The 71455-nt window shown below is 34.0% G+C and overlaps 6 protein-coding genes across 28 annotated transcripts; 2 read left to right on the plus strand and 4 right to left on the minus strand.

Annotated features, from left to right (window-relative positions):
- The first annotated feature begins 8980 nt into the window (after window positions 1-8980).
- On the plus strand, window positions 8981-11456 carry LOC122317241 (LYR motif-containing protein 2). Of its 4 annotated transcripts, XM_043134220.1 has the most exons (4): window positions 10090-10219; window positions 10317-10415; window positions 10519-10626; window positions 11174-11310. In XM_043134220.1, the coding sequence occupies exons 1-4, from the start codon at window positions 10188-10190 to the stop codon at window positions 11175-11177; spliced, it is 243 nt and encodes an 80-aa protein (XP_042990154.1). In that variant the 5' UTR covers window positions 10090-10187; the 3' UTR covers window positions 11178-11310. The 4 variants fall into 4 exon arrangements, with proteins under 4 accessions (XP_042990153.1, XP_042990152.1, XP_042990151.1 ...); XM_043134219.1 differs by lacking the exons at window positions 10317-10415; window positions 10519-10626 and adding an exon at window positions 8981-9169 and having other exon boundaries at window positions 9984-10091; window positions 11174-11456; XM_043134218.1 differs by lacking the exons at window positions 10317-10415; window positions 10519-10626 and adding an exon at window positions 8982-9169 and having other exon boundaries at window positions 9972-10091; window positions 11174-11456.
- An 843-nt stretch (window positions 11457-12299) lies between these two features.
- On the minus strand, window positions 12300-14318 carry LOC122317267 (pentatricopeptide repeat-containing protein At1g20300, mitochondrial). The gene has a single exon (XM_043134255.1). The coding sequence runs from the start codon at window positions 14177-14179 to the stop codon at window positions 12560-12562; it is 1620 nt and encodes a 539-aa protein (XP_042990189.1). The 5' UTR covers window positions 14180-14318; the 3' UTR covers window positions 12300-12559.
- A 6929-nt stretch (window positions 14319-21247) lies between these two features.
- LOC122316085 (probable prolyl 4-hydroxylase 3) lies at window positions 21248-29602 on the plus strand. Of its 9 annotated transcripts, XR_006244247.1 has the most exons (9): window positions 21253-21732; window positions 21841-21925; window positions 22203-22300; window positions 22485-22582; window positions 23927-24056; window positions 24162-24349; window positions 24580-24673; window positions 27328-27434; window positions 28957-29602. XR_006244247.1 is itself a non-coding variant. In XM_043132617.1 (8 exons), the coding sequence occupies exons 1-7, from the start codon at window positions 21542-21544 to the stop codon at window positions 24651-24653; spliced, it is 864 nt and encodes a 287-aa protein (XP_042988551.1). In that variant the 5' UTR covers window positions 21252-21541; the 3' UTR covers window positions 24654-24673; window positions 25528-27552. The 9 variants fall into 9 exon arrangements, 5 of the variants coding, with proteins under 5 accessions (XP_042988552.1, XP_042988551.1, XP_042988549.1 ...); XR_006244248.1 differs by lacking the exon at window positions 28957-29602 and having other exon boundaries at window positions 21248-21732; window positions 24584-24673; window positions 25528-27552; XR_006244250.1 differs by lacking the exon at window positions 28957-29602 and having other exon boundaries at window positions 21248-21732; window positions 24584-24673; window positions 27328-27552.
- LOC122316084 (RNA pseudouridine synthase 2, chloroplastic) lies at window positions 25379-31042 on the minus strand. Of its 12 annotated transcripts, none has more exons than XR_006244240.1 (9): window positions 30579-31039; window positions 29867-30010; window positions 29038-29298; window positions 28644-28846; window positions 27736-27814; window positions 26977-27152; window positions 26780-26882; window positions 26160-26242; window positions 25379-25660 (listed from the first exon to the last, which is right to left on the minus strand). XR_006244240.1 is itself a non-coding variant. In XM_043132609.1 (8 exons), exons 1-8 carry the CDS (start codon window positions 30933-30935, stop codon window positions 26225-26227), a joined length of 1341 nt encoding a protein of 446 aa, XP_042988543.1. In that variant the 5' UTR covers window positions 30936-31038; the 3' UTR covers window positions 25762-26224. The 12 variants fall into 12 exon arrangements, 4 of the variants coding, with proteins under 4 accessions (XP_042988543.1, XP_042988544.1, XP_042988545.1 ...); XR_006244238.1 differs by having other exon boundaries at window positions 25379-25678; XR_006244239.1 differs by having other exon boundaries at window positions 25379-25720.
- A 3997-nt stretch (window positions 31043-35039) lies between these two features.
- On the minus strand, window positions 35040-40295 carry LOC122315710 (calcium-dependent protein kinase 29). Its single transcript, XM_043131810.1, has 8 exons — window positions 39453-40295; window positions 37628-37771; window positions 37154-37306; window positions 36754-36869; window positions 36083-36250; window positions 35851-35978; window positions 35581-35680; window positions 35040-35491 (listed from the first exon to the last, which is right to left on the minus strand). Exons 1-8 carry the CDS (start codon window positions 40132-40134, stop codon window positions 35414-35416), a joined length of 1569 nt encoding a protein of 522 aa, XP_042987744.1. The 5' UTR covers window positions 40135-40295; the 3' UTR covers window positions 35040-35413.
- A 6739-nt stretch (window positions 40296-47034) lies between these two features.
- LOC122315711 (probable nucleoredoxin 2) lies at window positions 47035-51790 on the minus strand. The gene is made up of 3 exons (XM_043131811.1): window positions 51564-51790; window positions 49108-49602; window positions 47035-47927 (listed from the first exon to the last, which is right to left on the minus strand). Exons 1-3 carry the CDS (start codon window positions 51690-51692, stop codon window positions 47295-47297), a joined length of 1257 nt encoding a protein of 418 aa, XP_042987745.1. The 5' UTR covers window positions 51693-51790; the 3' UTR covers window positions 47035-47294.
- Window positions 51791-71455: the final 19665 nt, after the last annotated feature.

Consider the following 71455-nt stretch of genomic DNA (forward strand, 5'->3'; position numbering starts at 1 on the left):
CGTCATGACGTACGTGTTGTTTAAGTAACATACCTGCAACATGAAAAATACTGGTCAGAAATGAAGAATTTGTGCTTATGCCGGCAGAGATCAGAAACTGTCATGACATTGACAAAAATACTGAGCGGAAATTTCCGCCGTCTTTGAATAAACACCTTGATAATTTTTACGGGGTGTTCATCCGTATTCATATTCGGCCATAATCGAATTTGATCCGGATTTTAAAATCCAGACAGTTATATGTTCGGATTGAATTCGGATTTTGAAATTCAGACGGACAGTCATAATATATTTAAGATTAGCCAGATATTTGGATTGTTTTTTTTTTTCTTTTTTGATAAAAACTAGATCCAGATTATAATTGGAGTTAATCCAGATTTTATAATATTTTATTTTTAAAAAAATTATATAATTATATCATTTTTAAAAAAAAATATGATATTATGTTCAAAACTTCAAATTGCCTAGATTTAAAAAAAAAAATTAAACACTTTTAAAATGTTTTTTTAAATTGAAGAATAAAAAAAATACAAAATAGATAATATTGTTGTTACATCATAATGTAAAACATAAATTTACAAAAAAAAAAATTAATAACACATCACAACTAATTAAACTAATACAATGTCACTATTCTTAACCGATAAAAAAAAAATAATGTCACTACTTTTCACATCTTCAATCTAGAATTGGAGTAAGTTGCGCAAGGAAACTATTTTTATATAAATATATGACAACACATGTATTGATATGAGAAAATCAATATTGTGCAGTTTTACTAATAACATATATTACAAATAAATAGAACAATTAAAAATTGCAAATAATCAAACCAAGCCGATGGAAGAATTATTAGTATTCAAACTGCATCATTATGGAGATTTTCACTCCTTATTAGATGTAGCATGCACGGAGTATTAGAGATAAGCAAGAATGAAAAGTAAGCACCTTCCCGTACCGGTAATCCTCTGGCATGACGATTGCTTCTATCTGACAACACAATCAAATTAAGAAAGTTTAGGTTATGTCAGACAAATGCTATATGTAAAAACAACCGGCACATTACTGCTTCTGAAAATATGCACATCAAGACGCTGTGTTCTTGCAAAATTTTGATAGGGGAGAATATACTCGAACTTGAAAGAAAAATATACTTCAAAAGAAATAAGAATAACATATAAAAATAAACATTTCAACCTAAGAAAAGAAAATATATAAAATGCACACTGCACAAGATTTTACATCTGGTATGATCCATCTAACAATCAAGCACCGAACCGAGTTACGGCCTTTTGATCTAATGATTAGAAATCTTGAAAAATATTATGATTTTATTGTATAATGCCCAATTTTGATCAACATAATAACACGTGAAGCAAATATAATTATTTTTTTGCATCGATGTCCATATATTAGTGGTCAAACAAACTCTTTGATTGCACAACAAAACCTTCAACTTTTCCTTTTCCTCTTTTTATAAATCAATACACTCTTTTTGAAATATGGTTCGGGATGACAGGTTGTGTTTAGGCTCTAAATAACCCAATAATTTAACAAATGCCGGATGCTCTATAACCTTGAATGACAATTCGTACTGGATAAACAAATTAGAAATCATCCCTTTTAATTTTTCACGATCATATTGTCCTAACATTTGAAGACTAGATCCTTTACCATCCATTATAACTCTAGTGTGTGATGATGATTTATTCTTCTCAAGATTTTTATCCTGTCTAATGGGAAATTCCGAACAACAATATCCTAGGTGGTACGACATTGATGAGGTACTATTTTATAATAGCATCCATAAATCTTGAAACAATAATTGCATTGAACTTTAGGTACAATAGGATCAACAAGTTCAATCTTTGTAAAATGATCTCATATATGAAATTAGTTGGTAGCCTTCTTGGCTCTTTTTAGATTTGGGGGAAGAGATGATGGCGGCATGGGATTTGGGATATTCATAGAGGAAGATACTAAAAGACTAGTGTCTTTTTTCATGTTTAATGAAATATGAGCTGAACTAAATCTACCAACACTATCACTAAAACTATATGCCTTCCATCTATTTTAAGCATAAGAAAAAAAAATATATAATAAATATTTATCAATTTAGAGCTTTAATAAATATTATACAAACTTTAGTTCAACAAATATATATGAATACAGAGAGCAAGGGAGCTAGCCACAAAATAGACATCATACTCTTGGTCCCCCGAGGTTCAAATATGTAGTTTTACCACCTTTAAGCTTTTGAGGTGAAATAATAAAATACCCCATTTGATTTGTCATTAAGACATATTAACTAATTTTAAATCTTTTAATCCTAATGCCATCAGTTTTGATAATTTTAATGGTTTCGTTAGTAAATGTATTCTGTAGCTAGGTACTTCTAACTCTCGTCCTATGCATTTGATTTTTATTTTTTTTAAAATGTATCCTTCGAAACTAGGCCTGGGTTCCAACTCCGACGGAGTCGGAGGAGTGCCTTCCGACCTCCGACTCCGACTAGAGTCGGAAGCAAAATTGAGCTCCGAGTCCGATCGGAGGTCGGAGTTCGGAATGCTGATTGGAACATCGATCGGAGCTTGGGCTGGGACTTCAACTTGAAATCTTTTCCCCATTTCCCTTACATTTCCAGAACTAATACTTCACCCATTCCATCTTTCACAGTCGAAATCAACCCCCCCACCTTTCGGATCAGTATAAAGTGATTTCCTTTCTTCATCAAATAGTAAATGCTTTTAATTTCTCTCTGTTTTATATTATCTAAAATTGTTGCCTGTTCTTTCGTCAGTTTTATCAAGAGACCACTTGGAAATTTCTCTCTTTCATCTGAAATTACCATCTAAATTTTGGTTGCAAATCAGGTTCGTTTTTGTCTGTTTCACGTGGTCTTTTTTTCAGTGCAGTATGTTTCTTTTAGGTGGTCTCTGTTTTGGTACTGTCTATTTCACTTAACGCAATAAAAAGCGCATTCATCCATAGATTCTAGTTTGAGAGATGAGAGAAGATTCAGAAGGGCGAAAAAAACCTCTGTTGTAGCCGTTTGACTTTGCCCCACCAAGAGAAAAAACAAGTGATGTGTTTGATGGGAGAAGACATATCCTCTAGTTCCAGCTGTTTGAAGAATGAACGGAAAAAGGAAAAAGCAAAAATGGGCCTGAGAGATGGGAGAAGATGTAGGGAGTTCAAAGGAAATCGTTATTTGTAAAGTTTTGCCCCTCGGTATCTTTTTATTTGCAAAAAAGTACAAAATGAAAGACTGTTACGTCAGCACGTACGACTTTGTGCGTTTTCTTTGTGTAGGTTTAGCATTTCTCTTTTGCTTTATTGATTTTATTCTAAAAAATCATTTATTCACTCGTTGGGGGGGCTCGAACTCCAGTCATGGAGTTTAATAAAAACGGTGATGACCATTAGGCCAATGAAATATCCTTTTTATATATTGTAATATTAAATATATTAAGTATATCTATTGGAGTTCGGAGTAACTTTGAACTCTGACTCCGACTCCGAACTCCGAACTCCGAAAATATTTTCGAAACTACTCCGATTCTGACTCCGATTTCCGAACACTCCGACTTTGTCGGAATCGAAATCGAAGCGAAACTCGGATGGAATCGAAATAATCAAAAATTTGCACAGCCCTATTGGAAACCACAATTCTTCAAACAATGTCTGGTTTGATTCCTCAACTAATCAGATTGCAATCTTCACCAGTAAACGCATAAGTTCAGATCTCATCAAATATAACTCCATTATTGTATAAATTATATTAATATAAGAGTACTGTATATATGTATATATCATAATTAAATACAAATCAAATCTATATTGCCTATAGCTAGTCTTTAATTATTTCCCAAGTGCATGCATGTGCAATACTACCGTCATCTTGCATCTCTACCGAATTAAAATGACTTGCATGAAAGACCTTGCTCTAGTATGCATATAATATATGACTAAAATTAAATGTACTAATCTCAGAAAACAATATGTTAATTTGAGGATATCGATCTGCTTGAATCTTTGTAACTAGTGTCATTAAATATATTCTGCTTTCATTTTATATATGGGATCAGGAACCTCAAGAATAACATCTAAAAAAAGGGTTATGAAAAATGTAGGTTTGGGATGTCCTCAGTAAGAGTGAACAAGTTGCAGCAAGGGTTGTGGTGGAGGCAGCTACCACTGCATGGAAAAAGAAGCCCCCTACTGCAAAAGTAGATGACTTTAGTGTGGTTTACCTCTTTTTGCAGAAGAAACATCATATTTTGGCAGTGGACACTTGAGCTACAAACCTTTTCTTGATGAAATTTAGAGTTATTTATGTTTGACACCATGTATTTATTAAGGTTTGGAATCCTCAAATCCATGTAAGCACTGGTTAAACAGCAAGTCTGGTGGAAAATATATACCCGTAGCAATTGCTTTCAACAATGTAACTACTAAGTTTATGATATTGTTAATAGGGAAATGCTTATCTCATCGAGAATAGACACCAAGAAACTACTGACGATGGTTTGTTTTGGAAAATACACCAAATTTAATGATGGGTGTGGGTGTGAGACCAAAAGCAGAAAAAAGCATAATATAAACCACAAAATACTAAACCTAGAACATCAAACACAAATTCAAACAGATTCAAGCGAAAATCAAATACAAATTCAAACAGACCCAAGCGAAAATCAAACACAAATAAAAAAAAAAAGAATCCAACTAAACAGAGAGAGAGAGAGAGAGATTAACCTATCGTAGGTTTCACAATCGCAATCACACAGCTAGGGTTTTAGATTCAAGAAACTTGAGAGTTGAGAGACGAGAGACAAAAGTTTTAGAGAAGACTAATCGACTAAAGACGATTTGAAAGACTTGAAAGTTGAGAGACGAGCGACAAGAGATGAGAGAGAGAGTTGAGAGACACTAAGACTGAAGAAATTAGGGGGATTCGAGAGACAGTGATAGTCGACAGAGGAAATCAATTTTGCAAAGGTGTCGTTTTCAAAACCAAAAAAAAAAAAGTGTATAACCCGGTTACGGATAACTGAGTTAGAAAACCAGATCCAGATTTTCCTCAACCGTTCGGATTCATTCAGATTCTGAATTTCCAGGCCGGATCAGAAAAAATCTAGTTCGGATGAGCACCCTTACAACCGTTACATAATTTGTAGAACTTATGTTATATAATAATAAAGTAATAATTTGTCGATTGTAACACTTCTATAAAAATTCATGTCCATGTTATTAGTCATAAGAAAACTCTTTGATAATATTGTTGTGGACATATTTTCTAACACTGACACTGGTTTTCAATAACCTGCAATTAAAAATAAGAGGGGTCAGGTGTGTCCAGAGACACTTCTAATTCTTAAGTCAGTATATATATATTATGAGGAGCATTTTAAGTATATAAAACTCAAAAGTTACTGTAAGTATGTTCCTTTGATCTTTATTTATACAAGCTGGTGAGGGGTGAGAGAGGATTGATTTTCTCTAATCTTCGGTAAGATCCAGCTTGTTAGGACTCTAAATTGGACGTTATGTCAGGAGTTTTAATACCCAAGCACGTTATGTCAGGAGCATTGCAAGTGTTATTTTCTAACACTGACACTGATTTTCAATAACATGCAATCAAAAGTGAGAGGGGTCAGACGTGTCTAGAGACACTTCTTTTTTTTTTTTGAGAAAAAAAAATCAAAAAAAAGTTACTGTAAATATGTTCTTTGATCTTTATTTATACAAGCTGGTGGGGGGTGAGAGAGGCTTGATTTTCGCTAATCTTCAGTAAGATCCAGCTTGTTAGGACTCTAAATCGGACGTTATGTCAGTCGTTTTAATACCCAAACACGTATTGCAAGTGTGTATTACTTCTAATTAATTAATAATTAATGACGATTAAAATTGAATTTCGTACTAGCGCATTGTGGTTGGTAGCCCCTTCTTTGTGGATTGCAGGCCTTGGGCTCTCTACCATGCGGGCCCTTCGCAATTGTGATTTCGGCCCATTCTTCATGAGGGTCTATTCGTCCCTACAAATACTTCCAAGATTTTTATTGTTCTAATTCATGAATGGGAAGGGATTGTTCTTTGTTATAGAATTAGATTGTTCATGTTTAGGGGTGAGGAAGGTGTATTTCCTCATGCCATGTGATGATAAATTTTCTTCAGGATATATAGGTGGCCCTCAAACAGACAACAAATTAAAATTCAAGGTATTTAAAAAAAGAAAAATGAGAAAGATGGATATGATCTTAAGTATCATGCAGGGGGACCCCAAAACAAATGGAAAAGATCTAATTTTTTAATATTTTATTTATTTAGTTGTTCGGTAGGAGCTTATCAACATATATGTACATGATTCGTGGGTCATATATATTTGAATAATATTGCCAGCAATTGTTTTATTTTTTCTTCTTCAACATGATTAACATAATTACATAATACATTTATGGATCACATGGGAAACTTCAGAATTTATAACGCGGGGTACCCTCCAGGCTCCAACGTTCCCCTGATCACTAAGAACCATTTTTTTCCTTAAAATATGAAATTTTCTTCAACCCATTCCCATCCCATTCCATATCAACTGTCCACGCATACGTGTTGCACTTAGGGACTCGGTACAATTGATGGCACACCGACACACCATCTTTTTGTGTTTGGAGAATTTATTGTTTTCAATGTTTTTGGTCAAGACTCGAGCAGAAGTACCGTATGGATCTCAATGCCGAATAGCTACGTACCATTAATATATGCATCATTTTTCTTAATTAATTAATTACCAACCAGATTTCCGGATTTTACTTTGACAAAGCACTTGGTCACCGAAATGGGAGTTAATGTTAGTTATTAATTCAATTTAATCTAATTTTAAATTAAATTTAATATTTAAATATTTTATTTTTAAATTATTAAATTCATCTCAACTCAAAACTTTTTTATAAATATAATTATAATTTTTTTTAACTTTCTATAAATACATTTAAACTTATCTTAATATTTAAATATATATAAACTCATTTTAGGTAGACTTTACAAAATTCACTTTATTATCTCAACTCATTACTATTCATAAATAATTCAACTCATTTTAACTCAATATCTAAATGAGACCTTAATATTTTAAGTCTTTTTTAATAAATAAATAAATTAGTCTAACAAAATCATAATAGGCTATAACATAAATAATGTTGGCCGAAATGAACGGAACACATGAAGATAATATACAATTTGGAGCAAAACATTATATAGTTGCGCGCACCGATATACCTACTAGAGTTGCATGATATTTTGAAACGAAAAATAATATTTATAATCGTAAAATAACGTATAATATTTTGTTTGAAATTAAATAATATAATTATTGTTGAAATATATACATGTATAATAGTTTTTTTAATTAAATTATATTATTTTCATAAGTTATTTTATAAAGATATTCATCGTTTAAAATATAATTTTGTAAAATATTGTGAGAAGTGTAGTAGTGTGTTTTTCATTTTCCATCCAACAATTTGCGCCACAAACAGTACTAGCGTATCTCCGAGTCATGTTAAAATATGGACTAATCTTTTTATTCTATGCAACTTTTGTTTGCCAATTCCACACGTGATGTCACGCTGTTTTTTCTTTTTTTTTTACTTTTTTTTTCAATATTAAGTTCGGGCACAAGGTCACTCAAATTCTATTAATGTTGTTTCCAAAATATAAAATTCAATGGATTTCAATTATTTATAGTTTCTACTCCAATTCTAAGAATTACAAGAAGTTCAGTGAATATGTTATGAGAATATGAAAAGCTTGATGAATAATACAATCATTAGTATTATTGTTTCATTCAATCTCGAGCAGTAGTTCAGTTAGTCAGATTTTAAGTTTACTTCTTAATGATTATTATTTTGAATCCCTTCAAGACTATTAGAGATTTACCTGGCCGTTAATTTCAGAATCCTGTGAAATTAGTCAAAATATATGCAAGCTGGCCAGACACCCACATATATAAAAAGAAAAATAAAAATAAAAGAAAGTAATATTGTTTCATTCATATGATGTTCTTATGAAGTGGAATCATAATTTCTAAACCAATCAATCCAAAAATATTATTCATCAGAAAAAGAAAATAAGTAAATATATCTCTAAAATTCTTTTCGATTAAATAGGTTTTAGTTTTACAAACCAATAAAAAAAAAATAAAAAAAGAGGTCCCCATACCCTTAGAGGCGCCTGCGGGAAATATTTCTAGCAGTGTAAGTGTGACCACTCCCAATTACGTTTAGAGAAATGATAGTTGTAGTTATAAGTGTTTAAATATCGTGTAATTATTTTTAAAAAAATAAATAAATATAGAATTTATATAAAAAGAAATGAGTTTTTTAATAATAGACTATATATTTTTTTTAAAGTGACCGTACAAAAATTATACAATACACTTTATGACTATATATAACATTTACAGAGAAGTATATAATCGTTATTTCTATGCTAATACTATTGTCCCGACAAAATGATGAAATTATTATTTTTTTAAAAATAACCATTTTATATTCGAGTTTCTTTATGTTAATTAAATTTGAAATTGCTCATACAATATTTATCGTTACTTATACGAGTATTTAGACTGATATTAAAGTTTTAATTAATATTTTAGGAACAGTTCATGTATTAATATTTTCTAAACGCTAGACTATCAAATTCAGGTAAATTTCTGGAAAATCTTAATCCCAAAACAACTGAATTAATACTTACTATCGATTCAAGTGGTTAGATAGAAGCTTATCTAGTAGGCATTAGAAGGTACACTAGTAGGTTTACCATTCTCATAAAGTTATAAACACTGAAAAATTCCCTCTAAAATATTTTCGGATGAATTTAAAATCTTTCTAATTTGAACATTTTATAAAATAATTTATAATATTAATATCGTTTTAAGGAAAAAGTTTTGAATTAAAATGGGTATCGCTTTTCATTACAATTCATTTGATGCGTTGACGTGGCAGAATTTGCTTCTCTGTGGCTTGGTGGCTCTAAGCACGGGCACATTTCTATCATCAGGGGCTGAAGTATTTCTCTTCGAGAAATTCCCAAACGAGACTGGTCTTCACTCCGCATGCTTGTTGAAACCCTAACTTCAGCTTGGCTAGACGCCCATTCTCTTTGCCCAAAGGTATGCTAATTTCTTTACCTCTTTTATTCAATTTATTCACCCTACTGTTAAATCAATGCAAAAACCCTAGCTATTTGCTTCTGGAAATTTCCTTCGTCATATATTTACATGAAGTTTTTTTATCGGATTAATATATATAGCTAAGAGTAGTTGCACATTATAGTTGTAGTTTTGTGCGTTTTGATTAGTCTTCCAGGTTGATCTTTTTGAAATGTAGCTCCCTTTGTTGAAATTGAACTGGCTGTTGTGGATTCCGCGCAGTAGCCGCTTCTGCCAATGCTTAGAATTTCTTCGTAGTTCGGTGACATCGATTCAAGTTCTTACAGTTTGTGCGGGGCCCCAGTGTTTGGGTTTAAAATTTGGAATATCTAAAATAGGGCTGTCTTGTCAGCCGCTCCAAAATGTAATGTACTGTACTGTAATCTAGTTCGTATGAAGTTTGTGATGTATTATTCTCTCATGTGCATGAGTGCATGCTAAATTTATATGGTGCATGGTATATAAGTAGTGAGTTGACGGTATATAGAGCAATGCACTAGGAGTAATTAATTAACCCGATGATTATGTATTTTTGAGTTTTTTCAACTTGATTAGTAAGGTGATCTTAGATGATGTGTGAATAGTAGTGAAAAAGTGGTGAAAAAGTAATGATAAACTATTGAATAGTAGTGGAGTGATCACAGCCTTAAGATCTATTTGTCTTTAAAAATTATTCTTTGAATGGTTTTTTCTTGGGTTGCTTTGATGATTTGGTCACATTTTGCTCCTTGGACACATTTTGACGTGGGAGTGTGGTGTGGAGGAAGAGAATCAGTCATGGTTCTCTCCTTTGATTTGCAGGACTTCATTATTCGTGCTCGAGTGCTGAAGCTTTACAGGAATGCGCTCCGGACTGCTCAGAGAGCCCCTACTCATGCTAGAGGTGAAATGATGCACTTGAGAATATTCTTTTTGTAAGTAATAGGATAAGAATAATGTTTCTAGAGGAAGTTACTGAGGAGGACAGACTTCAGTTAGTATGGAGCAATTTGGTTCTTTGTGGCTGCCAAGGCTTGAAGCTGTTCAAATGATTGCTTTTGTGGGTTGGTTGAGAGCTTGCGTTTCCTAGTTGTAAGCATTATATTTTTCTGGTGTTCTGTTTCCTCAGAAGAATTTCATCCACTGAAGTCTTCCTTTACAACTTCGAAGCGCCCTTGTTTATTGGAAGGTTTTCACTTTTACGTGTGCTTGGACATAGCAACATAATGTACGGATTCCTGTTATACCATATTGCTTCTGTCAGACCAAATTGCTCGGTACTTTGAAACCTGGGCTGACCAAAACACCAAATTGCTCCGTACTTTCTGCAGAACACCAATAATACCAAATGGTAGTCTGATAAAGCTCCGTGCCAGCATTGACTGGAGTAGGTTTCAGTTAGTTACTAACGCAGCTCGTCAAATTTCTGTGCCAATCTGGTATGTTCTCGTACAAAGATACTTAGGTAACATTTGTCTGTGACTTTTCCTTCCAGTAAGACCCAGGAAATATTTGTATAGATTAATTTTTAATCTCCTATTGTTTTGGAAACCCAAAGCTCGAGACAAACCATTGCAACGACAACTATTTCTCTTGCCTCCTGCATATGTTTAGATTGAGTTCATTACTATGAAGCTGTTTCCTGGCAAGAGTCCCTGATAAGAAGCAGGTGTTTAAGCTGCTAAGCTAGGAAGAACTTCCATGCGAGGTTCCAGCTAGACCACAGAACTCTGCTATATGGTCATTTCCTTTTGAATTAATAAGTATTCATTAAGTTATAATCCTGGTAAAATAAACATTTTTGAAGACTTCCTATCCAGTTGATTTGAATTCCTCTTAGTTTTCAGATTTTTGTTAGATATTTTTTGGACTCAGCATCAAACTCATTATCCCATGTTAACATCATTCAAATATTGTATGCTTTTCCATAATAATTGGATGAATGCAAATCCGATGGAACTGACCAAAATTCAATGGGTCTTTCAGCTGAATTAAGACAGACAATTAGACAGGAGATGGAGATTAACCGGAACTGCAATGATAAGCAAAGGATTCGTTTTCTGATTAGTGAAGGATTGGAGAGATTGAAAAGTCTCGATGAGATGCTTGACATGCAAGGCCACTGATAGCGGAGTTGACGCTCGTAGAATTTTTTGGATGTCTTCCTCTTCCAAAGGACTGACGGTTGGAGTGATTGCAATGTAATGTACTTTCCCATGTACATTGCAACCCGGAAATGGTTTTTGTATTTTATTTTTATTATTGAGCTGTCGTCTATTTGCTCGACAATAAAACATGTACTGTGTGGACATTTCAATGACATCTGCCCATGCTGGGAGTATACTGGTTGGAGGCTTTGGGTTTCATATGTCCACAATTACAATTTTGGGACATATTATGTGCATCCATATTCACTTGGCTAAGAACGGGTGAGCAAGTTCAATTTCAGTCAAATTTGGTACTTTTATTTGAAAAAACTATGATTTGTTATACATGCTGATGCTTCGGATGAAGCAGACATTTCAGAGATATCGTAAAACATTGTTTGACACACAGTGCTCTTATTGTACTCTTGTTGTCTTAAACTTCTGCAGTAAGGGTGCAAACTGCAAAGCAATGCCCTTCCGTTCCTACTAAGCTGGATTCTTTCTTTTTTCATGTTATCATATGATCAAAAGGGAAAAATGAAACACGAAGAATGTGACCTTAAATTTTTCTGCTTTTGAATAGTGAAAAGTGTTAATGGAGGAACCATTGACCCTGGTGGCTCATTTGAGAGCTTGGGTTGCCGTTCTTTGATGGTACTAACAGCACCTGAAAGCTATTCATTTACGTTGCGTTCTATTCAACCAGAAACTCATCCGCTCAAGTACACAAAGGTTGAAATTATCCAATCAATCATCTTTGTTCAAGGCTTTACAGGAAATTTCACAACGACATGAACTTTTTCATCCGGAAAGCAGTAACCAAGTTGAAACAATGATTTTGAAATCTGACGATCAAGTTGAACCTAGTTGAGACAGTCAATCCCATGTTTTCACAAACTACTAGCTGTGATATCTATTATAATAAAAATAAAAAAGTTCAAACACACATACTTTGCTAGCTGGTGTGGTGTTAGAAACTTAGGAATCCGCAGAATATTTAGTGTATCAATAAAAAGGTTTGCAAATGAAGTTTTTCTGTCACAATGGTCCGACATACAAGTTTCAAGCACATGAATACCAGCATTACAAAAACAATTACAACATAATCCGAGTCAAAAATAATCGCGAGAGAATGAGAGATCAAGGACCACCTAATTCGGCTCATAGGTGCAAAAGAAAGCTGCTTGCCTGCCTACTTTTTTTTTTTATAGGTGCCTGCCTACTTCTACAAAGGGCGCGAAGCAAATCCCCTATCCACCATCTTCTCCACTAACTCCTCGTGCTTCTTTAACTGCCCTGCATTCCTTAGTTGCTGAAGAACCAACTCATAATCATGTGTGCTGGGTTTTAAACACTTCTCTTCAATCATCTCCCTGAAAAACTTGTAGGCATTGTTCCAATGCCCCATCCCACAATACATCGAGATTAAAACCCGGTAAGTATTCACATTAGGCTCGATATCATTCTCATCCATTTCCTTCTTAAGCTTGAGAACCATATCGGTTGATTTCGAGTCCGCAAACATCCGCATCAATATATTGTAGGTCACCGTGTTTGGCCTACAGTTCGCTTCCTTCATCTTAGCATACATTCGATGAGCACCATTCACATCCCGTAACTTCACAATGGACCTAAATATCAAATTAAAAGTTGAGGCGTTCGGGCTACACCCTTTCTTAATCATCAAATTCAGCACCTTAATTGCTTCCTCAAGATTATCATCCCGGCAATGTGTCTCTATAAGAAAATTATACGTAATCATGTCAGCGGGGCATCCGAGCCTCTTCATCTGATTATACACTTGCAAGACCTTTTCAGTCCGCCCGGCCTTCACATGAACCCGCATTAGGTTATTGAAAGTTATGGAATTCGGGCTACATCCCGTATCAATCATTTCGGCAAACACATCGTAGGCACGCGTAACTTGCCCGCACCTACACAACGCGTCGATCACAATACTGTAAGTGTACACATTGGGCTTAATCTCTGCCATCTTCATTTCCCCAAACACCCTCTCGGCCTCCGAAATATTACCCGCCCGACACCACCCGTGAACCAAGCTCGTATACACAACAACATCGGGTTCAAACCTATCCTTCAAGCTATCAAAGAATGTCTGAGCCTCCTCTGCCCTTCTTTTCTTACACAAAATACCAATCACGATCGAAAACGCAATCTTATCGGGCTTACAACCATACTCCTCCATTCGATTAAACGCGTGCACCGCCTCCGCTGCCAGACCGGCCCGAACGTACCGGCGAACAAGGATAGAGAATGTCTCGATGGTGATTTCCACGTTCCTAGCTTTCATGGAATCAATCACGTGCCAGGCCAAGTCAAACTGGCGAACCTTCCCGGCAAGGTCGACCATCTCGTTGTAGTGCTCGGCGGGGAAGTGGACGGCCAATTCCTCGCGAGCAGTGGCCCAGTTGAAGAACGCCAGGGCTTGGAGGAAGGGGATGCCGTGGCGGACCCCACCGCATTTCTCAATGACGCGGCGGACGATGGAGGGGGTGACTGAATGGACGGTGGAGATGTGGGAGAAGTCGTGGGATAATGTGGGAATGGTGAAATTAGGGTTAGGCGGAGTGGGGTTAGGGTGAGGGTTGGGGTTTTTGCGGTGGTGGTCTTTGATTAGGGCGTGGAGTTTGTCGGCAATAAGGGTTTCTTCGGGGGTTAAGCATTTAGTGATAGGGGCAGTTTTGGAATGATTTTCTGCATCATCCTCTTCCTCTTGAAGGCGTGCTTCGGAGGTTGAAGAAGAAAATGAATAGGCTTTGATTTTGAGTACACCCTGAGAAATATAGTTGTTGGGTAAACGTAGCTTTGATTTCATTAAAGCCATTGAATAGCTTCGTTTAAGAGGGTTCGTCTCTCCAAAGACTTCCTCACGCTGCGCGACTGACGAATGGGAGGGACTAGGGAGCGCAATTGCAACTGCAGTCTGCACTGACTGGGGAGGGAACAGAACAGCGAAGAGGTCAGATTCACCTTCAACACGACGCCGTTTGCGTTTTAATGTTTAATTAAGTACGAATTTTAAGGTGAGATGAGATAATTATTTTATTTTATTTTATTTTTTTTATGACAGATTTTTTATGATAGAAAAGAAATAATTTTATATGGAAGTTGAATAAAATATTATTATAATATTATTTTTTAGTATTATTATTATTTTAAAATTAAAAAAATTAAATGATTTATTATATTTTATATAAAAATTTTAAAAAATTATAATAATAAAATAAGAAGAAATAAAACTTTTTTACCATCAAATCGGGCCTTAGAGAAACCAATGAAACGTTGTTGTGGAGTCTGGACTTGGTTCAATGAAACTTTGGCTGGGTTGGGTTAATATAGAAGGCTTGAACATCAATGGTGCGCAGATTGTGTTAAACAAATGTGTTAAATAGATTTTTTCTTTATAAATTTCAATAATTTAGGAATTCAACCTAAAGTTTCACCTTTCTCTTCAAATATATTCTAATAATTATTTATTATTCATTTATTTATCTAATTATTCTTTCTTTGTATTTTTAAATAATTTATTTACATATATCATAAACTCCACATTTCATTGTTCTTCACCGATCAAACAATTACAATCTGAAAATGACTATACCGTATTATTTAAAAAAACCTTTCAGAGAGCTATATTAAAGTACAATTATACATCATACCTTTAAGATAGATTAAAGAAATTTATATAATTTTCTATCGTTTGATAGCTACCTAGTAACTCGTTGATAACCTCTCTTTTCTACCTTTCGATAATCAAGTAGAAAAAATAATATATATATTTTTAAAAAAAGTAATGCTGTTATGTAGTTGGTTGAAATTATATTATAAAATGAAGGGTAGTAAATCTAGAATATGAGTATGCAATCTGTTGGGATTTAATTTTCGAAGAGTTTTATTCAAAGATAGAGAATGAATATGGGCATCGGGAAGTTGCCGTGAATGTTACAAGTTTTATACAGAATTAACTGCTCCCCCTTGAACACTCTCTGTAGTCCGTCATTCGACTTGAGGGACCGCCGCCCTGGCCGAAAAAAGGTTAAATATAAGTAACATATAATTGGGTAGCCAAAACTCTGTGGTCGCATGCGAAAAAATTATAGAAAAATAATATTTATAATTATAGAATGTGCAAGTCTCATATTTTTTTTTTAAAAAATGAGTAAATATGAGACCTGTATAAAATAATTAATATTTTAACAATAGACTTATGAACTCTTTTTCCTAAGGAATACGTGATGTTTACACAATTTGTTAAGGACGTGTCTCACTACAGCTTATACGACCGTTTATCTGTAAATATTAAGAAAATTCTAGCGTGATATATTTGAGAATACTCCGATGCTTAAATTAGTTCAATGCATCTCTTAAGTAATTCAGAATTCAAAAGATCATTTATTTTTAGAATTACCTAGTATATATAGAGAATGCATGTTGGATTAGATCACCATTATATGAGATTACTTTCATGTAATGTTTATCCTATGATGTGTTTATCCTGTGTTATGTTTATCGACTTAGATCATCTCTACGTAACTGAAATGGTTACATACGTGCATGAGACTTGCTTCTTCCTAAATAAAGGGGTATGTAGTGTGTAGATCCCTTGTTAGGCCTTTCAATTTGAGCCTGTTTATAGAGGACTTTCATACTAGACTTAAATAAAAAATGGGCCCTCCACAATTCATAAATGTATATAACATTCATAAATGTATATATCATTATTCAATACGAAGGTTACAGATTGAAGGTAAAATACTATAGACAGTCCAAATAATTATTGATGGCAGATGAGTTCGAATAATTCTGTCACATAAACCAATTTGAAACCGAAAACAACTCCAATTCTACTTCCCGCACATGTATTTAATTCCCTGCCACCACGTTCCCATATATGGTAATTAAAGTTGGTTCGAGTAATATCACTCCGAAATTGTGAGCACCTATTTTCTCTAAATTATATGTAGCTAGTTACGAAAATCACTTGGGGGGAAAAGCCAGCCAAGCAACTATACATGGCATGATTACAACGGTAAAGAAATAAATATATTTTTAAATAACACAACAAAATTACGTGGCTCTTTCCCATGATTATGGTTTCCATATTTGGTGTTTCCTTTCCCTAATTGGAAAAGGTAATGCAAGAATCTTAATTGAGGGCTTAAGTCATTGATTCTATTATTTCTTCAACAGTTGAGCATCTGTCTCTACTTCTCTTTGTGCACGTTGAAGATGGATAGTGCGAAGCAATCGAGGCTAATGCCGTTGACGGATCTGATGCCACTGCAACCATGGAAGACGCCGGCGCCACTGTTCCCTGAGAATTACCAAAATAGGCAGTATATTAAGCTTAAGAAGCCGGTGGTTAGAGACGGAAACAAGGTTTTTTGGCAACCCGAGACATTAGTGAAGAGAGATGATGAGGACGAGTACTTGGATGTTGAAATACCATACGAAGGAGTCTTTGAATTCTTCGACAAGTGTATAATCAAGCGTATTAGAGTATGGGTTGACAAGATATATAATTGGTGAGGTTTTTAGCATACCAAGGTCTGAGAGTTTTAGAACATGAATAGTAGTCCTCATCCTCTCCCGTCTTTGCAGTTGTCTTCCGGAATTTTCTTTGCTGATTAAGAAAATCTGGGAGTATGTACAGTTTTTGATTGGCTAATTCTTCGCATACCAATTTGATGAATGAAAATACATTTTTTTTTTCTGCTCTCTCTCTCTCTCTTCTAAAAATTTATTATAAATTATTCCTAAATATTACTTAAATATAAATACATTTTAATTTCACATTTTTAACTATTTTATTTAACCGAGATCTAATAATTCTAATTTTTTCAAACTTTTAAATAAAACACAAAAAATACTATTTTTTCAAATTTTAAAATAAAAATTATATTCAGAAGTGTATAAAACCACCGCCGGTTCCGACTATGACTCCTATATGTAAACTAAATATATTTAAAATTGTAATATAAGTGTTAGCTGTCTGGGTGGCCTAATGGTTGAGAGAGTGTTTTGCAAATAGTCAATCCTACATTTGAGCCCCCATACAGATCGATTTACCCTAAAATGGTTTATTACGTTGACTGCGGCCTACCTCTCCACTTCCTCCACCACTTGCTCCTCCATGGCTCTATATCACAGTCTCAAGTTCTCAACCCCCAACTAGACTCTCCCTCTCCGTAAAACCCTTTTTTCTCTACCCTCAATCTTAAATTGTCTTTCTCTACTGTCATGGTTGAGCTTTTCGACCGTTTCCTTGAGCACGAAGCACCACAATCTCGTGCTTTGTTGCACCAAAGTAAACTACAATAATCAATGTTATTGTGATTTTTTTTTTCTCTTTTTTGATTAAGATTGTGGGTTTGGTTGCTGATCAGTGAATGTTTGGCGGCTTCTTGGAATTTCGGATGAATATTTGGAAGAATTTGACTCTCTCTCTCTCTGTGGCTCCAACATTCCAATCAAGGCCTCTATCTTTTTCTGTCACCAAATATAAATATTGTTTCAGCTACAGGTACCTATATAGTTAGACTCCGCAAGCTTTAATTAGACTCAAAAAGTACATAAAAATTAATAAAATGATGCCCCCTTTATATGGTCTGATGGGACCGATTCGAATCTTTTTAACGGAGGTGAACAAGGATAGTATTGAATTCCTTTTGGGTAGGCCCCTAATTATTTGTCCATGGACTTGTAAACACTTCCTTGGTTTGGTCACAAAACACGTCATTTCGACGCGGTTGAATTCTAAGCAACACGAGAATCATACAGTATTAAATATTATTAGGAGATCACACCATATTAATTATTTCATTTAAAAGATTACGCCGCATTAAATAAAGCCTAATAGAAGGGATTCTAGAAGGGCATCCGTATTTATTCAACTTTTTTTTTTTTCTATTTATCCAAAATCCCATAAAACATATTAACTTTAAATTTTTTACTACTATTCACTAATAATCTAATATCATTACTAGGCCTAAAGCTCTACATGCCAACTAAGGTTGTAGATTTGGACATTATTTTTTTGGTCCAGTTCGAACCTGGATATCTAGGTGAATCTAGATAGTTATCTACCCGTATTGAACCTGGCGGGTATAGGTACAGAAACCGGATTGGGTATGCGACACCCGATATCCGCATCATGCTTTTTCTATAGAAACGTCATTTTGTAATGAAATTACACACCCATGTCATTCATCTCTCTCTCTCTCTCTCTCTCTCTCTCTCTCTCTCTCTCTCTCTCTCTCTCTCTCTGGTGTTGCCAAAACCCTAACTCAAACTTTTGAGCTGATGTCGTCACCGATTTCCTTCTACGACTTATGTAGAGTGTAAGGGTGAAAACCAATAGTCTTAGTGTTGTTTTGGTCCAAAATTGAAACTGCACTGATAAGGAAATTATCTGATTATCTTGATCGAAATCGGCCAGTGAATGGGAAGAAAACTGTCGACATCGGTCTCAGTTTTCTTTCGATCGGTTCACTAGCATGATCGGTGGCGCGATGAGAGAGAGAGAGTGAAGAGTGAGAAAGTAAGAGAGAAATGAGATCGGGAGGGAGAAGAAGAGGAGGGGAGGGGTTTATTCGAACCCTAATTCCAAACGACGCCGTTTGATTAATTAAACTAAACAACATTGTTTTAATTAAAATACAAATATATATATATATATATATATATATATATAAATAGTATAACGGTTGGTTCACCAATTTGAACTTGATTCATATCGAGACCAAACCGGACCGGCGTCGGTTCTTCAAATTGCCACCACATCCAGACCGGTTTTACACTAGCTTCTGCCAGTTTCAGTTGATCCCGATCGGTTTACGACTTCTTGTACAGCCCTAGTAGAGCGCCCAAACACTTTTTAGGCCAACTCATTTCTGTTATCCATCGGTCCAATGCACTGGCCTAATCCCATAGAGGGAAAAGCCAAAATAATGTAGTTGTCCTGTTGTTGTTCGCCACCTTGACTCATTCCCTTAATCCCCTCTCTTCCCGGCATCGTCCCACACAATGTTATGAGCTGGGTGAAGGAATCTGTGGGTTATCACGTAGGCCAAGTAGGCATAGGGATTCATTTAATTGTTATGGGCACTATTGTCCATTTGAATGTTTGGAATGTTATTTTATGTTGAAGTGGGTCTTGGGCCATTGTGCCTATGTTGCCGTATACTTGGGGAGTTTGTTGCCTTTGTTTATCTATTTAATGAAACGTGGAATCTAATAAAATATATCTTTTGGTTCATTTATTTCGTGTGAATATGGAGGTCTGCTGGCTCCTTGAATTGCCAATAAATTATATGTTATATAATTACTTAGTTCGTAATAAGTGGTCTTAGAGTCATGTTCTTATACAATGGTAGAGGGTACTCGTCATAATCAATTTGCTGATGTATTGTCTACTTTGAAAGGCAAGACAACTCAATTGAGAGAAAAATGGAAGCGGCACTGGCAATTGCTAGAGACGATACTGAAGCATATTAATAAATTGGCAGCAAACTACGATCAATTGTTTGTTACAACAAGGGCTAATAATTCAAGTGAGAGCTCCTTAAGTCCTTTAAACCGGTGATGAAAATTAGTGGTGATCCGTTGTTTGATGGAAATGCAAGAATTCAAGTTCGGATTAAGCTGGATTTTCCAATGTTTGATGGTTTGGGACACATGGAATGGATTCTCATTGCTCAACAATTTTATGCTTATTGTGATACTCTGGAAGAACACAAATTGAAAATTGCTTCATTCCATATAAAAGGTAAGTCTCTCTCATGGTATTGTTGGTTGATGAATTTCAACCTAATTCATTCCTGCATGTGAGGAATTTGTGGTGACACTCAAGGTCCGTTTTGGGCCTTCGGCCAATAAGGATTTGATTGGAGCTTTCACAAAACTCCGATAGACAGACTCAGGTGAAAAATACCAAACTTACTTTGAGATATAATCTAATAGGATCGGTGGGCTTATCGAGAAGTTTTGCATTAGCACTTTTTTTAGTGGGCTACGAGATTAGAGTTAGAAAGTTATGAATTTTGAATTTAATAGTTTCAGCATATCAAGAGCTGATACATGGATAAATAAGTATTTTATATGTTTTTTTAAGTACAATTAGTATTTCTTAAAGTGAAATAGTGACAGATGAGTACATTTTGACCGAGTTTATAGATCAATCACTTGATTAAACATTTAAATAGGGCATATTGAATCTATATATATCTATATATATATATATATATATAAAAGGGCATATTGAAAAGTTAGATTAAAAGCAAATTATGACGATTTGCAAAATATGATAATTGAAATATAGATAAAATAAATAAACAAACAAACAAATAAATATGACAATAATATTTAATTTTTATAGAGTTAGACGTATAACGTGGGGTTAAATTTTGAGTGGGGTCATCAAAATGCAAAAGGTCGCATATTAACTACATATTGCCCACAATAATGCTACTGATCTCAAGCATATAATGTTGTCGAGAAATTTATTTCGATAGTTATATTGTAAAGATCGCATATTTATTATTATTTTTTTTAAAACTTAGTAAATATGAGATTTACATTAAAAATTATTGTAAAGATCGCATATTTATTATTATTTTTTTTAAAACTTAGTAAATATGAGATTTACATTAAAAATTAAATTTTTAATAATAAAATTTACTCTTTTTTCAAAAAAAAAAAAAACGTGATAATTACATAACTCATAATTTATTAAAAAAAATTGAAATTTCAAAAATAGTCCCTTGGATTATTCTTTGGCCCAACAACTCCAGAGAATATCCACCTTAAAAATCCTTTCAAAGCTCATAACTCCATGAGGTGGAACTTTCAAAAGATATTCAAGAATTCCTTGTTTTGCAAAGCCCACCGTCTATCTTAGAAGTTTGACCCCGGACTCCTGAGTTACCACTGACCAAACCTTGGGCAGCCAACAACACCAGCACGCTAAACCACGAGCGCCCCTATGTCTAAATTACCCCTTATTACTCGCCCAAAACTTTGTATAAAAGCACAATCTTTTGAATGGGAATGGCCAACCTCGGACGGTTGGATTCCGGAAACGCTGCAGTTCAGACAGTCAGCGAGAAATAAATAATTAAATAAAATTGGCTGATTTTATAGTTGAAGGCCTCTTTCGTTACTGAAGAATTAGGGTTTCTCGTTAACAATGGCGAAGGGAAGGTACGGTCGCTTACAGGTGAAGAAATGGTCGACATTGACGCTTGTGTGGTCCATGCTTCTCATGCTCTCAGTCGTTATTTTAATGCTATTGGCTTTTGGAATCGTCTCGCTTCCAATCATCGACGACGATTCTCCGCCACAAGACCTTAGTTCGTTGCGCCGCATGATCATTGAAAGGTACTTGTTTCGCTCCTAATCTACGTTCGTTTAGAGTTTAATCCATTTGGAATTAACGATGCTTTGCCGTTTTGCGTGACGATCTTTTTCTTATTTTCCTTTTCGCAGAGGTGAAGGGCTTGGGGACAGGGGGGAGCAGTGGACCGAAGTTCTTGCCTGGGAACCCAGGGCATTCATTTATCACAATTTTTTGGTTAGTCAGTGAAATCTGGTTATATATTTCATCTCTCTCTCTCTCGCAAGCGATCGATCTTAGAAGCAGCAATATCTTTATATTAAAAGTCAATTTTATGCAGCAAAAGAACTTTTGCTCAGTTGGCTTGAGATTTGTGAATTTGACAAGGAGTCTTCGTTTCTGGTCTATATAAGATTTTTTGTGCACTCGGAGTTCTAATTTCATCTTGCTCGTGCGAGAAGTAGGTAAATAAATATTGCTAGAGAATATTAATTCTGGATATCGTTTTGAACAGTCCAGGGAAGAATGTGAGTACTTGATTAGTCTTGCCAAACCTCATATGAAAAAGTCAACTGTTGTTGATAGCACAACTGGTAAGAGCAAAGATAGCAGGTATGTTTTTCCAACCTCATCTATCTCCGGTCTCAGTTCACACTAATATTCCTAGGAAAATGAAATTTAATCCGAATTACCCTTATGTTTCGCCGTTTTGCCGGTGTCGTCAGTTACATTTTTCAAAATCGAGTGATACACTAGACATTGTGTTATATAAGACACTAGACATGCTTATTTTCAGGGTTCGTACAAGTTCTGGAATGTTTCTGAGGAGAGGGCAAGATAAAATCATTAGGGATATAGAGAAAAGGATTGCAGACTTCAGTTTTATACCTGCAGGTATGAGATTCAAAATAATACCTGTGTAAACATTTTGATTTGTTTCTCATTAACTAATTTATTTATTTAATTTTATAATTGATGCTTTCAATATGGTCGTTATCCAATGTTTGAGTGAGAGACATTTATATGCTTATTGGGCTTGGCATGTTGATTTGTTGTGCTTAAGGGCATTCTTGTCCCCTCCAACAATTTGTTATGTCTCATGATGATGACCGTTCTGATCTGCTGTCATTTATGAGTTTAAAAAGATGGAGTTTCTATAAGTAACTCAGTCGATTGAAGTAGTGTTTTAATATGATAGGTGTTTAATGGGCTTGACTTTAATGATTTTCTGTATTTTTTTTCCACTTCTCAATATCTTTCTCTGTGTACATCCTTTGGACCTGGATTGCACCTTTTGCGCATTTCATAAAAATTATTACTTATAACAAAACAAAGATATTGCTCCCTCCAGGTCTAAGGTTCAAATCCTCTTGGGTGCAAACAATTCCTGTGGGCCATCAGACTGATTTTCCTTTTAAATTACCCAATGTGCACTTGCGGGAAACTCCTTGTGCACCCCCGGGATTAGTTGGAATGTTGTTTCGGGACACCCGGTGCCAATGAAAAAAAGAAAAGAAAAAAGAAAACAGATATATCAATTTCTCACAAGGAGACTTAACAAGGTGTTAACTCTTATCTCCCTCAAACCCAAGATCCTAAGGGACTGCAAAGTCAATTTTGTTAGGTGATAGCTGATACAATGAGCATTCTTCTTCACCTTCTTTGTTATGCATGATTATTCAATTTTTCAATATTTTTTTTTATTGCCAACCAGAGGCTGTTGCTCCAAAAGATTTTTAAAATCTAGAGTTCCAAGTTTATGAGTGTACTTGCCAGTCAAATACATTGTGAGTACAGTTTTTTGTGACTGAAGTGAACAGTTTTTTGTGACTGAAGTGATTGTTAGAGAGGAATAATCACATCTCTTACCAGTGGGGGAGTATGACCAGGGATAAGTGCACCAGGGACATAATTTAATAGCAAATGACGCACATATGAAAATCAAACACTTTTATTTTCTTTGGTATTTATATGTCACATGCCTTGAACTTATTTAGTTTTTTGTGAGACTGCTGGCCTCTTGTTCTCTTTTTTTTTTTTTTCAAAGAAACTTTTGCCTCTTTCTGTTTAAGTTCTGGAGGTCCTGCATGTAGGTTGGTGGGAATTGGTGATTCATAAACTTTGATTGTGTGAATAATGGCTTAGAAATTAAAAGATAGGGGTTTCTGTAGTTGGAATTTGGATATGATATTTTTGAGGATAGGCTACACGTTTCTCATTGTAACCGTCAATGCACAGAGCATGGAGAGGGAGTTCAAGTTTTGCACTATGAAGTAGGGCAGAAATACGAGCCTCACTTTGATTACTTCCTTGATGAGTTTAACACCAAGAATGGGGGGCAGCGCATTGCTACTGTTCTTATGTATCTGTAAGATTGTATATCCTATTCCCATTTCTGAAGCTTACTCTTTGTAAGTCTCACTCATCTCCCTCAATTTTCCTTGATTTATTGTCACTTCTGCCATGAATGCAGGTCAGATGTTGAAGAAGGAGGTGAAACTCTGTTTCCTGCTGCAACCAAGAATTTTAGCTCTGTGCCATGGTGGAATGAGTTATCCGAATGTGCTAAAGAGGGTCTCTCGGTGAAACCAAAAATGGGTGATGCATTGCTATTTTGGAGCATGAGGCCTGACGCCACACTAGATCCTTTGAGTTTGCATGGTTAGCAATTCTTCAGTTAATCAATTGTCAATAAATTGCTGGACTTCAACAATGATTCTGCATTTTTTCTTTTTCAGAAAAATAGGAGACATTAGTATTTGTGCCACGGTGATTTTAAGTCTCATGTTTATTCTGTTATGACTTTGTCATTTGACATTTAATAATGAATTGAATTATGATTGATTATTAAATGACTTTTATTTGATACAAAAATGCTTGGTTTGTGTTAGGCAGTTGCCCTGTGATTAGAGGGAACAAGTGGTCAGCTACAAAGTGGATGCATGTTGAGGAGTACACAGTTTAACATTTAAGCCGGTTGTAAAGGTAGTTCTCGATGCCCAAAGCAGTCACTGATACGATTCTAGCCATCCTTTCGGTCTGTTATCACTTGTGTTTTGTTGAAGCTCTTTCACCTTTTGATCTTTTTTCTTTTCTTTTATTTTTTTAGAAAATATATTGTTTCTAGTTTTTGTTTTGTGTTAATTTATTCATTTACTTTCTAAAAGTGACCCAAAGAGTATACACCACTTACCTTAATCGTGCCGATCGAATCTTTTGTGGATACGGATGCTGCTTTTTTACCATTAGAAGTTATGGATAAAGGGAAATGTAGGTCATTATTCTACTTTACCCATATTATATTTTTCTTTTGGCAGAAGAGCTAGAGAAGAACAGTGTGGATCCTTGCTGCTAGTGTATGTAAATTCCGTTTACAGGTCGTAACATATTGCTGGATCGGATCTTAGCCCACTCAAATTTTGGGGTGGAAGAATTTTCACCCGATCGAATACATATGAAGCTTTAAAATTAAGAGTTTTGTCATGTATAAATAAATTTACGTACTAATCTACGTATCAATACTGATTTATTCATTTTTAAAATTTAAATTAACACCATTTTTAATAAAATTTACTTTTTGATTAATTACATTAAATTAATACACATATTAGTGCGTAGTTATGCTTACAACTAAATTTTTCCTAAAATTAATTGATGTTTCCATTTCATTTATACGGTGGAGATCACATATTGGCCTTAACGTCTATCACCTACCATCTCATTTAGAGTCTCCTGATACAAAAAGAATTGGAAATAAAAACAAATATAATTTATGCCAGTGATAGCCCATATATTTGCTCGAGTCCACATAATTACCCCCTTGGGTTTGGTTTGGACAGGTTGCGCATGCCTGTACTCCCGCCCAATTTGGAATGTCTACTAACGCCCACTTGGAGAACCCACGGTGCCAGTCTCTAATGATATTAGCAAACATACTGTAGCAACGATCGCGATCACTTCAAATATCAGCTTCTGCACAGCCACTCTTCACTGTGAATTAATTGAGATTTTATTTCCTCGCGTCCGTTCATACTTCATAGAACCATTGAAGAGAATTTTCGGAATTCAAACTCTTACAAACAGGGAAGTATGCCTCTCAATGGAGAGCAAGTCTTTACCCACATTTTACCATAAGATTCAATTCACAACAGTATAACAGGTTCTAGAAGGGGTTTTAAATAGCAAAAATCCCTTCACAGGGTTGTTGCACAAAACCCACAAAAGTCCTGTTTCATCAAAATAATCTATCTACATGCAGGATAACATCAGGTATGAAACATTCATAAAACAATATTCCTTGAACAATTATTTATTCGAGAACGATTCTTTCGGTGAGTGTGATGGGCCCGGGGGGGTGTGGCCCATAAAACTTTAGTTTAGTTTAGCGAGCAATGGTTTCCCCCCTAGACGCAGGTACAGCTTTAGGCGTTGGAAATGCGCATGATTTACAAGATTGAAGAATCTTCCTTACCTCACCAATCCAAAGTTGGCTATTGACACTGTGACAACACCGTAAGCTTGCTATATCAATTTCAATCATTCCTCAAATGAATGCTGCACATCAAATGCTTGATAGTTAGAAAGCTAGGTTCCACAAAAAATTTATTTCTACAACAGGCTGCATTAACGAAAGCTTGTTGCTCAGGACAAAAAAGCAAAGCTAGTTAGCAAATGATAACAAGTCCATCTATGAGTAAAATGATTATTTTGCCTAGGCTGGATTTTGTGTTTGTAAGCCTACAAATATCCATTCAAAATATTGGAAAATCTTGATTGACCATGTGTATTATTTTCACATTAAGAATTGTGGCTAACAATCCATATAACATGCTATGTCAGGTCTGGTTAAGCATAAAGGCTTACCAACCAAATCATTTTTACTTGCTGCAATTTTTTGTGATATGCTTTGAAATGAAACGTCAAGAAATATCACTTAAGGAAATATGGTTACGAATTTCCAGCAGGTAAAATCCATTGTATTTCCAAATTGTATGTGCTGTGGTGTGCGCCGTAGAGAAAAGAAACATTTAGAAATTTCATTTTAGAAATGCCACAAGTGAGGCCTGATCATGCACAGTAATAGGCACAAACCTTCACTGTGCTGATTTTACGAAGCTGGCCCAGGATCTCAGCAAAATCTGCAGGTGGAGGGCATTGAAAGTATACATTCTCCATTGTGTGTGGATGCATGAACCTGAGGAAAAAAAAAAAAAAAGCAGCGGGGGTAGTAACTATTCTGTACCACAATTTGTGAACTAAATATTGCAAACTTAGCTATATCCTCTGACCCAAGAGCCAAGGCATGGAGGCAATGCCTCTCCAATTGAGAAACCAGTTGCAAAAGTTGCCCATGACGGCTAGGTGGGGTTCTAGGCCGAAGCAGTGATAAAGCCATGCTCTTGGTCCCTCCATACACCTCATCACCTAAAAGTGGAATTCCCAAGTACTTCGCATGTGCACGAATCTAGTTCAAATAAAGCAATCCAAGAATTTAATGATTAACAACTTTTAATATGTGCATGTGGTATTCAATGTATTTCAAAGATGCTTTAGAAAAAATAATAAGATTTATATTGTATGATGATGCCATTTATTGAGTATTTGCCTCATTTTTATTTTTATGTTCTAAAATTGGTCAGGTGACTATGAGGGTGAGTTTGGAGGCCAGAGTCAGTAAAGGAGACATTGACCTAGTGAAGAATTGAACAAGTGTTTATTATTAGGAGGCATTACATTTATTATTTTGGTATGTAAAAATTTAGTAACATCATGATTTTACTTAGTTTTGGTATGTTGGAGGTGTTCCATTTATTATTTTGAGGTTTAATAAAGTTCTTACTTCTTAGTCATAATTGAAGTTTTAATGTTTATCTAGCTGGTGGAATGAAATGACGTAACCATTCCTAACCTTATCGGGAAATGGGTGTTACAACACGACATTGATATTCCATGAATGAATTTGTTTATTGAAGTTTGGATACAAATTTAATATAAAATTTAACTTGTATCATCTGTGTGAAGTTTTCTAATCAGACACCATGCAGTACCTGATGAGTGCGTCCAGTTTCTAATCTCCACTCTACCAATGCAGAACCGCCACCAGCAAGTATTTCAATTACTTTGTACCTGATACAGTATCAACCAACTTTAGTAACCTGATAAAGATTTGAACAATGTGAATTTAATAAAAAAAAGAAAAAAAAAAAAAAAAAAAAAGCAATATAATGAAAAATATCACTTTATTTCTTTGCCGCTAACCTGCATTGTCACATAAAATTTACAACTCACATTTACTTTTTGCTCGCATTTAAAACCCAATTGACATATCTTTCCTTCTCTTTTCAATGACCTCTCAAATCCTAAATAATTCACTCCAAAGTACTTTGGACAAGGTTTGGGTTCCTTTCTTTCCTTATATTCCAATCACCGTAGATGTGAAATGAAAGCAACATCTAAAATGCACATGGTGGGATACTTCGGTTAAAAGAGCTTTCTCCACATTACTATATAAGAAAAATAAATCAGGGTTTCAGCATGGTGGAAACCAAGTCCACTGATCCTAAGGTCAAGCCCCAGATGCTAGCAAATTTGGTGAGTACTTTTGAGTTGTCTGAACTCCCGCTTTCACTACTTTAGATGTCAGAACTCAGAGGATTAGTTCTAATAGTCTAAGCCCTCCAGAATTAAAACTCTGCAGCTATATGATGAGTCATATTTCATGAAGACTCTTGTTACTAGGCAGGCTTGTACTTATAACCAACTCGATTGAATGCTATTAAAGGTCTCAGCGGATTGAAGTCAAAGCTCAGCCACCATACCATGCTCACAATTATTCCAACGTGTCTCAAACTGACATATTTTTCTCTTGCATTTACCAACATTGTGAAATAACTTCAAGCACTTACAAGCCGAGGTATTTATAACATGATAAAGAAAGTGGAGGACCATCAATCACCTACTAGCAGCATGACGGGCCTGTCTAGAAATATTTGATCCAGATATAGCTGCCATGCGAATCCGATTATTTAAATCACGACCAATAGGAACCTCGACCCGTCCAGCCATTGGAGATGGCACTCCGGAAGTAAGACTAACGTATAATCTTTGGATGGTATGTAGCTTGAATTGTTCAGATAAATGAGCATGAGAGTGTTCATCCTGCCATCAGAGTGCAATGGTGCAAGGGATAGCAAACTGCATGTTAGTAACTTAGTATAATTGTTTTTTCCTGAGCACATGTTAGCCTAACTTGCATATTCAACTCTTAGATGCAGAATGCTAGTTCAAGCTTCGGGTGCCTAGAAGCAGTTCTCAAGGGTGGAAAAAGAGGAGAAGGTGGGGGATCTTACCTTTGCAACAACAAGTAATCCACTAGTGCCTTTGTCCAATCTGTGCACAATCCCTGGGCGTATAGATGCCCCACTTCTTCTGGAATAAAGCCCATCGTTAGGATTTTCCCCTGTAGAAAAGCTGCTCAACTCAGCATCAGAATTATCCTCAGCCTCAGAAAGAAATTCCTCGTTTGAAAATGCAACCAACGGAAGACTGCAATGATGAAGAACTCCGTTTACAAGAGTGCCAGTCGCATTCCCAGGTGCTGGATGAACAACCTAAATCAGAATGAGAATTAATTTGTAGTGTCAATATGAAATTGATTGATGATTATTTCTGAACCTTGTCAAGACTCAGATCATGAAATGCTCCATTTGGTTGCACGGGATGAAAGGCAAGAAAACTGAACCATCACAAGTGTTTGAGCAATACTTATGAAGTGAGCTGTGAGTATCATGGCCAGCATTTGCTGCTAACATAAATCATGCTAGGATTTCACTTGTACTAAATCCTTTTCTTTGTACTATAGTAAATCCAATAATGCACATCCTTGTGTCAAAGGTCCAATAATATCTGTGAAGAGTCACACGGTTACTTTCGAGAATATTTAAATGAGCAATCAGCAGGCAAGTAGGTAACTGTTTTTTCAACTGCAGGTTTGAATTTTATCGATTTTCAACCAGATGTGACTCCGTAAGTTTTTTAACTACAGGAAATGTTACTCGTGATAAACATAAGGTGTCAGTCATTGGATGAATTGCAGATTTGTAATCTGAATTAGTTTGCTAAAAGATAACTTGATAATTCATATCATCGTTAAGTATATGTAAACTTTGAGGTGTTTACCATGTGTGCAGGTTTGTTAACAACTAGTACATGCTCATCTTCAAAAACTATATCCAAAGGTATGTCTTCCGGCACGGCCCTTAAGGGTTGCAACTCTGAAATAGTGCAATTCACCTTATCCCCAGTTTTGACGTTATGCGAGACCTGCTTACATCAAAACTGAAACTTAGAAGTCTCACTACACACTACACACCAGGTTCAGGAAACGAATTGAAATACACAACGAAGAAAAGACTCCTGAAAAGCATGGCGTCGTGAGAGCGGCTTAGACTAAGAAATTAACTAAAAGGCATTTCAGATTGAAAATTTTAAACCAATCATTGCAAATGGGACCATCCAGACAACAAAGAAATTTCTAAAACCGAACCATCTAGAGGAAATCTTCTATCAGTTAGTAGAGCCGTAACATATGTGGTATGCTTGAAAGGAAAATCTAAATTCCTTCAACTCCCCCTCAGTTAAGCTAATGCGGCTTTAAATAGGGAAGCCATAGGTAAAAAGTGGCCAAGACTAGTCAAATGTAGAATTTGACGACTCATATCAACAAGTAAAGCAAAACTAAACAAAAATAACTCTTAAATCATTTATTTGAGGGATCTTGCATTACAAAAATCATGGTAGTACGGGTTCCATTAGACGAAGTTTTAATTATGTTATAATTTATTTCATTCCTCAAACATTAAGAGCCAAAAACATACAGAATTTAAATTACCTTATCTACAACGCGACCATTGACAGTAACGAGGCCGGAGCGAATACTTGACTGGACGCGAGCCCTACTGATTCCACCAATGCGAGAAGATATCCATGAATCAAGCCTCAGCTTACCTGAATTGATAGACACGGTATCCTCTAACTGAAGTCCGCCGAAATTGGCTCTGCGGCCGGCGAGGTCTTCTTGGTCTTCATCGGAATTTGTGGAACCAGAACTGGAACTGGCTACGAAGCATATTCTCAAGGCGCTGGAGGGAGTTCTGGGGTTTCTAGGGGAGAAGCAGGACAAAGGAGGCGAGGATTGAAATAGAAATGATTTTGCCAAGGAAGTTGAGCAAGTGTAGGGGGAAAGCATCGTCTCCTCTCACGCCCGTTTTGTTGCTTCGTTTGGATAGGCGGTAGACCAGGGAGGGAGGGAGGGAAATCTGGCTCCGGGCTAGGGAAACGGATTAACGCAAAGTGCTAGAACGGCGACGTTCAAGGTATCATTCCCTCCTTGAGAAACACTGCTGATTTTGAACAAAAGAACTACAAAATTAAAGAGGAAAAAAATAATGAAAAATAATATTTGTAATCGTGAAGTATATAAATGTTGCATAATTACTTTTAAAAATAATAGTAAATATGGGACTACATGAAAAAAATTTAATTTTTTAATAATATATTTAATTTTTTTTAAATACTATATGGCGTTTGCATACTCTATAAATATACGTAACATTATTATAAAATAATTAATTTATTTTTATTATATATATTTATTTCCAGTCAAGCAAGTTTTTTTTTTTTTTTTCTTTAAGGAAAAGGGGAATACCCTAAATTTTGTTGCTTCCTCTCACTTTTGATAGAATAATACCTTTTATAAGAAAGTTAAGGATCACAAAAATGAAAAATCCATGAACCTAGCTTTTATGAAAAATCCACAACAATATCAAATTGGAACTAATTTGAATCAACAAGTTATTAAGTCTACAACATAATCACATTGGCAAGCCATATTTATCAAGGAAGAAAATACCATAGATTTGTTTCGCAAGTTGAAAAAAACTATGTATTATATCTAGCAAGACCTAGATTTGAAAATCCATTTAATACTCTTTGAAAGTCTTTAATACGTCATTTTGCAAAACTAAAACCTCATCGAAGACATTTATATCATATAAAAATTTTATGTGCAGTTATGGCTGTTCATCCATCCGGCCCGGACCGGAATCCGGTTATACCGGAACCGGATTCCGGTTTTCGACCCGGATTTGATCCGGGCCGGAATCCGGATTTGAAAAACCGGATTAATCCGGTTCGGGTACTGGATTTTAAATCCGGACCCGGGTTTAAAACCCGGTACCCGGGTATAAACTGAAAACAAATAACCCTAATTCTAGCCGCCGCCCCCCCCCCCCCCCACCCACCCCCGACCCATTTCAGCTCTCTCTCTCTATCTCTCTGTCTCTCTTCTCTGCTCTGCGAAGTGCTTCGCCTCCCTCCCCCAGTTTCCTCTCTCTCTCTCTCTCTCTCTCTCTCTCTTCCCTTCAAGCACTTTCTTTTTGTTCGGAACCCGACGTGCGATCATCTCCTTTTGTCCTCAATCCCTCATCTCGCCGGTGACCTTTCGGTAAGTCTCTCTCCCGATCTGTGAACAATCAATGTAAATATGGTAGATCTAGTGATTTGGTGAACTGGGTCTCTCTGTGCTTGGATAGAACTGGGTCTTTCGGCTTTGAAGCATTTTTTTAGGGTTTTTTTTTCTTTTATTACTTTATTGATTTGAGGAGTATTTAGGTATATATTTGGGAATATATACGACAATCTAGTAAACCTGTGTCAATCAATAAAAATGCAGTGAGGGGTCTGGATCCAAACTCTAGAGATTTGGGTGGAATTTTACGGTCGTTTCATCTGCGACTGTGACATGGCCACGAATTCTGTATGCTCAATACTTCACCGCATTTTAGTTTTGAATTTATGCTGTTCTAACAAGGATTATTCCAGAGTAGCATATGTTATATGTACAGATTAGGCGTAAATTTATGGTAGGATTAAGTGATGATCAGGCATATGTTTAAATAAGTGTAATTCTGCTGGTTTTGATTTTTTTTTTTTTTTTAAAAAGGGTATAGTTGTTATGGTGGTTGCTGGGATTTTTTTTTATGTATTAGTTGAGTTAGTGGCATTCTTTATTGATTATACTCACCATAACAGACTTGGGTAATGGTTTTTTTTTTTTTTTTTTCCTTTTTAGTTTGGAAACAATTTGAATTGGCGTAATGCATTCTTTGGAGAGACATTTTTTATGTTTCCATTTGCTGTTTTGGATTTTGTGATTAAGCCTTTACAATTAAAAAGGGAAAAGTTTCTTATAGTTTGTGTTAGACTTTTTGCTCCTTTGGTTAGTCCCACATGGGTGGGAAATGGGAAGGAGCAAGCTCTCAAGGCTTATAAATAAGAGGCTTAGCCTCTTAGTTTAAGTGCACCAGTCAAATGCTTAGCTAGTAACTTTTGACTCTAGTTAAATTCCTCTGTTGTCCATTTTTGTAAAATGGGAAGAGGTGTGAGTTAGAGTTTTTCTAGTGGGGAAAGCTTTGTGGGTGTGTTTGGGGTGAGGAGAGAAATTATGTAATTGTAATAATTTTTCACGTAGTGTATTTTCTTCTCTGGGTCTGGTGGTTTTTCTCCTGTTTTGGAGTTTTCACGTAAATTTCTTGTATTGTTATTATTTCTCTATTTTTCTTGTTACTCCTGCAAAGGGTAGATCCTAGGGGGGTGAATTTGGGAGATCCAAATTTCCAACAGTTTGGATACTTCTAGTCCATGTTAACATTTACACAAAGTGTATAAACACAAACAGGGGCCAATAATCAACAGGTCCATAACTATTTAAAAGGAGAAATTTATTTTAACTGCATTTACAAACAACCAGCTACTTATAAAAACACAGTTTATAACGACTTACTGATGCTTGAAGATACTAAATCCTGTTTGGTGCATAATTTCACTGGTAGAGGTTTCATTTTGTTGCTAATACGTGTATTAGACTAGTTCCAATCATCTGCTCCTGAGTGACAATGAAAGCAAAAGAAATTATTCAGAAATGATATAAGGTAATAGATAGATTTCATAAGGGGATGATAAATGGTGGTTTTTAAAATAAAAATTGTTCGTGGGAATGATTATTCACCAAGTGTTTTTTATGGGTTGATGCTTATTGCTTTTTATGTTCTAAGTTTGGCAACAAGGTCCTGGGCAAAGTGATTCTGGAGGGATGCAGAATTTTGATAACTTGGGTGGCTTTTAGAGATAATCATATAACAGTCTTGTTTGTTTTTTGCATGCACAGAATATAATTATGTGCTGTTGTTTATATATTTAACCATGTATTTGCAGGTTTTTTGCTTTTGCAAATGCTGTTGCATGTGCCTTCTCCGTGCTGTCCTTGCATCTACTACTTGTTCTTACATGATTTGGTATGGTTGTGTCTACGGATCAAGATCTGGAAGTGGGGTTTGCATTGCTGTTTATATTTCTTTTTTAATTTTTCTTCCTTTTTTTTTTAATGGGGTTTTTGAGAAGTTTCAAAGATGAAGATTGGGCTGAGAATTGGGATGAGTTTGTAATGTGGAATGTTGATCATCAGGATTTTTTTTTTTTTTTTTTTTTTTTTGAATTGGATCATCAGGAATTATTGATCATTAGGAATGTTGTATTAATATGTAATGAGGAATGTTGATCTGAAAAAGAAAAAGAAAAATAAACGTTATATGCAAGATCTAAAAAAGAAAGAGTGCCATAATATTTTTTTAGCATGCTAAAAAAATTTAATAATCAGGCTTTGTTTAAAAAAAAAAAAAAAAAAAAAAAAAAAAAAAAAAAAAACCCGGTTATAGGCCGGAACTCGGATTTCCGGGTTGTAAAAACCCGGATCAGTCCGGGTTCCAACCCGGGTCATAACCCGGATATATACGGGCCGGACTCTGGCCCGGATTTGAAATCCGGGTTCCGGGTCGGGTATACCCGGATACCCGGTCCGGTACCCGGTTGCTCACTCTTATGTGCAGTTATTTTTACATATTCTTTACGTACTCTATTAATATGATTGGTTGTATTACTTTTTTAATATAAAATAACTGTTTTAACTAATCACTTAAGTGAAGTACGCAATAAGTACACAAATAACAAAAATAATTATACGTAACAGAACTCTATATCATAACATAAAAAGTAAAAGAAATCTTGAAAACTTTGTTCAACATCCTAATAAGAGAAATCTTGAAATCTTTGTTCAACATCCAATGAACCAGCAATGGTTTTCTTACACTTCAAATTTTGAGAGATGTATAATGAAACCAAGGAATTGAACATCTTGCAAGGTAGAGTTTTGGTAGGCAAAAGCGTTGCGTTTCATTCTTTCTCATCCTATCTTCTCCATTTCCCTATTCTTATCATCAGCATTCTCCAGAAGATATACCAATCAAACATACAAATTTATTTATTTATACCATTTGTCTGCATTTACTTACAATTTTCCATCGGGCTGAGTAATTACACCAAAAAAATAAAAAAGTGTTCGTTGACACATAGGAAGGAGGGAGTAGGGGAGAGGCTAATAGGGTAACATCACAATACATATTTCATTTCTAGATGATCATTACTAGCAGTACACTCAATGGCAGCAGTAATGCCTCAAATTTACAGACATTTTGAAGGGGCGTGCTTCGTGCATATTGATACAGGTCGCAAGGGAGACATTGATCTGAGAGCAGAGGGCAAGAAACCCCATTGAGCTTTGGTGGTGGTCTTTATTCTATGTACATACACGATATTTTTCACCTCAAGTACTTATCTACGTTTCCCAACATTATCTTGTGTTCCGGTTCTCATCATGGCTGCAAACTCTTCATAGTTGATTCTCCCGTCCTACACATTGAATCCCATATTAATCGGAAAAAGACCACTTCAAGAAATAAATTTAGAAAAAAAAATATAAATAAAAAGATGATAATTACTCTATCAGTATCGACATCTTGGATCACTTCATCTATGGTAGCATCATCCCCCATTCCATATTTAGTCATGGCTTGTCTTAATTCCTCTCTTGTTATAAACCTGATTAAAAAGAACATATAAAACAATATATATATATATATCAACAATGAAGGCTCATTAACTTCTAGCTTTGTAAAGAATAACACTGCAGGCCTAGTTTTAAATGATTTTTATGAAAAGTAGCATTGATGTTTGAAGCATATCAAAGAAACATCATTATATATACTAACCCGCTGCCATCTCTGTCAAAGTACTGAAACGCCTTATAGAGGTTTTCATCCTTATCGAGTTTATGCCGATGCATAGTAGCAGTAATGAATTCCATGTAATCAATAGTCCCGCTTCTGTCAACATCAGCCTGACAAAAGAATATTGACGCAATTAATGGTTTATATAGTTCCATTACGTAAACTGTAAACTGATCAACGGATACTGGGATTGGATAGCTTCACAGTGACTTACAGCGTCCATCAGCTGCTTGATTTCTGCTTCAGGAAGCTTAGATCCTAGCCTGGACAATCCAGTTTTGAGTTCTTCAAATGTTATTGTACCACTTTTATCAGTGTCCATGTTGTTGAACATCTGTTTCAACCCCTTTATTTCTTCTTCTGAAAGGGTCTCCGCTATGACCTTTCAGCATTCCAAAAATTTCGGTTACAAGGAAAACATCGAATAAGAAAATGGGAAAAAGAATTAAAAGTTTACAGACAAAAAACTAAAAGAAAATGTGTGTTCTTTTGAGTACATCCAGTACCTATAAAACACATTTCCAATGACCATGTGCCCAAACGAGAGAATGGAAATATTTTATGAAAACTGGACTAGAAAAGTGTTGATTACACTGTACGAGTGCATATTGCATAAAAAACAAAAGACCAACAAAATGTTTTGGGATTTTGAGATGAATTCAAGTACATCATCACTTTTCAATGATGGTATTCATTCTAAAGAACACATTTCTATCTCAAAATCTAGTTGAAATGTAGCTATTTCATTAATTTCCTAGCGAAACTTCAATGGATAAGACTACATGGTTCTGATCATTCGGGACATCATTTCAACATGTAACGAGTCAATCACTGTAAATCTCCAAGTTCTGAAAAACTTGAAAAAAGAAAGAGGTAAAATCATACCGTTAGTGCGAGTTTTTTCAGCTTGTTCATTGCTCTAAATTGCTTCATCCTACTTAAAACGACATTATCAATGGGTCTGTCAGATGCTTCACCGTCTTCCTTCAACCATGGATGTTCTGGTTTATACCCATAATACAAATCACAATAGTCGTCAGCTAGTTGTTTGTATGAAAATTGCATTGCTACAGAATCATTTGGGAAATAAAAGAAAAAAAGATTTGTTGTCCGGTGATCATGACTCTTAAATATTTTTTCCCCATGGCTGCATGGTAAGATGAAACGTTCTAAAAAATGTTTATTTGACGTGTATTATCCAAAAGAGAGAGGGACTGAATAAATGGAAGTGATTGAAGAGCAGCATGCATATATATTGGACTCTTAAAAACAACTATATACTCACCAAGAGCATCGGCAGCAGTAATCCGTTTCTTTGGGTCCCTCATTAACATTTTCCCGATGAGATCCTTAGCACCAGTAGATATACTAGGCCATGGAGAGCTCTTCAAGTCAAGATTGCCTTCTAAAATTGCATCAAATATGCCTTTCTCCGTCTCTAAAAAGAAAAGTTACTCATCACTCATCAAATATAGAAACAACATCAAAAGAAAATACATACATATATACATAAATACTGCATGCATATATATATATATATATATGTGTATATGTATCTGCCTGTATATGCCCGACAGCAAGATAATGGTTTCAGGACCACTACTATGTATCTATCAGTAAACCAAAAGAATAGCCCAAGAAACTAAAATTACAAGACTGAATAACGGGCAAGTTCGCCACGATTAATTAGTCATGTAAATCATATTTCTGATCTGGTGCAATAACAGTTGAAATGTAAGAAATTAAGTACTTCACCAACCAGCCCAAAAAGGGGGCACCCCACTCAGAAGGATGTATAAAATGACTCCAGCACTCCAGACATCTATCTCCTTCCCATAGCGTCGCCGCAACACCTCTGGGGCCACGTAGTATGCACTTCCAACAATGTCCTTGTACACTTTCCCTGGATAAATTTTGGTAAAATTCATTTGTTTAGTAATTAATGAACGAAGAAATGGTTTCAATAAAATTCATTTGTAATTAATTAATGAAGAAATGGTTTCACGAGAGGTAAGGCCAAAAGGAAAGGAATCAGTTCCCCACTGACGAGAGGAACCGAACAATAATGCCTTGCTTTTATGGAAAACCATGACAGGTTTGCTTGCTATGTAATCGATCCATTGATATGGTCGCAAATATTTTGTTTGTTGTGCACGCATTTGGAAAGGCAAAACGAAAAGGACCAACCATGCAGATAAGGATAACAATTAGAAAAAATCTAATTACAAGTATAATTGTGCACTAATATGTGTACCAATCTGTTGTGATTGGTCAAAAATTAGATTTTATTGAAAACAGTGCTAATTTAAATTTTAAGTATGAAGGAATCAGTATTAGTACACAGATTAATATGCGACTTTGCTTGTACGTAGCAAAACTCTAACAACTATGGGCAGTTTCGATCTATTTATTTATTTTAATGCCGTATGGCGCCTCTACTACACACCTACAAGTGCTAGCTCAAACTATTATATATATATATATCAGAAATGTTAAATATGACGATGGTAGCTAACTTTAAGCCATTGCCTCTTTCTATGAAATTACCACCTAAAATAGCAACCATCATCTTCTATCTCACAACTGAAACTAAGCAAAAGATATTTCAATTTTTTTTTTAATAAGTAAACGATTTTATTAAATAATGATAGGCATAACACAAGTATACAAGAAGAGATACAAAGGTACGCTCTATCTATGTGGAATCAAAGAGACAAGGAAGTCATGCAAATCGAGGCCTGCGGCCCATGTACATAAGGTTCTAATAATTCAAATTACTTTTATGCTACCAAATCAAGAAAGGTTACCCTAGTCTGTCTAGTGAAATGGTACCCATTGTCCATGGATGTTGAGGGTTCGACTAATGAGAAGGATGGCTTGTGGAATAGGGCGGATCAGTTATAACAGAAAACCTTAAAAAAGGCCCAGACAGTATTCTAATTATAAATGCTGCATAGGAAGCAGCAACATTTCGTATATCTGCATCCATTCCTCCCACACTGTAATTGTCTACAGTACTCAAGTGGAGTTTGATGTCTTTTCACTACAGTGTGTCTACTGGATGTCTAGTTGGCCAATTATCTTTGACACGATGTGAATGAGCCTTAGGACGTGTGTTTGTTTTTCTTTGCTTCACGTCTTGCTTTTCCTTTTTCATTATCGATGAGCGTTTACTCGGTTGACTTGTCGCTTTCATCCTTGACTTCGTCAACCTGACCCATTATGGCATCCCCAGAAATCTTTAGAGCTTGGATTTCTCTTACTACAAATTCAGGTTAAAGTGGGTCCCCAGCCGCTTAATGATTTTTTAGTTCCCATTGAAACAAATTAACAGATAAACTAAGGAAAGAAACATCTGTTCAAGCTAATGGGCATTCAAAGATTTGATCCCTTTATCTATATTCTACACTTTTGTCAAGAATCAAAACCTATTATAAGGGTCACAAAATCTGAAGAAAACAAAGTATTGCAAACAAAAATACTCGTATTGCATAATTAAAGCCAAAGAATGACAGTAACGGCGTAAAAGAAAACAAAAAAAACTGGGAAATGTACCAACTGAAGATACCCATATTGCTACTAACCTTCCTCAATGAAGACAGAGAGCCCAAAATCGGTGGCTTTTATGGGAGAATTCTCATCCTTGCTCACCATCAAGAAATTCTCGGGCTTCACGTCCCTATGCATCACCCCCATGAAATGACACACATGAACCACATTCACAATCTGCCGAGCAATCGACGCCGCTTCGCGCTCTGAGTAGCTACCCTTGGCGATGATTCGGTCGAAGAGCTCGCCCCCCGAGCACAACTCCATCACCAAATGCAGATTCTCCCTGTCCTCATAAACGCCCCTAAACTCCACGATATTGGGCTGCCCTGTCAGGTGCTGTAGCATCAGAATCTCCCTCCTAACGTCTTCAATATCCTGATGAGTTGCAAGCTTCCGCCTCGCTATGGACTTGCACGCGTATTTTTGACCAGTGGCCTTCTCTGTACAGAGATAGGTAATCCCAAACTGACCCCTCCCCAGCTCTCTGTCGAGAACGTAAATAGAGTTTATATCAACGTACGGTTTGCCAAGAATGTGTCGAATCTCTTCAGAAGTCGAAGTGGCTTTAGAGGAAGTGGAGGCCGGTTTGGATAGAGTTGGGTTATGCTGTTCTTGGGGTATCCTGGGAGCCTGGTTTGAAGGACGAGGAGATGATTCAGAGGCGGAAGTGGATGCGATTGGGATGTCACGGGATTTGGTGAAGCAGAGTCCCATTTGGTGAGAGAGAGAGAGAGAGTTCCAGGTGGTTGTTCTTTAGAAGGAATTTTGGTTGATCGCTTATAGCCTTCTATAATATTGATAGGAACAGCGTATATAAAGATTCTAGAGGAGTTTCTTTGCTTGCTGATAAACTTCATTTCTTTCTGTTTGTGCTTTGCTTTTGCCGCTTGGATGGTCCCGGGCATCATTCTTTTTCACTTTTTTATTTTTTATTCTATTTCAATTTTCAAGATACGTTCTTGCCTTTGGTTCGACTTCGTTGTTTATCTGAAGCTAATAAGCCTTTGTTCATAAAAGTTGACGCGTTTTACGCGACAGGGACTTTGAATTATCCTATAAATAGGTTTACTGCCTCTTACCCCATTTCTTTATTATAATATAATGTATTTGAAATTTTTATTTTATTTTCTTTTCTTTTAAATTTTTTTTAACATTTTAATGATTAAAAAAATTAAAAATATATATAACTTCATTGATAATCACTTTTTTTAATTAAGCAAAAATAATAATTAAAAACTGTAAAAAAAAAATAGAATAATAAAAAATATAAACCTATCATTATCCTTGAATTAATTGGCCAGTGGATCAAGCACTCCACATCGAAAAAAAAAAAAAAACGCACTTAGCTGATGTGGCAGCGCATTGCGTCCTGAATACGTTGATCTATAATAAAAGGCGTTGATTGGGTAGCCCAATATGCGGCCCGTGGAATTTTTAGAAGAAAAATGTTTGTTTTGCATATAGATTTTATAAATATAAATTAATATAACTGGACCTGAAATGTCTAAAAGGATTTCTTGAGGACGTGTTATTGGGCCTCATATTAACCCAAACTCAGCAGCATGACTGGGTCGGATTTGGTCGTGGCTGAAAGCTGCCTGTTGGGCTAGGCGAGAGAAATGGAGAATACTACTCTCTTAAGTCTGTTATGGAGATACACTAAAATGAGAGGAACTAATGACTTTCCCACAGTCAGACACCCCGGTATTACCAATTTGCCACCAAATCCAGTCTGTGATTCATTCTCTCATATAGTACTGCAAAACCACGAACTCTCCTTCTGCATTTAAAAATGTATATTTCATTAACCTTTTTTATTTGGAGTAGTTTTGAAGAACAAGTACTAGTTTCCAGCAGTATTGGGAGCAGCTTCTCATTAACCTCTTTTATCCATAAAAAGTATGTATTAAACATCTTATGCTCTTTTAGTTTTCAAATCCCGGAATAACATTTATATTGAATATGCACAAAAGATTAAACTTGATCCATGCTGTTTATATTTTTTGATGATGACGTGGAAGGTTGGAATTTTAATAATAGGAAATGTCCTGTTCTTGAGCTACAGGAGGGAAGCCAAATCCTTCATCAATTTCAAGAAGGCCAGCTGCAGATTTCTTGGCGCGCAAGGGTGAGAAGGGTTTTTGTTCAAAACTTGGATGAAACTACATTGCCTCGTCTGTTGAGGGGTTCTCTTCGACTGGATTGATGGGGTTTACCGTCCTTAAAGTCTTAATGCTCTATAACTTAAAGGTGTGAAAAAAATAAATATATATCGAAAAATTGGACCGACTCAAACCACTTAAATCAGTCCTAAACCGGTTTTCGTAATGGCAAAACCTATCAAAACCAGTCCGAATCCTGCTCTAGGCTTTTTAAGATCGGGCCAAACCAGACGGGTTATATATAATATATATATTTTAAATTATTTTTTTCATATTATATATAATATTTTTTTATATTATATATAATGATATAAATTAATTTAAAAATAAATTGAAATTGATAAATCACATTAATATTTTTTTTATCACTTAAAATCAGTTTAGAATTAAAAAAAAAATTCTAAATATCAAAATATTTGAATTTATATACCAAAGTTATAAATAAAATCACTAAAATATTATATATGGAAGTAGTAATTGAGCTTCACATCAACATTGCTATATATGATCATCATATGATATTACCAACCGTATATGCATGCATGCATGTATATATATGTATTTTTTTTTATAAATAGGCTTTTTTTTAATTTGTATTTTATTAAAACCGAATTAAACCATACCACAATCGATAAAACCGAATGTACCGATTTATAAAGATAACCGATGCGTAATCAATTTTTAAAAATATAAAATTAATATATATCAATTCGTTCTTAAATTTTATCTAATATCTAGGACTGTTCATCCGGGCTCCAACCCGGGAATCTGGGTACACCCGGACCGAAAACCGGGTCTCAAATCCGGATTGGAACTCGGCCCGGATTAATCCAGATCAGACCCGGTCTGGAACCCAGATGTACCCGGGTTTCGAAATAACCGGATTCTGGGTTCCGGGTTGAACCCGATTTTTTTTTTTTTTTCAAGTGGCTACAGATTATGTGATTAAGACTATAAATTGATCATGCTTTTCCATTTTTACAACAATTATCAAGGTACAAACCAATCATAAAAATGATGGAATGCTATAAAAGTTACAAGCACCCAGTTGATTAACAAACAAAATAACAAAATAAATCTGAAAAAACACATCCATAATACAACTAGCCAAAACACATCCATAATAAATCTGGAAAAACAAGTATGTTAAATATAGATAATTCAGGTACGAACAAGCTAGCAACAAGAAGAGAGCTCTGTAGTGGATTATGGCAATTTCGAGCAAGCAGCCAACTCCAACTCAATGCATGTGCTCCTGTTACTGAGTTGAGTAATCAGCCAACATAACAGTAAAGGTTCTTGGAATAAGTTGTCCCAAATAGCGCTCCCATCAAACAGAAAGACAAAGTACAGATGGGCTGCATTAGTCAAAAAATAGAAAGATATTATTTGTTGTTGTTTTTCAGAAACAAAACTTATATAGAACTGTTAAAACAATGGATTTCATTATTAATAAAACCTTGGCAATTTTATAACTATAGAACTGTCCCACAACTTAGGAAAAAATAAAGGGACAAAGCCACATGTGGTCCACAGTTTGCATTTTACATGATGATATATTTTGTGTCTACCTATGCCCCATGAAAGTCTTACTGAATGAGATCCGAGACATTAAACTTTAAAACACACCTAGAAAACATAAAATATATATATAAATAAAATTAAGTGAATTAACGAAGATTATAGGGATGTCATGCATGTTTTCTTAATCACCAAAAACATTTTTCCAAAACAAACACAACAGTGAAATATTGGTCGGTTCTTTATTCACATGGACAGACTTGGAGGCAACTTGTCAAGAAATATTCAAAGGAAGTGACTCTCACTAGTACGTAAAGTTAATTCCTTTTGGTTAACCCACAGAATTTTAAAAGAGAAGTACTTGAACCGACCAATGTTTTAATAAACTAAATTAACTCTTTCAAATCTCACACGAATGAGACTTTTGAAAAATGTATCAATTTATATGGTTGGCCTCTCTTGAGCCACATTAGAACTCCGCCCAATAGCCACACGAAATTTGTTATATTGCTCAATCAAGCGGCTTAACAAGAGTTTAACCTTGGACTCTATCTTATCTCCCATCTCATCCCCTTTGCATCGTCGCAACCAAAACCTCATTGACAACATTTTGTATCTTGGATCAAGCACAAATGCAACATATATCATCAAGTTAAACTTATCTGTGCTACCCCAATACTTTTCAAACTTAGTTTTCATATTCGTGCACATGGTCCTAGTGATGCTATCATTACTCATGCACATATTAATTAATGTATCTTCGATTGTGCACAATTCTTGAAAATATACATTAGCTGTCACATACAAAGAACTATAAATGTTCAATGTAACATCATAAAATATTTTCAATAACTCTACAAAAATCTGTGCTTTTTTCCAATCATCATTAGTGGGGTTCACGAATTCATTATCCACATACATATAATAGCGTTCAAAGGCTAATTTGTGTTTTATAGCGGTGCTCAACATCAAGTATGTAGAGTTCCATCTAGTGGAAACATCCAAGTAAAGCATCGTCCCGCTAATATTTTCCTCTATTGCACAAGCCTTGAACTTGGAAAACCTTGAAGGTGAAGACTTCACATATTTGACGACTTCTCTAATCGTTGATATTAATTGATTAACCTCTCTCAAACCATCATTAACAACCAAATTCAATATATGGGCAGCACACCGCATGTGAAGGAACTCACCACCCAATATGGTACAATCACTATCCTTTATCCTCCTCCTCATGTAATCAACAGCAACATCATTAGAAGATGCGTTATCAACTGTGATAGTCAAAATCTTATTAACCTCCCAATCATACAACCCCAAGTCTAACACCCTCCCAATAGTTTCGCCCCTATGATAGGGAATTTGGCAAAACTTTATTATTTTCTTATGCAATTTCCAATTGCAATCAATAAAATGTGCAGTAATACACATGTAGTTCATGTTTTGCACTGATGTCCAGGTATCAGTGGTTAGAACAATTCTTTGACCATCTAATAATTTCTTTAGCTGTATCTTTTCTTCGTTATACAGCTTAATACAATCCCTTTTTAGAGTGAGTCGGGATGGCAATGAAAATCGAGACTTTAAATCAGTGACATACTCAATAAGCCCCAAGTGCTCCACTAGCCTAAAAGGCAATTCACACCTAATAAAAAACTTAGCGGTTGACACCCTAAGTTTTTCAACGTCATACTTTAATACACTTTGTGAGCAACATACTCTTCCCTCCGCATCCCTTTTACCACTAGAGGATTTATTTTATCCAGCTCCTTTAATCCTAAGAGGGGAATTTTCACATACATTATAAAGGTGGTGATTCATAGAAGAAGTGTCATTCCTATAGTGGCAACTATAGTGCTTACCATAATGATTGAACTTAGCTTTTGGGTTATTGGGGTCCAGAGGTAGCACTTTCTCAAAATGTTCTCAAACCACCGATTGGTTACTAGATGTTTTCTTAGATTTTTTTGGTAAAGGTGGGATGGAATGGGTAGGCTGTTGTGTATATGTGGATGAAGAATTTGGTAGATTCCCATGCTCCTCCACATCAACTGAAAGAGAAAATGAGTCACTACCAACCCCTTGAGTTGTACCGACATTACAACTCACAGAATCTTCTTCCATCTATTATTGAGTAACAAACACAGTAGAATAAAAAATTAAACACAACAAATAAATAATTGAACATTATATAAACAAATCTAAGGGCCAATCTGTACTGTTCTAAATTTTGTTCTTTCTTTTGTATTACTAGCTGAAACATATCCATTAAAAAAAAAGGGTATTGAGTTCAGAGATTAAAGAAATATTTTCAAACTCTGGTCATAAGGGGCACTTGGCCCTTGTATTTTCACAAGTCAGCTAATAAAGGTTTCTTGTCTTGTGTAATACCAAACTGCATTTTTCCTCAAGTTTTGGACATTTTCTATCACAGTAAGTTCTAAGGAATAATAGCAAGAAGATAGCAACAACAGAATGGTGAGTTTGGAGCTTAGAAAACCTAATAGAAAAAGTTTAAGGTTCTGAATTAAATTCAGATAGAATAATGGTACATACACTAGCTGTCTCAAAAAAGAATTGCTCTTTGTTTAGTCCTTTTCTGGATTTTGACTTAAATGATTCGGCGGAGCTAAGCTAATTATGTATTTGGTTCAGTGGAGCTGGGTCCAGTTTATTTTTGCGAAACTTTTTGTTTGAAGAATCCAATACCATTGATTTTAAAGTACTTTTTGTAAAACCTGCTAACTGTAAAACCTGGATAGATAATAAGCAACTTGCTAACTGTAAAGCTAGTGTACTTGCTAATAAGCAAGTTACATAATAAGCAACTTGCTAACTGTAAAACCTGGATAGGAAGTACCTTAAATGTACCCATTTATGCTGCCAATCATCACTGTGGTAGCAGATCATAATAGATTTTTTTTTTTTCTGATCCCCTCTATACAAATAGCAGAGTACTTATTTTTCCAATAATACATATTTTTATTCTATTTTTATACAAATAGCTTTGCTAATCTCCATGAATCAATGATATGTTTCATTTTTCTTGTGATTTCCCTCTCAGATTTTGACTGATTAATTTATTTTCTTCTATGATGCACATTTCTTCTTGAAAATGTTTTATACTTCCAAGTGTACTCAACTAGCAGTGGGTCCTATATAAATCAATGAACCTCAATATATAAATATATATATATATATATATGTTGACCCATATTCAGGAACATAATAACCAACTTAAAGAGGTGTATCGATTTACAGAAATCAATCAATGAACCAACTTAAAGATCTTAGCCACTTCATCTCGCACAAGATTACAGCAGTATAATCAAAGCAGAAGATTTAGCGAAAAAGCAGAGGGTAAACAAACCTTGGGCTCTTGAGAGGGAATAATCAAAGATAGGGCTTCGGAGAGGCTGAGATTGAGAGAGGGAAGACGCTAGGGTTTCGGAGTGACTGCACTGACTGGAAGAACTCTTTCGGTGCAGAGAGAGAGAGAGAGAGAGAGAGAGAGAAGAAACTAACCTAAAACGAGGGCTCGTTTTAAACCCGGGTACCGGAGTTTAAACCCGAGTTCCGGATTTAAACTCCAATACCCAGACTGGGTTCACCCAATTTTTATAATTCGGGTTTCGGCCCGGTTTTAATCCGGGTCAAAAACCTCAACTGGAAACCCGGTTATCCGGGTTCTGGGCCGGACCGGTTTTTAACCGGTCCGGATGAACAGCCCTACTAATATCGGAACACACTAAACTGGTCAAACCCTTTGCTCTGTTTGTAATTTTTGCGGGTTTGTGATTGGTTCTTGTTTGTTGCAGTCTGGTTGGTAATGTTATTCCGCTGTTTGGAGGTTTTTTTTTTTTAGTAATAAACTTCCCCTTGTGATGAATAAAAGCAGGAGGTTTTAAAAAACAAAAAAAAACAAAAAACAGAGAAAGAAAAAAGTACTAGTTTCCGGCACATTTCATCCCCTAAAAATTTATTTTACATCCTGTTAACAGCTGACGACAATAAAAGACACGTGTTGGAACTCATATATATAAGTAGACGCATGCAGATCTATCAATAATCCGATGGAATTTACCAAATCCCGCGTCAAAATCAGCAAACATCAACACATAATCCAGATTTCAAGGCCCAAACAAATAGCACCCAAGTTCTTAATTAGCATCAACACAAACTGCATGCCAGTCAACTATTGTCTGAAGAGTCACGATCTGCAGCAGCACTCACACACTTGGGGTGCACCTCGTACCCACATTCCAGGCATTGATAAGCCCAGCCAGACCCTTGCTCATCACAACCACAACATATAAAAGGTCCACCTCCATTCCCTTCGGAGACCAGAGTCAGCTCGTGGCGGTGGCCGGAGTGGAAAACTGATCTCGGAAGGCTCTCCGCCTCTTCATCCATCTGTTTCTCTAGCAACTCCACTTTGGCCTTCGTGAAAGGGTATGCATTTTCTTGGTACAGGTTTATCAAATTCCTCCCATGTTTGGTAACAGTTTTACCATCGGGGCCTAAGATTACCAAACAGGGGATACCACGCACGTCAAAGTGCTTAGCAAGGTCCTTCCCAGTTGGGTCCCCAAAAGGCAAAGCTAGCCATGGCATGGTTTCGAAGTAGGAGTCAAATGACTCCTGGTCATGATCATTTGATATGAGCACTACGTCGAAGTCCTCATCATCTCCCTTCTCTCCCAGCATCTGCTTGATCTCTTGGTAGATGGAGATTAACTTGGGCACGAATTTTACACAAGGAAGGCACCACTGAGCAGAGAAATATAGTCCAATTGTTTTTCCTACCAACGAAGCAACAGGCACCTGCACGAGAAAAATATCTGCGCATGAGATGCTACAGATCATGCCCACAAATAATATACTCATCATAATATTCTCAATCACAATCACGCTTGTTTATCTCGTCTATTTTAAATGACTCGATATGATAATTATTTAATGAAAATCAATTTAAAATATAACACCGTAACAATAGAATAGAAAAATAACATTTTTCTAACATATGCAATGAATAATTTAAAGCATTTCCACGGTGAAACTTCTGGCTGCAGTAAATTACCGGACGTCATAATCTCGCAATATTACTATGGAAACATTCGATGAAGTTGTTTGATTTATTTCAATATATGATAATCAAAATTGATTGCTAATAGCCTTTTTGTTACTATAAATTGATTGCAAAAAATCATTTTTCTTGTAGTGAATCTAATATATACGATATAAAAATTAAACGCATATACCTATATTATATTCTGCTTAGGCGCCCCTAACAAGAGATCGATGTGACCATATACCTATATTATAAACGCATACATGATCTATTTTTCATGCAGCCGACTTTAAGGTGATCTCTCTTTTACCTGCAAGATTTCCGACATCCAATGAGATCGGGGCAAGTCACCTTTTCGAGTACTGGGCAACGTACGGGGATGCTATTACGCGAGAGAAACATGAGCACATGTTGTGTCGACAGAAGGTACGTAGTAGAAAAAGAGGAATAACAGACAGTGTGGGCAGCACCAGCTCACGTATTGGTCACGACCCTTTGTTCACATGAGCAAATGAACGAATGATGAAGTTGACACCCTTTTTGTAATTGCATGCGCGATGGCATCAGTTCGACGTTTATGTTATGAGATTCGTGTAGAACTCATGTAAACCTCATGATGAGGATCCATATATGTTTAAATAACATGTAACTGTAGCAAATACTATGGTTATTAAGAAAATCACAAGAGTTATATATACTTCCTAGTTATGGTCAATAACTAAAACTAAATAAATTAAGCGACATGATGTGACTACTTTCTATAGATCATCGTCCTACCAATATGGACAATTAAAAGAATAATGCTAAATTTTAACACCATTACTATCAATTTTTACTAAATTTCAATTAATCTGCCTCAATTGAAAAAAATCTATTTTAAGTTGGGGTAATATATATATATATATATATATATATAAATATAGTGTGACTGACCTGTTTAGGGCTGGGATGACCCAAAAGATAGTCTCTATCATGATTCGTTAATAAATTGGTTAGGGTCTGGTTCTCATGCTTCTCCCTCTCTTCCTGGTGCAATGTCTCCAACCTCTCTTTAGTAAATGGGAAGGCTTCAACACCGTAGCGATATATGAGCTCCACACCATCATGCAAGGTTGCATCGTCTTTATTATCATTAGGTTGCAAAATAACAAGGCAAGGAATACCCTCGACATCAAATTTCCGGTTCAATGCTTTCTTTGTCTCCAAATCAGAGAACGGAATTGCCAGCCACGGCATGCATGCGTGATAGTCGTTAAATGCATCCAAGTCTTCATCCGACGAAATATAGACAATTTCAAAATTAGAACCACTAGTCTTTAGTTGCTCGTAGATGCCAACTAGGATTTTGGTGAAGTTCCAGCATGGTGGATACCAGTTGGCCGAGAAATACAGTCCTATGACCTTGCTTTCAAGATCAGAGACATTCACCTGCGACAGATCATGACCATAGAATAATAATAATCAGCAAGAAAAGTTTAAAATTTTAATGCTTTTTTTTTTTTTTTGCCCGTATTATAAACTAAATATTCACTTATAAATCGATGCGAAAAAAATGCACATTTCATATAATCAATATTTGATTGTGAAGATTTAATTATTATATTCGTCCTGCAGATAAATGACGCAGATCAGAGGAGGATACAGTGGACAGCACAAACGCCGTTACCCCGAGACGGTCCGGCCTGGAATTAGCCTAAAAGAAATGGAAAAAGGATATCGTACCGAATTAACTGTGTATAGGTAAGAAGGGGCCACGTGTTGTACCAAAAACCAATAGCGTTATTGTGAGGCTAGAGGGGATTATTACGTGAGACACGTGTGCTTTCTGCCTGGCTGTCCACGACTACTACAGCAGTACAGCGTACGTGGGGAGCCCTCCTTGATTAGGACGTCCAATTTGGCCTACGTCTCCCCTACGTCTCCCTCCTGACGATAAGCATCTTCTTCAGTGTAACTCCACTGAAAGTGGAGTGTGAAAGTCGGAATCGAGTCAATCTTTAAAAATATATATATATAACTAATTAATGTTTTCAGTAATGTATTTCAATGGGTCAATGAATAAATCAATACACAGAATTTCTCCTAAAATTCTTTTGGTTTTTCCATGCCTGGCCGAGTCTGAGAGCGAGAGCGCGCATCCGAACCAACTGATCCCCACCGACCCCAATGGACTTAAAACAGACGAAAAAAGAAACAAGGATGACAGCAAACTAAGAGATAATCATGGCTTCCATATTTAATGCACTGTTCCGTCAATGAAAGTAGAAACTGCTCAAACACGTTGCTTTTCAACAACTTTTTTGCCGGCGAATAACATTCGGACAGCAGACACAAAATATCCATTGTTCTGGTGGGAGCAAAATGGATCCAGTCAAAACAGGTAAATCTATATTAACCCCCCCCCCCCCCAACAAAAAAAAAAAAAACGCTCACATATCATATGGAATTGGAATGGTTTTTCTTGCAGCTTGATTGCTCAATTTGTTTCAACTTCCAATGAACTGAAGTACTTAATTATAACGTCCATACTACATACATAAAGTATGATCCATTAGTACCATAATTAAGCTTTTGCTCGCCGCAGAATCATAACCCAGTAATCTTTTGGTGAGATTATCTAAATACACGAGATGGTGTACAAAGTATTACATTTAAATCTAAGAACATGGACCAAACAAATCGAAAACGGTGCATATATACCACTTTAATTAGTTCTTTCTATTTTCTTAAACCATATAAAACGATTTTTTATTTTTGAGAAAATTATCTATATATTAGCTTAACAAGATGAGAGTATTACGCACGAGTGAGATAAAAGACCCTGCTACATAATCCAGCAACCAGCTAAATCTCAGGTGTACACTAATTAATAATATTCATGTCGACGTTACTCCGATCTACATGATCTCCACTGACAGACCTGCCTAGAGATCATCTCTTATAACCATGAGTCAGGCCAGCCGGAGTTATGCCACAAAACTCAAGTACCAGTAAACTATCAATAATATTTGAAGAAGTGAGCTAATAAATATGTAAACATTATTTGAATATTTCTGAAACAGCCGACTATCGTTCTTGATTAAATTAAACTCCTCATGAAATGAAAAAATTACCCAATAATTTGGTTTAAAAAAAAAAAAAAAAAAAAAAAACTCCCTATCGACGTCCTGTGTTAAACTAGGAACACGAAATAATTTTTTAATAAGAAATATTAATTCAAAAAATGGAGTCTTTTTATGTGGGTTTGCAGTGTGGAGTAGTAATCCTGTTTCTGCTAAAAATTACAGCTTGTAACAAAATGGGTGGTCCGATAAAGCATATGCTCACCTTTTGCCTAACTTGTTAATTAATCATTCATTTCACGAGAGAGAGAGAGACAGAGAGAGCACCTGAGCTCCGTTTGATGAGAGAAGATAATCACGATATTTGGACGCCAATAGAGATGAGATTCTGGAGCTCGAGTCGCCGTTAAGCATGGCTCGAAAGTCATCGTTCATCTCTTTTTCCTCCAGCTTCATCACACGCACACCCACACACAGACACACTCTCTCTCTCTCTCTCTCTCTCTCAAAATGAAAACACACACCAGCGTCACCGTCATTCTTCGAACGCTTATATTCCAAAGAACCATATTCTTTCCACATCATTACATCCTGTTCACTTCCCTCATAATACCCCAACGGTCCAACACGTAGCACTTACCTCTCTCCGGAGATAAGTACAGCCTACCTGCTAGCTTATGCAGCTACTGGTGCTGATGCACTAATCTCCGCCACATATTTTACTGCGCAGATCACACATCAAACCAAAACACGCCACGTAAATGGTAGGCGACGCAGTGAGTAGAACTTGACGTGGGAATTAAGTATTCTGTGTTCACACACCAAAACTTTTATTGGATAACGTGGCAATGTCCGTACTGTCATAAAAGAGTTTGAATTCTTGTTGGGAAAACGGTTAAAAATTTAAAAAAATTATAATAATAAATTTCGAAAGTGTCGCTATTTAAAAAGTAAATAAATATAAAATTTATATAAAAATTAATTTTTTAATAATAAATTTTAATTTTTTTTAAATAAATACTGAGGTATCTAATCTTATTTTTAAAAAGAAAAAGAAAAAAAAAATACATATATCTATTGTTGCTTTCACATTTTTCGAAATATAGAAGTTTTGACGTATGATAGTACGAGGTGCGTAAATCTCAATTACGAAAACACAGATCTAACGGCATCAATAAAAGGATAAGTATAGAGTGGATAAATATTATATAATTATTTTAAAAAATAATAAAATTTATTATTTAAAAATTAATTTTTTTAATAAAAATTCTATATTTGTTAATTTTTTTAAAAAAAATTATACGTTATTTATATAATCTATAATTATAAATATTATTTCTCTAAAAAAACATTTAATAAAAAGTTTGAATATTGAATTAAGATAAAATGATTGAAATGAAAGTTAAAAATTGAATAAAATATTTTTTTTAATATTATTATTTTTTAAAAATTTTTAAAAATTTAATTATTTATTATATTTTATATAAAAATTTATTAAAATTATAATAATAAAATAAAATAAAATACTTCTTATATCTCCTTAACTAAATCAAGCCTATAATTTTTGTCTTTTAAGTATTTACTTCCTTAGTTTTATTGCATGCCATTGGATAATTTTTATAGATTTGAAAAAATGAAGAAATAAGTAAATTATACACGTGGAGATCAGTATCACTACTTATTATCTTTTCCTTATTTTTTCTCGGAAACAAATTACTGACTCCTGAAAACAAAATACTAAATAAATCATTGGTCACAGTCTATATCGCATGATAACTTTTGACTATGTCAATTCGGATAATCATTATACAGGAAGAAATCAATAAAAAGGAAAACACTGCTTCTTCCATATATGAAATTATCTACCGAATATGATTTTATTTTTTTTTTCAATTTTTTATTTAATAATTAAGAAATTATTTTTAAATAAATTTGTGATTTTTTTTACATACTTGATTAATTTTAAAAAAAATGTTTGAAAAATAGTATTAAAAATAAATAGAGAGAGGCTGATCGGTGAGTCCAGTGGATGTTGCAATGTCCCAATCTAAATGATCACACAAAATACTAAGGCAGAGTGGAAGATAATGATGATGGCAATCATTTCATTATTGGATGAGGGGTACGAAAATTATGCCAGCAAACTCATGTCAGGGTGGAAAAAAATTGAAACTTAGGCCAATATTCTATAGCAATAAGGCGTTAGTTATAAAGGGCAGTTAATTAAGACTCTAATGCCATGAAAGCAACTTGAAATGAAATTAAAATAGAACAATAGAAAGGAGAGAGAATGAGAGAGAACAAATTGCACAAAATGCTATGATATTGAGCAATGAAACTTTGAACAAATTTAAAGAGATTAACGAAAACCTAGTTAATGAAAAAATACAGATAAACAAAAATTATATATGTAGTCATTTTTATATATTTTTTATACATTTTACTGATATGATTGATTGTGTATTTAAAAAAATTAATTTAACTAATTATATCAATGGAGTATATATAAAATATGAAAGAATGATTATATGTAATATTACTAAAAAATAAAATTAATTAATACGTTCAGTAGTCCGGCCTAATGGTTAAATATTATTATTCTTTCAAAAGGGAAGGGAAGCAACAAATCTAAGGGAAATATCCAAATCTCTTGTATTCTAACACATGATTATAATTTCTTGATAGTTTGGATGTGTAAATTAACCGTAAAACCAACTAATGATTGTGGTTGTTGAGATGATCATAAAGATACTGATAGTCGAATTTGTGGTTGTTGAGATGATCATAAAGATACTCATAAAGATATTGAAAGCAAATAAAAATAACAGTAATACTACGTATAATTATTTTTGTATATTTTTTATATATTTTATTAATATAATTGATTGGATCAATTTTTTTTAATATACAACTAATCATATAAGTGAAATGTATATAAATATACATAAAAGTATCTGTACATAAATTTTTTATGAAAACAAAGAATAAGATGAATGGAGCTCATTGTAAGATAACAAGAAGTCACGGGCTAGCTTTGAGTTTTTTTTACAATAATTTCCCTCTTTTTAGGGGGAAAAAAGTCCAAACTTTTAAATGTTGATGATATATATCTATTATATAAATAAGCGCGGATGTGGGTGTAACAATTTTTGTCTAATAACTTTTTTTTTTATATTTTACCACTGCTTTGTGTACGGTTTTATTGGGCCTCGTAGTTTGACCACATACAAAGAGAGAACGACAAAGATAGAAGGAGGCAGCATGGAGGCTCACATCAGATATGCAAATGGAGAAAAACCAAATGAAAACAAGGAAATTTAGAATAATATTTTCGAGAAACAAATGGCTGATTTACAAAATGATGAACATCGAGGATGATGATTGGAAAATGTTACATAGCATGGAAGAAAAATAACCAACCAAAGACTAACAAGAAGTGCACAGATTGGGGCTAAAACAGGGCAACAGTCAGACCAACACAAATGGAAATGCAAGAGGATTTTACAAGCTTGAACATGAAATAACCAAGGAAGAAATTAAGAAAGAGAAACGACATGGAGGCTCACGGCTTTGGGGGATAAAACAAGACACAAAAATGAAGCTAGAACAAGGCATGGTTTGAGGACAAAAACAACCAAAAATACAAGGGTTTACTCACAAGCTTGAACATGAAAATACTAAGTAAAAATAAACGAGAAAACCAAACATGGAAATGGGGCAAAAAAATAGAGCAAGGTATCATGGACAAATTAGACGAAAAAGAAGAAGAGTTTCAGCAATCCCATTTTGTAAATGAAAAAAACACGAAAATAAAAAGAAGAGGAAGAAGAAGAGCAACGGTGCACAAGGAAGTAGAAAGAAAAATAAATGAAGGAGAATAAGAGAAGCAACAACTGTAGTACATGGACTTGCAGAAAAATAGAAACCAAATAAGAAGATTAAAGTGTAAGCAATTACTTAACAAAAATAGAGGAACTAAGCTACTGCAACACCGATCGCAAAAGAAAAGAACACAATAAAAATGAAGAATAAGAAGGAATGGACGGCATGCCAAAGAAGAAAAAGAAAACAAAGAAGAAGAAAAGTAGCGTGCGGCACTAAAAACAAACCCACTCGAAAATAGAAGGGTCCAACAAATAAAAAGAGTACAATAAAAATAAATAAAAGTAAAATAAAAATACTATAACTCAATATTAATAAAATAAAATATTTAAAGTCCGATGATAAAATAATTTTAAGCGAAGAGCAATTTAAATACAAAATAATAATTAATATCAAGAAAACATATGAAAATAAATTTCACAACTTAAAAATTATAAAATAATCCAACAATTAACACTTTAAATTTAAAACAGGAAAACCACTAATCCTAATAATTTAAACAATCATTCAATAAAAAATTTGCCTTTTTTTACATTTTTTTTTTTTATTGTCAATTACTTATCCTTCCATATTACATTCATCTCCGTTAGGTCTGGACTTAACACAAATAAGATATCTTCAATTTCTTGCTAGAAAACACATCGCGTGGATATTAATCTTACTTTTCTTCATTTCATTATCCACCTCTTTCTTTTCTTTTATTTTTTTGTATAATCCGTTTTGGTGGGACAGCAGATCTACACTATCGTTTGCAGTGAATCGGTAGTTCTTCTATTGGGTGGCAATGGCTATTTTTGTGAGAGTAATGGCTCTCATAGTAGCATGTTGTGGCATCGTTTCCTTCATATTTGGAGTTGTTGCTGAAAACAAGAAGGTAAAGAATAGATTATGAGAAAATCTATGTAAGAAAATGATTCACCATTCTACTGCTCTTGCTCTTTGCTCTATTTGTTTTCTTGGATATTAACTGTTTTTCTACACATGGAAAGCAATATACTTAGAAAAATTTAAAATTTTAAGTAGCCCATCTAAAAATTTCATCACAAATGATTTATAGTATTTTTTTTCTTTTAAATTAATACTAATTGTTCATAAAAAGTTTTATGAGAAAATAACTTTTGACATGTTAGATTATAGTTTAGATTATAAATTTCATAAATTAAAAAATATATCATGTCTAAATTAAAAAATGTATAATAATTTTGAATCATAAATCAATCCTACAAATTTAACAAAAATATTTTAAATATTGACATTTCTATATTCTTGTTGATAATACATGACTTTTAACAAGTCGATCATACGAAGATAAATATGGGTTTAATTGTATTCATGGTAAATCAAATTTGATTTCATATTTTATATCAATATTGACCATGTCAGGCTAATATATATATTTCTATATATTAAATGTCACATTATTTTATATATTCTTCTTCAACATATAAATTTATTCATCTATAACATTAATATTACATTAATGGAATGGGGGTTAATTCATTAGAGCACTCCCAATAGATTCTCCTTCTTATCATTTAAAATATATTATCAAAACTCACTTTTTTTATTTTACATACTCACTTTTACAATTTACCATACATCAGCTTATCTATTTTTTTCTTCATATCATTTAAATAATATTTTTTTTATTTTTTTAAACATTTCCTTTCTACCAATAAATTTGTAATACCCATATTTTTTTTTATATTTACAATATATTATTATATACAATGTAATATAATTCAGTCATATACACACAAAATAAAATTATATAAATTAAATAATAATTTAAAATAAAATCAAATATGAAAAAATAGATAAATAATATTTCCAAGATATTTTTTAGAAAAAAAAAGGAGGTATTTTAAATGATAATCATAAAAAGAATTTGTATTTAAATGTAAAAAAAAAAAGAAATGATGGAATAAATGAAGTATAAACAGTTAAAAAATTATTTGAAGGATGAACAGTATCCTTTATGTGTAGCGGGTTGTTGTAATAATTTGTATTTTACAAACTCTTATACATAATCCATTGGAGCTCGTTTTATGAACAATTATCTAAATATTTTATATCTTTTGTATTATATATGGGCCATTGTGAGTACTTTTAGTAGGCATATGATCATTTTTTATCTTGTAATAATGGAATTAATGTTTTTCTTTACATTTTACAGCTCAAACAAATTAGTTAAGATCTTGTCTTATTTCTATTGTGAGAAGATAAAAATTAGGTATTTAAATATGAAGTTAGATAATTTATTAATAATTTTCTTTCATAAAAAATCATAAAATTTTTGTAAAAAATCTAAACTAGACAAATATCTTCAGAGAAATAATATTTGCAGTCATGGTTGTGCAAGCGGCGTGTAGTCGTTTTGAAAAAAATGAATTAATATGAGATCCACATGAAAAAAAACTAACTTTTTAATCGTGGACCTTATTTTTTTTTTCAAAACGATTATGCAGCATTTACAATTTCACCATTATATATAATATTGCTCGTATCCCTATTACTAGTGTGTATATACGCGTGTGTGTATATATATAATGTCACTTATTTGAAAGGCCTGACGGTGGAATTATGTATATACTTTTAGGCGTCACGTCCCACTCTGGGGGCAACTCTAGCTGTGTTTTGGCTTGGTCCCTAGTCTTATATGGAATGGAGTGTAGGCTCTACACTGTTACCCAGAACTCGATGATTTTCTTTTCTTTTGAAGTTAAAAAAAATAAACACATATATGCAGATAGATTGTCTCTTGATCGGTACTTCTGATGTATAAAATGGAAGCTTAATGTTAGACCCGTCAAAGTTGGGATATGAGTTTATGCTCATTAATATATATATATATATATATATGAAAAATTATACTAAGCAGTTCTACATCACATAAAAGAAAACATTACTTCTATATATGAAATTATCTACCGAATATGAAATTATTTATTTATTTAATAATTAAGGAAATATGTTTAAATTAATTTGTGAGATTTTTTATTTTTAAAAAATTTTAAAAAATATTTGAAAAAAAAAGTTAAGAAAAAAAAAAAAAAAAGGCTGATCGGTGAGTCCAGTGGATGTTGCAATGTCCCAATCTAAATAATCGCACAAAATACTAAGGCAGAGTGAAAGATAATGATGATGGCAATCATTTCATTATTGGATGAGGGGGCATGAAAATTATGCCAGCAAACTCATGTCAGAGTGGAAAATAATTGAAACTTAGGCCAATTTTCTATAGCAATAAGACGTTAGTTATAAAGGGCAGTTAATTAGGACTCTAATGCCATGAGAGGAAACTTGAAATGAAATTAAAATAGAACAATAAAAAGGAGAGAGATTGAAAGAGAACACAATTGCACAAAATGCTATGATATTGAGCAACTGAAACTTCAAACAAATTTAAAGAGATCAACGATAACCCAGTTAATGATAAAATAAAGATAAAAATAATTAATACGTTCAGTAGTCCAGACTAATGGTTAAACATTATTTTTCTTTCAAAAGTAAAGGGAAGTAACAAATTTAAGAGCAATCTTAACAGAATAGCCAAACATAAAAGAAATAGATGTTGAGAGCTGTTGGGGTAAAATCCAACCCACATTGGATTAGACAAAGCGTGTTCTCTCTCTTCTCTCGTATAGACATATCCCCAATATCATTCTATTTATTTCCTAGTAGATTTAATTCACGAATTAAATAAAAACACATGACCCAAATAAAAACACAAAGTTATGCTTTTTTATGAGCTAAATAAATATCACATGATAAAATTAAATAAATTAATAATTAAAAAATTAAATTTTTTAAGGTTAATATTATTTTATTACTATATAATGAATAAATAAATAATTTAATATAAATATTTGATGTAAATGAAATAGTTAAAGTCAAATTTATCTCATATTATTTTATTATTATATAATAAAAAAATAATTATTTCAATATAAAAATTTATGTAAATAGAATAGTCAAAATCTAAATTCTTTCCGTACTAAGTTTTCTTTACATACATATAATCTATTAACAATGCTTTGAAAATATCCAAATCTCTTGTATTCTACCACGTGATTATAATTTTTTCATAGCTTGGATGTGTAAATTAACTGCAAAACCACCTAATGATTGATAGAGTATTGAAGCTTTATTTTCCTAAACAGATACAATAAACATGATCAGAGAGGATCTAAGAAAAAACATCAAAATGCTACTATCGATGCACCAACAGTAAAAGATTAATGCATATGACAGTTTTACTTCAAACGAAATTTCTGGTTTTCTCGAATCTGTGGCTGTTGAGATGATCAGAAATATACTGAAAGCAAATAAAAACAAGAATAGGATGAAGGGGGCTCATGGTAGGACAACAAGAAGTCACGGGCTAGCTTTGAGTTTCTTTTACGATAATTTCCCTCTTTTCAGGGAAAGAAGGAGAAAAAAAAAAAAAAATCCAAACTTTTGATTGCTGATGATATATATATATATATATATATATAACTATATATATATAATATCACTTATTTGAAAGGCCTGACGGTGCAATTATGTATATACTTTTAGGGGTCACGTCCCACTTTGGGGGCAACTTTAGCTGTGTTTCGGCTTGGTCCCTAGTCTTATGTGAAAGGAATGGAGTGTAGGCTCTAGACTGTTACCCAGATCCACGATGACTCGATTATTTTCTTTTCTTTTGAAGTTAAAATAAATAAACACATATATGCAGATAGATTGTCTCTTGATCGGTACTCCTAAGGTGAGTTTGGACGTTGAATTGAAATAAAATTTAGAAATTAAATAAAATATTATTATAATTTTATTTTTTATATTATTATTATTATTTATTTATAAAATATAAATTTTAAAAAGTAATGTAATTTTAGAATGTACAAATTTCATGCATTCCATTTGAACAAATGTTTGGTTTATCATCAAAAAATAAACTTTTTTAAAAATGGGTGTGCATAACTTACATTTCTTATAATTGTAAATATCATTTCTTAATTTATTTTTCAAAACAATTATATTATGTAAGTATTTTAATAGATGTGTTATCCAAATCGACTTATAATTAAAAATTTTCATTTGAAAAAAATATGTAAATTGAAATTTATATAAAAAAATTCATTTTTAGTGATGGGCCCTAATATTTTTTAAAAAATAATGTGAGTTACAAGTTTCATACAAAATTTTTGTAAAAAATGGTTTCCACTAATAATTAAAAATATATTTTTTTTATATATTTTAATGTGAGGTCTACTTTTTTTTTATAAAAGGTTGTATAAAGCTTATTTATTTTAGAACTTGTAGAAATCATTTTTCTTTTTTCAAATAAGCATTGCACACCTTATAATTGTGTCTTGCATATATTACTGTTATATCACTACGTTTTCCGATCTTCTCCTTTAGTTAGGGGCCATGTTTGGATTCACAAGATTTTGAAAACTTATTCAAGTCATTTTTACTTAATCTAACGAACATTTTTTAACATTAAAATATTTTTAAAAGCTATTTCCATTCAATCATTTTTCTCGATTTTTATGACGATGACATAGAAATCAAGCATTTTCAAAAATAAAAAGCTTTCACAAAATCTCAATCCAAACATCACGCACTGCATTTTTTTCTACACATAGTACTTTCTATAATTAATTTAGAAAAAATAATAACCACAATTCGTGCACCTCAAGTAGTATGGTCTATATTTTATATATCTCCAAAATCTATAAAAATTTAATTCAGAAAATTACAAAGAGTATTAATTATCCTCCTACGTACCCTTTTCACCACTTTCATAAAATTCCAAGAAGTTAAACACCATGTTTCAAAGGGAAACTTAAATAAATACAAATGCATCAAGAGCCGTCTTTGTCCATTGCAAAACAATAAATCCTTAATGTCTTCTACTGAAATAATGTCTTTAACTTGATTGGAATTTGGAAAGGGAAAGGTAGCGAATTGAAGGATTAGGCTAAGAACTCGGAATCTTCAAATTCCAATGCCATGCACGTTGCTCATCTCCCTTTAATTGCAAAAAATCTTTGTCGTGTTCCGTAAAAATATATATATTGTTATTAAACTATCGAAAGGAGAGAGAGAGAGAGAGAGATAGAACTCAGAGAAGTTATGAAACTTATGAATTTCTTAAAGAATTCAACGATATATATAGGCGTACAAAGGGAACTATGCAAGTTACTATGCAGTACTATGCTGGTACTGTGCATATTTACTATGCAGTACTATGCTGGTACTATGCACTGTGCGATGTCGGTCATTTACTATGCCAGTTACTATGCAGTACTATGCTGGCACTATGCGCACTGTGCGATGTCGGCCATTTACTATGCCAGTTACTATGCAGTACTATGCTGGCACTATGCACACTGTGCGATGTCGGCCATTTACTATGCCAGTTACTATGCAGTACTATGCTGGCACTATGCACTGTGCATTTGACGGCTAGCTCAAGGTGGTCATACAATTTTACAATGTTATTTTACAACACTCCCCCTTTGGATGACCACTTATAATGAATATGCCTCGTTAAAACCTTGCCAAGGAAAAACCCTGTGGGAAAAAACCAATGGCGAAGGAAAAAGAGTACAATATTCATGTGTACCGTAAAATGCTTTAAGATTGCCTCATTAAAACCTTGCGAAGGAAAACCCAGTGGGATAAAACCTTAGCGAAGGAAAAAGAGTACAATCAGCATAAGTCTTCAAGACGTTACTCCCCCTGAAAAGTGCATGATAAAAGGTCTTCAAGTCTCCGCATTCCAATGTTCTGCACAATCTTCTTAAATGTTGCAGTTGGTAATGCTTTTGTAAATAAATCTGCCAGATTATCACTTGATCGTATCTGCTTGACTTTAATTTCACCTTTTTCTTGAAGTTCATGAGTATAAAAGAATTTAGGTGAAATATGTTTGGTTCTATCACCTTTGATATATCCTCCTCTAATTTGAGCAATACAAGCAGCATTATCTTCGTATAAAGTTGTTGGACTATCATTAATCACTGGAAGACCACACTTTTCTTGAATATGTTGGATCATTGATCTTAACCAAATGCATTCTCGACTTGCTTCATGAATTGCAATGATCTCTGAGTGATTTGAAGATGTAGCAGATAGTGTTTGTTTGACAGATCTCCATGATATAGCAGAATTTCCATAAGTAAATACATATCCAGTCTGAGATCTACCTCTGTGTGGATCTGAAAGATAACCTGCATCTGCATATCCAACTAATTGTGGACTTGAACCATATTGATAAAATAATCCCATATCAACCGTACCTCGAAGGTATCGAAGGATATGTTTAATGCCATTCCAATGTCTTCGAGTTGGTGCGGAACTATATCTTGCAAGTAAATTAACTGAAAATGCAATATCAGGCCGAGTGCAATTTGCAAGATACATCAGGGCTCCAATTGCACTGAGATAAGGTATTTCAGAACCAAGAATTTCTTCATTGTCTTCACAAGGACGAAATGGATCCTTCTGCACATCAAGTGATCGAACAACCATTGGAGTACTCAGGGGATGAGCTTTGTCCATGTAAAAGTGTTTCAAGACTTTCTCTGTATAATTTGATTGATGAATGAGAATTCCATTTGGCAAATGCTCGAGCTGCAGGCCGAGACAAAATTTCGTTTTGCCAAGATCTTTCATTTCAAATTCATTCTTTAAATATGTAGCAGTTCTTCTGATCTCTTCAGGAGTTCCAACAAGATTTAGATCATCAACATAAACCGCAATAATAACAAATCCGGAGTCTGATTTCTTAATAAAAACACATGGGCATATTGGATTATTCTCAAATCCTTCTTTCAATAGATATTCGCTAAGGCGTTTATACCACATGCGTCCGGATTGTTTTAACCCATATAAAGATCTTTGAAGCTTAATAGAATACATACTTCTGGATGTACTCAGATTAGAAGCTTCAGGCATTTTATATCCTTCAGGGATTTTCATATATATGTCATGATCTAATGATCCATATAAATATGCGGTGACCACATCCATCAACTGCATATCCAATCTTTTTATAACTGCCAAACTAATCAAATATCTGAATGTGATTGCATCCATAACAGGAGAGTATGTTTCCTCATAATCAATCCCCGGTTTCTGCAGGAAACCTTGTGCAACAAGTCGTGCTTTATATCGCACAATTTCATTACTTTCATTACGTTTACGTATAAATACCCATTTATATCCAACGGGTATTACACCCTTTGGTGTTTGTATAATTGGTCCAAAGACCTCTCGCTTTGCTAGCGAGTTTAATTCAGCTTCAATAGCTGATTTCCATTTTGGCCAGTCATCTCTATGTCGACATTCTTCGACAGTTCTTGGCTCAATTTCTTCATTACTTCTGGTAATGTCAAGAGCCATTTTATATGAGAATATGTTGTCGACAACAGTTTTATTTCTATTCAAAATTTCTCCTGTATTCATGAAATGTATCGAGATCTCGTTATTTTCAGGTACCTGTCCCTCTTCAAGGGAAGACATTTCATGAAATACCTCTTCAGGAGGTTCTTTCTCAGGAGATTTACTCTCTTCATGAGCATCAATTACTCTTATGGCCTGTGTTGGTATGGATTCTTCAGGAGTACCAAATTCATTTTGTATTTTCTTCTTTCGAGGAATTTTGTCCTTAGCACCAATAGGCCGTCCACGCTTCAGGCGTATCTTAGACTCGCCTATTGCTATTTTGGCAACTTGTCCTTCAGGGACTGCAATCCTTGCTGGAACATTAACAGCAGGAATATATGATTTTACCACACCTTTAGTGTCAGTAAATGCATCCGGTAATTGGTTTGCAACACTTTGCAAATGAATAATCTTTTGAACCTCTAGATTACATTCTTTTGTACGAGGATCAAATTGGGAAAGAGCTTTATTTTCCCAAGTAATTTCTTGTCGTGCTTCAGGCACCGACTTCTCTTTACACAATGTTTGTCGTGCTTCAGGCACCGACTTCTCATTACCCATTGTTGGAAAAATGGATTCGTCAAAATGACAATCCTCAAAACGTGCCTTAAACATATCCCCTGTAAGAGGCTCAAGGTATCTGATAATAGATGGAGAATCAAACCCAACATATATCCCAAGTCTACGTTGAGGACCCATCTTTGTACGTTGTGGAGGTGCAATTGGAACATATACAGTACATCCAAAAGTACGAAGATGAGAGATATTTGGTTGCTGACCAAATGCAAGCTGTAATGGTGAATATTTGTGATATGCTGATGGTCTAACTCGAATTAATGATGCTGCATGAATTATAGCATGTCCCCAAGCAGAAATAGGAAGATTTGATTTCATGAGTAAAGGTCTAGCGATTAGCTGAAGCCTTTTAATCAATGATTCAGCTAAACCATTTTGAGTATGTGTGTGGGCAACTGGATGTTCAACATCTATTCCTATTGACATGCAATAATTATCAAAAGCTTGAGATGTAAATTCTCCTGCATTATCCAATCGAATAGTTTTAATTGGATAATCAGGGAATTGTGCTCGTAGCTTAATTATTTGTGCAAGAAGTTTAGCAAATGCAGCATTTCTAGTGGAAAGTAAACAAACATGTGACCATCGACTTGATGCATCAATTAAAACCATAAAATATCTGAACGGTCCACTTGATGGTTGAATAGGCCCACATATATCTCCATGAATCCTTTGTAAAAACGATGGAGATTCAAAACCAACCTTTGAGATAGATGGTTTGATAATCAATTTACCTTGAGAACATGCAGAGCATGGATATTCATTGGGTAAGATAATCTTCTGATTCTTTAGGGGATGCCCATACGAATTATCAATTATTCGTCTCATCATTATTGATCCCGGATGTCCAAGGCGATCATGCCAAGTCATAAATATTTTAGGATCAATGCACTTCTGGTGCATTACAACATGTGATTCAATTGTTCTCATTTTTGTATAATACAATCCAGATGAGAGGGCAGGCAGTTTTTCTAATACGAGCTTCTGGCTCGAAATTATTTTAGTAATGAGAAGATGCTCTTTATCGTCTTCGTTAATGGTTTCAATATGACAACCATTACGACGTATATCTTTAAAACTTAATAAATTTCTTCTGGATTGTGAAGAAAATAGAGCATCATCAATGCAAAATTTGGTGCCATTAGGCAACACAATATAAGCTCTTCCGGAGCCTTCAATTAGATTCGATGAACCGGAGATGGTATGAACATAGGCTTTACTCAATGTTAGATTTTGAAAATATTTTTTATCCTTAAGAATTGTATGAGTTGTAGCACTGTCAGCCAGACATACATCTTTATTATTCATCTCGGAGATAGAAAGTTCATCAATAAGACTCATGATTCTACAAAATATATAAAACTTTCATTACTAAAAAAAAAACATTACAGAATAAAAATATTTTACAATAATATAAAGGAAATACATTAATTAAAAAGGAACACTTCCATGATCAACTCTACCACTAGAATCCTCAAAGAAATCAGAAACATCAAGACTTGTAATATCTTCTCCATCTATAGAATTTAAAGCATATGATGGTTCAGCAAAATTTGTTTCAAATTTCTTTGTTTTTTCTTTTATGGAAGATTGGTATAAGTCAACCAAGTGTTTAGCTGTACGACAGGTACGAGACCAATGTCCAGTCATACCACATCTATGGCATTCATCTTCATATTTCTTTACAAATTTATTTTGAGGACCTTTGCCCTTGTCTGAGTTGAACCACTTCTGGTGGTACGGTGTATATCTATTATTTTCCCTTTTAGTGTGGTCACTTCTAGGACCTCCACTTCTATAGTTTTTCTTACCACGTCCACGCCCTCTTTTTCTTTGAAAAGATGCACCATTCGCTTCTGGGAATGATGTAAATCTAGTACCATTCACTTCAGGGAATGATATAGAACCAGTAGGACGTGACTGGTGATTTCTTAATAAAAGCTCATTATTCTGCTCAGCTAATAGAAGACAAGATATAAGTTCAGAATATTTCTTGAACTTTCGCTCTCGATACTGCTGCTGCAGGAGCACATTCGAGGCATGAAAAGTAGTATATGTCTTCTCTAACAAGTCATCATCAGTGACTTTTTCACCACATAATTTCAATAGCGAGCTAATTTTAAAGAGTGCAGAGTTATACTCACTAACACTCTTGAAGTCTTGCAACCTCAGGTGCATCCAATCATGACGAGCTTTTGGGAGGATTACAGTTTTCTGGTGTTCATATCTCTCCCTTAAATCATTCCACAAAATAAGTGGATTTTTCACCGTTAGATACTCAGTTTTTAATTCTTCATGAAGATGGTGCCGAAGGAAAATCATTGCCTTAGCACGGTCCTGCAGGGACCCTTGATTTCCTTCTTTAATTGTATCTCCCAGGTTCATTGCATCCAGATGGATCTCAGCATCAAGGATCCAAGATAAATAATTTTTCCCAGAAATGTCAAGAGCAACGAATTCCAATTTTGTAAGATTTGACATTTTCTACATATATAAATCAAGAACATAAGTATGTTTAATATTTCATATTCATTTTGAAAACTATAAAAAAATATATTGAAAGACTTACTTGAAGTAGAGGACTATTAGCTTCAAGATCGTCAGAACTCTCGTGCTGATAACGTGTTATTAAACTATCGAAAGGAGAGAGAGAGAGAGAGAGATAGAACTCAGAGAAGTTATGAAACTTATGAATTTCTTAAAGAATTCAACGATATATATAGGCGTACAAAGGGAACTATGCAAGTTACTATGCAGTACTATGCTGGTACTGTGCATATTTACTATGCAGTACTATGCTGGTACTATGCACTGTGCGATGTCGGTCATTTACTATGCCAGTTACTATGCAGTACTATGCTGGCACTATGCGCACTGTGCGATGTCGGCCATTTACTATGCCAGTTACTATGCAGTACTATGCTGGCACTATGCACACTGTGCGATGTCGGCCATTTACTATGCCAGTTACTATGCAGTACTATGCTGGCACTATGCACTGTGCATTTGACGGCTAGCTCAAGGTGGTCATACAATTTTACAATGTTATTTTACAACATATATATATATATATATAAATAAATAAACAAAACAAATGGTTTGGCAGGAAGTCTTTCAATAGCGATTCGAGAAAGACAGAACGATCCATAATCCTGACGTATGCCATGCGCACTGCTGAACAAAGATCCCAAGTTTTCTCTTTGAACGGGGGTTTAATAAAAAAGTAAAGCTTTGCTAGATATAGTTCGTAAATACAGTTGGTGTACAGTCGACTGTACTGAATGAATAAAAAAAAATTATAAAAAAATTATTTTACATTCAGGGAGATCTACATGAATAAAAAAAATTATAATTTTTTTTTCATGTAAGTCTCGTATTAATTTACTTTTTTCTCCACGATTGCACGCCGACTGCATTTCCCGACTGCAAAAAGTATTTTTCAAAAAGTAATGTTATGTATAGTTATTTTTGTATATTTTTTACGCACTCTATTGATATAATTAGTTGGATTAAATTTTTTTTAATACACAATCAATCATATCGCTAGAGTACACAAAAGAATATCATTATGAAGTTGTTGATATATCATTTTATTATGAGAATAGTCACCCAATAATGGGTACCTTGTTTATTTATTTATTTAGTGATTAAACAAGTGGTTTTTTTAATAATATTGTGAAATTTTGTTTAAAATATTTAAAAATATAAATAATTAAATGGTCTTTTTGGGAGGAGTCTCGTGCTGGATGTAGCGTGACTCCTTTTATTGTAAGCACGAGCTCAATCTTGAGAAAGAATAACGATTTTTTTTTCTTAAATATTTTTCATTCATTTTTTTATATTCTTAAATGTGTTTATTTTAAAAAAATTACAATATCATTAAAAAATAATTTCTTAATCGCTAAATAAAAAAATTATGGGATCACATCGGACCAACTTTCAGGAGCACTAGCATTTCTCTTCATAAAATATTAAAAATTAAGGTTTTTATAAGGTAGATCTTATTTTCGAGTCTTGGAATGTGAGGTAGTATTTTTGCCATTCACATGGTTGTTAGCGTGCTAATATTTTTTTGATTATGTTACACATTATCTTATATCACATATTTTATATATTTTAAAATTATTTTTTAATTTAATTTAATTTAATTTTTATTAAATTAATTGAATTGTTCTATTTATTATTCATGTACTATATATTTATTATAGAAAAGATGAAAAAATAAAATAAAGATTTCTTGTTTGGATTTGGAAACTTTCTCAACTCATCTTATCATTATAACTTTTCTAAATCCTCATATAAAATATAATAAATAATTTAACTTTTTCAAATGTCAAAATAATATTAATAATATTTTATTCAACTCATCTAAAATCATCTCATTTTATCTCATCTGACTCCTGAATTTAAACTGGGTAAGTTGTTTGGATTCAAAAATCTTCTTAACTCATCTTATTTCATTTTATCATTATAACTTTTTCAAATTTTTACACAAAATATAATAAATAATTTAATCTTTTTAAATCTCAAAATAATAATAATATTTTATTTAATTCATCTAAAATCATCTCATTTTACTCTTGAATTCAGACCGATAATTTGTATTATGTGTGGATGATACTTAAAATTATTATATATATTTTTTATATCTCAAACACCTATTTAAAGAAGTTGATTTATATAGGCTTAATACTGTAAGTGTCATACTATCCAAAAAAAAAATACTGTAAGTGTCACACCATGTCACTATCGCACATTTTATATAAATCAGCAAATAAGAAATCATATAAAAAACTTATTTTATAATAATTAGAATCACCTTATTTTTAAAATATATATATTTCTCACAAATATATACAGCAGTACTCCCTGTTTAAATACAAAGTAGTGTTATTTAAGACTTCTATATTACCCATTATTTACATAATACAATTTAATCAGTAATATTTAAATTTTAAAATTTATCTTTTAAATTAAACTATGACATACGAATGGTATGTAGTGTAAAAAAATTTAAATATAAAATGTACTCAATATTTAAACTGGAAGAAATGATTATATTATAATAATAAGTTAGTTTGTGAATAATAGTGAGATAGTTTGAATTGGTTTGTTTTTACAAACTATCTCAACTTATCTCATTATTACAACTTTATCAAATTTTTATATAAAATAAAATAAATAATTCAACTTTTTTAAATTTTAAAATAAAAATAATATTAAAAAAATAGATTTTAATAATATTTTATTTAACTTTCAATTTTAATCTCAAACTTATCTTATCTCATATTTGAAAATAAACGAGATGTTTTACGAGATTTTAGGTAGAGAAAGAAAAAATGTTGAATAAAAAATATTATAAAATTAAAATATTATTAGAATTTAATTTTTTAATATAATTTTTATTTAAGGATTTGAAAAAGTTTAAATTTATTTTTAAAATAAATATAATGATTAATTTAAAAAATTTATAATAATTTGAAAAGAAATGAGAATAGAGACTGGGATTCACATAAAAGTCCTTAGTATATGTCAAAATTAACATAAGAGCATACAGGAAGAAGGACGAGGACAGGTGAGGATGCCAACTCGCGGAAGTTGTTGGATTGATTTTTAAAACGTCAATAATTAGAATTAGGAGGGACCCACCGTGGAGATCATCAGCTCTTTGTTATAAGGACACGTGTCCAGATAAATTCCGTGTCGAAGTTAGCGAACGCCGAAAGCCCCTCTCCTATAAAAATCTTTGATATGGAGCCCCCCTAGTGACCTGCAATCCAGCTATAAAGTGCAGCAATATTACGCAATCTCTTCATTTTTATACGTGATTTTTTTTTTAATTTTTTAATATTTTTTTTACATTTTTTTTGAGTTTATTTTTTTAAATTAATTTAATTTTTTATTCATTATTTATATATTAAATATTTGATAAAAGAACAAATAATAAAAATTTGAAAAATAGTAGTGTGTAAAGATTGTGTAAATAGTAAAAAATTGTGTAGATTTTTTAATAAAGGTGGTGATGGCTTGTTCAGCTTCGAACGCGTGGTGTTTCGTACGTAGTTTGGTGCCACGCCGCTGCTGCGATTTCAAGGAATTGAAATTTTCTAAAATTAAAGTAAAAGTGGCTCCGGTCAGTGAGGTTCTGTAATGCTTTCCTTTTCCAAAACCAATGATTTCGGCTTGGGAGGAATTGACCACTGATTCACTTTCGCGCGCACTTGTGAAAAAAAGATCTCATCTTACAAAAAAATATGTAAAAAAAATCATCCACTTTTTTTAAAAAAAATAATTTATACAAAATTTATCTATTTAAAATTTATATTTAACATTATTCTTCGGTTTGATCCATGACGTGTAAATTGGGGAGAGTGAAAAGTCAAGATTTTCAGGTCCTTTGTTCGGATTTGGGGCCCATTTCTGCAACTCCACATATCTTTGAATATTAGCATTCCTAGAGCCCGACTCGTTCTCATGGGTCACACGTCTCTCTCGCCAACGCAACTTTCCAGTTCGAAGTTTTAGACTGGGCCTGTCCGTTCAAAAGAACAGCAATGAAAATAGAGTGCCCAGATTGATGTCTGATCATATTTTATTCGTGAAATAGGTTGACATTTTCAACCTTTTTTGGGGGAATGGCGGGGGCCGGATTAGGTTGAAATTCAATTTAATGCCGGCTTTCGCATTTACAAGACTGAAACTCCAAATGATTCGAACCAAATTCATTTACAAAATAGAAGATATTTTTATCAAATAAGTTTAAAATTATTATAAGGGAATAATTATTTTTAAACGTCGCCCTCAGTTAAAATAGAATTGAAAAAAATCATCAATTTTCAAGCAACAAGCTTACACTAATGTAGTGACAATTAAGGGGTATCATTATCATTTTTAAGCATGAAACTCAAGCTTCAGACTTGACAATACAAGAATAACAATAATAATAATAATAAATTGAAGAAAAAACAAATTCATCCAAACAGTAAATAAGAAAAAGAGAAAAAAATGGAATTCACTGTATAATCACTTTTAAAAAATCAATAAAAGATAAGATTTACAAGAAAAAAATAATTTTTTTAATAATAAATTTCAAAATAATTACGCGTTCCTTTACTTACTTTACGATTATACTTATAATTAACCTTTTTAAAACTAGCTGTAATTCAGCTGTAATTCGCAGGGAATAAAAGAGCACTGCGTGAGTGCTACCCAATCAGATTTGAGGCTGAAGATATGTGAAAGTTGCAGTATAAAAGAGCACTGCGTGAGTGCTACCCAATCAGATTTGCTAATGCTAGCTGGTCCTCACTGGATTACTG

This window comes from Carya illinoinensis, chromosome 7 (genome assembly GCF_018687715.1).
Source record: "Carya illinoinensis cultivar Pawnee chromosome 7, C.illinoinensisPawnee_v1, whole genome shotgun sequence".
Classification (NCBI taxonomy): Eukaryota; Viridiplantae; Streptophyta; class Magnoliopsida; order Fagales; family Juglandaceae; genus Carya; species Carya illinoinensis.

What these genes read in the sequence shown, in the direction of transcription:
- LOC122317241 (XM_043134219.1), top strand. Translation starts at nt 9,986, where the DNA reads ATGGTTCTCTCCTTTGATTTGCAGGACTTCATTATTCGTGCTCGAGTG. An exon ending in AGCCCCTACTCATGCTAGAG is followed by an intron (nt 10,092 to 11,173) that starts GTGAAATGATGC and finishes TGGGTCTTTCAG; the next exon opens with CTGAATTAAGACAGACAATT.
- LOC122317267 (XM_043134255.1), bottom strand. Translation starts at nt 14,179, where the DNA reads ATGGCTTTAATGAAATCAAAGCTACGTTTACCCAACAACTATATTTCT.
- LOC122316085 (XM_043132617.1), top strand. Translation starts at nt 21,542, where the DNA reads ATGGCGAAGGGAAGGTACGGTCGCTTACAGGTGAAGAAATGGTCGACA. An exon ending in CGCCGCATGATCATTGAAAG is followed by an intron (nt 21,733 to 21,840) that starts GTACTTGTTTCG and finishes TCCTTTTCGCAG; the next exon opens with AGGTGAAGGGCTTGGGGACA. An exon ending in GGTAAGAGCAAAGATAGCAG is followed by an intron (nt 22,301 to 22,484) that starts GTATGTTTTTCC and finishes GCTTATTTTCAG; the next exon opens with GGTTCGTACAAGTTCTGGAA.
- LOC122315710 (XM_043131810.1), bottom strand. Translation starts at nt 40,134, where the DNA reads ATGGGACTCTGCTTCACCAAATCCCGTGACATCCCAATCGCATCCACT. An exon ending in TACTGCTGCCGATGCTCTTG is followed by an intron (nt 36,870 to 37,153) that starts GTGAGTATATAG and finishes GGTATAAACCAG; the next exon opens with AACATCCATGGTTGAAGGAA. An exon ending in TTTGACAGAGATGGCAGCGG is followed by an intron (nt 35,681 to 35,850) that starts GTTAGTATATAT and finishes CTTTTTAATCAG; the next exon opens with GTTTATAACAAGAGAGGAAT.
- LOC122315711 (XM_043131811.1), bottom strand. Translation starts at nt 51,692, where the DNA reads ATGAAGCTGGAGGAAAAAGAGATGAACGATGACTTTCGAGCCATGCTT. An exon ending in TCTCATCAAACGGAGCTCAG is followed by an intron (nt 49,603 to 51,563) that starts GTGCTCTCTCTG and finishes GATCTGTCGCAG; the next exon opens with GTGAATGTCTCTGATCTTGA. An exon ending in GTCATCCCAGCCCTAAACAG is followed by an intron (nt 47,928 to 49,107) that starts GTCAGTCACACT and finishes TTTCTCGTGCAG; the next exon opens with GTGCCTGTTGCTTCGTTGGT.
- LOC122316084 (XM_043132609.1), bottom strand. Translation starts at nt 30,935, where the DNA reads ATGCTTTCCCCCTACACTTGCTCAACTTCCTTGGCAAAATCATTTCTA. An exon ending in GCCCGTCATGCTGCTAGTAG is followed by an intron (nt 27,815 to 28,643) that starts GTGATTGATGGT and finishes ATACTGTATCAG; the next exon opens with GTACAAAGTAATTGAAATAC. An exon ending in CTCCATGCCTTGGCTCTTGG is followed by an intron (nt 26,883 to 26,976) that starts GTCAGAGGATAT and finishes TTTTTTCCTCAG; the next exon opens with GTTCATGCATCCACACACAA.